Source organism: Ornithodoros turicata, chromosome 9 (assembly GCF_037126465.1).
Source record: "Ornithodoros turicata isolate Travis chromosome 9, ASM3712646v1, whole genome shotgun sequence".
In the NCBI taxonomy this organism is placed as follows: domain Eukaryota; kingdom Metazoa; phylum Arthropoda; class Arachnida; order Ixodida; family Argasidae; genus Ornithodoros; species Ornithodoros turicata.
The window spans coordinates 14,685,785-14,746,695 of record NC_088209.1 but is presented as its reverse complement, the minus strand read 5'-3'; the positions used below and the strand labels follow the sequence as shown (position 1 = coordinate 14,746,695).

General features: G+C 45.6%; 1 protein-coding gene across 2 annotated transcripts; it reads left to right on the top strand.

Moving 5' to 3' along the window:
• Nucleotides 1-20,463: 20,463 nt before the first annotated feature.
• On the top strand, nucleotides 20,464-54,370 carry LOC135369349 (uncharacterized). 2 transcript variants are annotated; one of them, XM_064602941.1, is made up of 9 exons: nucleotides 20,464-20,562; nucleotides 31,445-31,529; nucleotides 33,544-33,609; nucleotides 39,321-39,400; nucleotides 40,846-40,938; nucleotides 44,608-44,692; nucleotides 50,453-50,499; nucleotides 50,945-51,031; nucleotides 54,230-54,370. In XM_064602941.1, the coding sequence occupies exons 2-9, from the start codon at nucleotides 31,466-31,468 to the stop codon at nucleotides 54,296-54,298; spliced, it is 591 nt and encodes a 196-aa protein (XP_064459011.1). In that variant the 5' UTR covers nucleotides 20,464-20,562; nucleotides 31,445-31,465; the 3' UTR covers nucleotides 54,299-54,370. The 2 variants fall into 2 exon arrangements, with proteins under 2 accessions (XP_064459011.1, XP_064459012.1); XM_064602942.1 differs by lacking the exon at nucleotides 33,544-33,609.
• The last annotated feature ends 6,541 nt before the right edge of the window (nucleotides 54,371-60,911 follow it).

Genomic DNA, 60,911 nt, shown 5'->3' with positions numbered 1-60,911 from the left:
AGGTCTCTACGAGTATCCTCGGTCTCCAGAGGTAGAATGATGCATCTGTGACAGTAGCCCGCCAGGTAGCCCGCCAGCATCTGAATTCGGCCTTCGCGCAGAGCCGCGCAATATATACTGATGGGTTGGTTGCAAATGGATTGTCATCAGCGGCCTTCTACGTCTCGCAGGAAAACCATGACCTCGGCCTCCGACTTCCCTACACCGTGTTCTCCACAGATGCGGGTCTGCGGCATATCGCAGGATTTGTGCCCGACGCGTAGGTTGTCCTCGGGACAACAAGGCGTCTTGGGCACTCCTGTCAGTATACCACCCGATCGTCGTGAGCGATCTGCATGCCATGGTACTTCAGGAGTACGCCCACCTTTCCTGTGTCGGTCACCGTATCTGCCTTCGCTGGGTTCCCGTGCTTACAAGGCTACGCGGAAACTTTTGCAAATGGCCTATAGGCGTCTCTGCGGCGACGGCACCCGTCAGTTTCTTGTAGACGCTATCCGACCTCGTTCATTCCTGCAGTCCATCGACCTCTCACTGGAGTTTGTCATAGCCCGTCGCTGTACCCGCGAAAAAAAGTCCATATCTTCGGTTGAACGTTGCTCTCACCCTGTTCAAACTGGACGCGTCCCATGACCCACTTGCCCCCTCCAGCGCCGTAGACGACATAGCAATAGGTGTATAGAAAAGGAGACCAGACCCGATACCAGGAGCTGGCTTTACTAGCAGTGAATTGTACTGTAGCTCAGCCTCCAAGCGCATAACCAAAGCGCGAGACCCCCGCGCCCCTATTCTCCTCTTGGTTCTCAGGGGCCAGGATCCACGCTAGCTTCGAGCAGGTAGAGCCGCTGCGCAAGGCGTACGATATGTCGCTTGTTCGGCAGTCTTAGCGTGAATGCTCTTGGGATGCCGTCTCCACCTGGGTGGCTGGCGGTTACGATTGCCGTTTTCCAGAGGAGCTGTGGTGTCGAGTCATCTTCCACGATGACTACATCAGCTACCTTCAATGCCGTTGGGTCACCGCGGGAACTTTCGTGGGCGGAGCGCAGCTGGAGGAGGTACTCTCTCTTCCATCGCTGCCAAAACATCGCGATAGCTTGCAGCTGCTCTACCCAGAGCCTGTGCAGCGTCGTCGTCCCAACCCGCTCTCTCTTCTGGTGTTGCCGGGAGCTGGACTGATCTGCCGTCGGTTAAGAAGTGAGAAGGCGCAATTGGTTGCGCCCCGTTGGGATCAGAACTCACACCAGTTAGAGGCCTACTATTTATCACCGCTTCAATTTTGTGCAGCAGCGTGGTGAGCCCTTGAAAGGTCTGACCTACAAGTGAGACCTTTAATGCGCTTTTCATGGTCCGAATCATCCGCTCCCACCAAGGTGGGTAGGGAACATTGAACTTCCAGATGATGCGAAGGTTGGGGGCAAAGTTTTGTACATCTTCGGCGGGCAGGAGAGCGAGGATTCCGGCGCATCTTTCGAAAGTCCGGGCATTGTTCGAATAGACTACGGATGGGACATCGCGTCGCGCGATGAACTGCCGAAAGGTGAGCAGGAACTAGGCAGGGGTCATGTCCATAACAAGTTCCAGGTAGACGGCTCGTGTAACGGCGCACGTAAGAGCTGCGACGTAACTCTTCGCGAAAGTCGGACCCTGCTTGACATAAAGGGGGCCACAGAAATCCACGCCGTATACATGGAATGGGTCGGAGTCGGTCATACGGTCACGCGGAAGTGGAGCGAATGGAGCTTTCTCTGGTCGAAGCTTCATGCGGCGGCATGCGAGGCACCTAGCGATGACACACTTCACTGCCTGGCGCCCCTTCAGGATCCAAAAGCGACTGCGCAAGTATCGTTTAAAATGACAAACGAGGATTTTTGCCAGTGTTACCGACTGTCGAAGAACGCTGTTCGTTCGCTGTGTGACCATCTGCGCAGAGCCTACACTCTCAGAACAGAACTTCACCGCATAGCACGTTGTGCGCGAACTGCAGGCACGAATAATATGGTTATCGCTTCTGATTTGAAGAGAGAAGGGGACAAAGGCATTCTTATAGCAATTAACATATATTCAAATTCACCCCCCTCGCTGTTCGAATCGGAAGCGGTAATCCTACCATTCGTGTCAATGGTTAGCGAACAACGTGCTATGCGGTGAAGTTCTGTTCTGAGAGTGTAGGGTTCACGCAAGATGCGCTTCTCGTCACGGATAAAGATATCATTGCGCACAAGATTGTTGTGTTCTCACCGTATGACACTGTGCCTCCCATGGCTGCAGGTTACGTGATGTCCTCTGGTTTTCACGTGGTTTCCTTGCTGTACAAAAACGAGATTTTCCATTCCGGTATTGAGACGCGGAAGAGGACAACAGCTTTCCTTCTTATTGAGAGGCGCATCATAAATATAAGATGCACACAACAGAGACATGAACACTGCATGTGCAGCGCGTTGGAAAGCGTTGGTGCTCTTCTATGCAGAGGAGCAACACCTCGAAATGATCGCTTGCAAGTACACGAACCCAGAGTTTTTTGGACATGCGACTTTTCTGTCCCTTTTACCATAAGTGGTTGTGTCGTCGTTGCGCGGGCACTAGTCTGTTTACATGTGCTGAAATTTACACAGGGTAATTTTCAAGCCAGCTTGTATGGACATAATTTAGACGACTGAGTAGCTGGAGGTCTTCACATGTTGTTGCTCCAAGGACCGGGAGAACGACTTTGTTGGTGACGAAGTATGTCAAGATATAAGACTTGCCTCTCACCAGTGAGGGTATTTTGCACTCACCCAGAACTGGGAGTTCAGTACCATCATACGTGGAGACTTTCACATTGGAGGGAATTAGTTGTGGTTGCTGCTGGCACTTACTGAATACACTGTGAGGTATGACGTTCACATCCTGTGTCGAGTTTGAAAATGATGTCCGAGCCACTGATGTTGACTGTTTCAGTCTACTGTGCTGGTGCGTATAGCCTATGGACAGTCAGCATGTCGAGGAAGACAGGGTGGCTGTGTGAAGATAGCTCTTCCTGGATGCCCAAAGACGATACTTTCTTCTTCTTTGGGCCTCGTGGGTGTGCTTTTTGTTTTTTGTTGGTGTACAAACAGAGGAAAAGTGGCCAAACTTGCCACAAAAATAACAGTGTTTGCCATATACTGGGCAATTCCGTGGTGGATGGCTGGTGCCACACCTTGAACATATGCGCGAAGGTGGCTGACCATGGCTATTGGACTCTTGCTGGTTAGGATGTTCGTTGGACCGAGAAGGGTGGGCTTGCCTTGTATTGTGAGCGTAGTTGTGAGATAGGCGATTGACTGTGACCTCTCCTGGCTCTTCCTACACGTCACCAACGTGCTGCTTCGAAATTTCGTCAGCTTTACAGGCTGAGATGTTTTTCTTTTCTTTTTTTTTTTTTTTTTCATTGTCAGTTTTGGCTATCTGAAAAGTCGTTCTCGAAGGGCGTCATCTCTGATCCCCACAATGATTCGATCACCGATCATGCGGTTTTCTTGCTGACCAAACTCACACTTGCGCGCTTGAAGTTTCGATAGAGCGACGAACTCGTCGATGCTTTGACCCTGCTGTTGCACCATCGTGTTGAACATGGCTGTTGCCTGCGTGGCATTTTTGTACGGCGTGTACAAGTTAATAAACTGTTTCACAATTGCCGTGACGGCGTCTTCTGCTTGTGCTTCAGGAAGCGCCTGCTGGATTCGTCGCGCCGATGGTCCCAAAATATGAAGGAGAAGAGCTTTTCTTGCTGCGTCGGGCTTTGCCGAGTATTCGATAGCAGTTTCATTTATCAGGAAAGCTACCCGCCATTCTTCCCACTCGCCAGGAGGGTTGTGACATCCGGCGTGAAAGGCGGTGGCGCGTTGCATGCGTTGCGGTAGTTACACCTGTTGCTCTGGTTTCTTATGACACCATGTCATGTCTTTGGCTGGATACATGAACGTATTTATCAATGTACACAATTACAAAGAAAGACTGCCATGCCGCAGGTCAGGGTTAGCGCTCTCTTTGCGACAACCGTTGTGGGTGTGTAGGAAGGGTCGTCACCACAGTTTATGAGTGTGGCGCTAGTGTTCATACGGATACATAACAACACGAGATGTGTGCTGTCTCACGACATACGTGCAGATGGCATCGAATGAGGAAGAACAGACCAGGGACACGATGCTCAACTATATTCGTCATCCCGTGCCTTGCTAGCTGTAGGTGGTGGTACTCGTGAAGGAGCTCAGCGTAATCGGCCTCACAGAGGTGGACAGCATCACGACTTCCGCTCTGGATCGAATTTTTTTTTTTTTTTTTTGATTGCGTGTTAGCGCCGCGAAGCAACTGTGGCTATGAGCGACGTACAGATGTGGACAGACGGAGAGAGGATAGCAGGAAGGAGTGGGGGACAGGGGGGTTAGTATGCGTCCTGGGCCGACTTCAGGGGGAACTGTGCCGACATTCGTCTGGAAAGTCTTCGGAAAACCCAGGGAAAACCTCAGACAGCACAACCGGCGGTAGGATTCGAACCCACCACCTCCCAGTCTAGAGCACGACCTTGGTTACCACCAACGAGCGGACGCCTTAGCCCACTCGGCCATGCCGCTGGTGGATCGAATTTGTGTCCTGTGCTGACTTCTAAGGGAACCGTACTGAAAATGCCCGACAGCGCCTGGCAAAAAACAAGCAGGAGCCCCAGACAACGCAGCCATCACAGGTATTTATGCATAAATTAAGCTATAATAAAATATTTATGCATCAATAAAGCTCTGATTTGTCACGAGCTCCCGTGCGGTGACCCATCGTGTTGTTCCCTTACGTCCCGGCCTATCGAAATGGTTTTCAAGTGCCGTCGTGTGGCCTTAGAACATGCCCCAGAGGTAACCGCCAGTTTCCTTGAAGAGCGCACTATGGACCTCTTTCCAGAGAAAACTGTATATATTCTAATCACCAGAAATAAGCTGAACAATTTCAACCTCAAAGTGCGAGGGGGTGAGATCGAAACGAACACAGAGCCTCAAATTCTTAGGAATAATTCCCAGTCTGAGCTTGCCTTAGGTGCAACAGATCAAGAAGCTTAAGCAGACAAACAAGGCTTATCCAAATCTGAAATGGGGCCGTTGTCAAATGGAGCAATGGGAAAACAGTCTGAACTGTTCACCAAGCCGTGACAAAACCAATACTAGCTTACAGCATCCCGTACGTGCACAACATCACTCCCCATCAAGAGGCCAATTTGAATTCCATCTTGGGAAGGAGGCTCGGAATCTGCCTGGCACTACAGAAGACAACCAGGATTTCATTTAACCCCCCCGAGTTTAATGGGCAAACGGAGAATTTTGTTCTCTCCTTCAAAAGTTCCCTGAAGAGCCTCAAACCATCTATAGCAGAGGAAGCAGAGGCACCGAAAGCTTATTTCCAAGTATCATGTATCTCCCCCATAACGCAACTGGATATTCAACTTCGGAGTTGCTGAATTAGCGAAGGTTTCGAACAGGGCTGGATTTCGCACGTCCCAACGCATTCCAGAGCCGGTAAATGAGGATGGTTGTATGAAAGCCTCATGAACTTTTGCTGCTGCCGACTATGTGTGGGGTAAGGATACTACACGAAAGCAACACTGGTAAAAGGTATTATTCGGGGAGATATTAACAAGGTGGAGTTGGAAGCGGGGAAACATCGTCCCGTCAACGCAGATCACTTGAAGATTAGAATGCCCTCACCACCTCTTCCCAATTTTTTATACGGTAGTTACCCAGTGCAGGCACGGCAATGCCACTAGATCTCTGTGATCATACGTCATGCATGTCACAAGAACCATCGCTGACAGCTTCCGCTATCAAGCCATCGCGATCGCGGTTCTCTCAACGACGTAGGTCGCCTACCGTGCGGTATCCACAACGTGAGGAAGAGGAGTGTAGTAGCTGAAGGACACGTTCTCAGGGATGAAGATGGTACCTGGAGCGTGGGAGCGAGCATCACGGTTTGACGCAAGTAGTCAGTAGATTAACTCTGCAGCCAGGAAATGTCTCATGAAAGTGGAAAAGCCAAGGTCGTATGACGTCGCTCAAGGCCGCAGTCACTCCGCCTTCATATCAGTGAGGTCGTGATGACGTCACTGGATAGGCTAGTTAAATCAGTGATAAGATAGTTAATCAGCGATATCACATCCAGTGATATCATATCATTGATAAGGTTATTATGTATCCATAATGACGTCATGGTTAAAGTAAACTAGGAATCAAACACGGGTCTTTTTGCTTGTTGGCGAGTACCTCAAACCACTAAGCCCTTGGCTCTATTTGTTTGTATGAGTCGCTAATAAGACTAGAATTGTGGGGGAGACGTAGTTTGATTTGTTCTAGGACAGATGGCGCCACGCTTTGTTTAATAACATCTTCAAGAGATGGCACCACTTTTGCCAAATTTTACATTTAACGCCGTAGCATTCAGTCGATTCTTGTTCAACAGATGGCGCTTCACACATCAAATTTTAAATTTCCCGCTTTTGTGTGCAAGAGCAGCATTCAGGGACACCCACTCTGAAACCCGGCTTGACCTGATAGTACAGGACTACGCAAGGAAGCTAAGTTTACAGGGTGGTGGGTGAGTACGTGAGGAGGAACAGATCTGGGCAGGGAGAGGAGGACATATCTGAGGCGAACAATTCCCTTTTCGCGCCCCGACCTGATAACAACACCGATAACACGCCCGGGAGCATTCACGTAAGATAAAGAATAAGACGTGATGTATAACTGTGGCAACGAGCATGAGACTTTCCAGATATCGGGATATTGCCGGATGAAATTGGCAGGTTGGCGCCTGTGATAGCCTTCTGGACGACAAATTGACTAAATGCGAGTTCTAAAAGTGCAGCAAGGACAGCAGCTACGGTCCGCAGACGATACACAGACTACGTAATTTTATGATGATACCGTCAGCATCAAATTGGTATCAAGAGTTATTACGCGCTAAAATAGAGGAAACTGACAAATTGGCGCCAGTGAGTGCCACTTGGGCGACGATTTGCCAAAATGTCTGAAGTATATAAATAGGGCTGATTGGTGTAAATCCACAAGCGACCAAAGAACAAACACGAAACAACAACAGAGCGACTTGTGTGTGATCTTGTCTCCTGTTTGTTCTTTGGTCGCTGGAAAATGAACGATTTGACCAAACGCTACTTCGCAGGCTCTAGCAAGGGAACCAGGTATGGGCCGCGGACTTATAGCTGTTAAGCATGAATATACAGACTACGTAATTAAGTGATGGCATCTTCGATATCACGTTTATATCCAGAGTTATTACTAAATGAAATGGAAGATATGGACAATTTGGCGCCTGCGAGTGCTGTGGCGATGCGAGTGGCAATGATTTGATCAAACGCGACTTCTTTGGACCAGAGATTTTGGAGCAGAACTAAATATCAGATTTGGAGATAACGCTAAACAAGTGCTACGCGCCCTCGAGTACATTATTTATTTCTCGCTTAAGGTGAAGCAATGCTTAGATCAGGGCAATCAGGGCTCTCACACACGCGGGCCGCATGTGCATGACTTGCAGTCAGCTATTCTGTGTCCCGAGGGCTCTTGACCACTAAATACAATAAAGCTGCCCTCCCAACACACACACACGCACACACCAACAACGAAGAATTCGGAATGAAACCAGGTTTTCAGGCATTGTTTTTACCCTTGCTTGATGTAGTGCTGCTCCTGTCGACGTTAGCAAGTACATTCACATTCCAGCAGTTCTTGTGACTCATGAACCTCAACAAGTAGTTATAGCGATCTGGTGTGAACGTGCATTTTGATAAACTACACTGTAAGTAATATGATAATTGAGAAGTAATAGTGGAGACAAGTGCAGAGAATGACATCATCTTAATTATTACACTAAGATTATGGGCTTACAGCATAGCAGTAGCCTCTCCGGATATCATGCGCGAAAAACTATATGCGGAGCACAGAGAGGCGCAGAGAGAAAAAAAACAAAAAAAAAAACAGATGGAGTAGTTATGTACGAGGGTCATTGTGTGAAAATTTTTAATTATTTCTCTTTCCCTGTTTTTTTTTTTTCTTTTTCACGTTGAAAATGCAAGCAAAATCAACAATACAGTTTGTAAACCGACAATTTCAGTGCTCCTGAACGTTGGGATAATCGGTCGTGAAGAACTATGTACGAAGAACTTGCAACGCCTTTCAAATTTTCAATGTCTCATTTGGAAAAGAAGCTCATTTGTTTCTGTTGGTGTGTCAAGTGAAGTTTTTCATTGACGAATTGTATATGCGAATGCCTAATAACTATAGCGCTCAGCTGTTTACGCTAAGGTACTTTGCTATAATTGCGGTCCTGTCCAGGGTCATTACCCCCACCCCCCAGGGAGGTGCACACTCCCCCTGAATTTTTCCAACCACTCCCCTGTAATTCATGAGATTTCCCGATGCAGCTTGGACACCAATGCATACACCCATAGATATGTATCCATATAGCTATTCCACCCTATGGTTCGTTCCACTGGAAATCACACAGACATCTTATCACGCCGGGTACCGCATCTTGGCTTCTATGCGCATTGATGATAGTGCCAGCCGCAACAACAATGACAAAGAAGAAATTGTCGTCCCTCTTCGCTGCTGATACGAGTTGCGCAACCGACTAAAAGCTGATACTTTCCGTTTGAACTCAGCATGAGAGAGCCCGATATGGCAAGGAAAAAAAACTTGCCAAGATACGGGGCACAAAAGTGAACTTGCACGGCAAATCGCCGGGAGTCCGAACATTTACACAGCAAGACACCTACGAGCACTGGTGCTGAAGTATGAGGAAAAGACATCATAGATGAAAATACATATCCGTTACGAAGCCGTTTGAATTTCACTGTTCATGGTAATCAACCAATTTTTCTCGAAGTGCAGCACGCATAAAGAAGTCCATGATTCGCTTACACGTCGACCTGCAAGAAATGACCCATAGTATCCTTCTGAAACATTGCATCACTTGCCAACTTCTTTGAGAAAAGTAAGAAGTAACCTTTCTGCAACCCCGATGATGGCAGGGGCAACCAAGGAATACACCACAAAGCGTCGCTGGTGTATTCTGCATAGCGAAGCCATTATCAACGACTTATACTAGGCCCTTGTACTGGGATTTTAACAGTGACGACCACAAAATTTGGAAAAGGCGCCGGCAGAGCCCTCTAAAACGGCCAAAACCCTTTGTATCATGGTGCCAAAGGCATATTTGAGACGGCTTATGCTATTGCCCTTCCCAATGGGATTGTAACGCAGGCGACCGCAAAATCCGTAAAAGACCGCAGCAGAGCCCTTTAGAACGGGCGAAACCTCTTTAATCATGGTTCCAAACAGATATTATCAACGGCTTATGATGCTCAGCAGAGTCCTTTAAAACGAACGAAACCCCTTGTATCGTGGTACCAAAGGCATATTCATGACGGCTTATGATATGCCTTTCTACCGGAATTGCGCAAGAGGGGACCGCAAAATTTGGATACGGCGGCAGCAAGGCCTTTTAAAACGGGCGATACTCCCTGTATCATGGAGCGTGCGAAAGAAAGTTATCAGTGGCTTGTGCAATGCTATTCTGCTGGAGTTATAACACAGGCGATTGCCAAATTCGGAAAACATTGTAGCAGAGCCCTCTTAAACGAGCAAAACCCCTTGTGTCATGCTGCCAAAGACATATTATCAACAACTTATACTACGTCATTCTACCGAGATCATAACACAGGCGACCACAAATATCGGAAAGGATGCAGCATAGCCCTTCAGAACGGGCGAGCGCTCATGATCTCAGTTGTCTCGCGACGTAAACACCCAGAACGGGCGAGACCCCTTGGATCATGCTGCCGATGACATGTCATCAATGGCTTGTGCTATGCCCTTCTACTGGGATTGTAACAGAGACTACCGCAAAATACGGAAAATGTGGCAGCAGAGACCTTTAAAACGGTCGATACCCCTTGTATCATAGTTCCAAAGTCACTGGAATTGAAACGAATGCGACCGCAAACTCCATAAAAGGCTACAGCATAGCCTTTTAAAACGGACAAAAACCCCTTTAATCATGGTGGCAGACACACATATAAAGACGCCACGGCTTATGTTATGCCCCTCTCCTGTGATTGCATCGGAAACCACCGCAAAATTTGGAAAAGGCGGCAGCAAGGCCCTTTACAATGACTTAAATGATATGTATCATGGTGCCAAAAACATACTATGAACGGCTTGTACTGGGATTGTAACAGAGGCTACCGCAACGTTCGGCAGCAGATCGAGCCCTTTAAAACGTGCGAAGCCCCTTTAATCCTGGTGCAAGGGCGTACATCTAGAGGTCGCGTTTGAAGAAACTGCTTCCAAAACGGCACTCGCTAAGCAAAAAGCGTCCTAAGCTGATTTTGTAATATGTATATGTGCAAGTAAGATCACGGGGTTTAAACCCCGTATCTTATTCTCCTGTTGCACCCTGAGAGGTCGCGTTTGACAAAATGACTTCCAAACCGGCACTCGAAATGGACAAAAGGCCGATTTCGTCAACTTCGGGGCTTAATATCATTTGATATAAAAATAATATTAAGGATGTCCTAAGTTAATTTTGTAGTATGTATATCTGAAAGTAAGATCACGGGGTTTGAACCCCGTATCTTGTTCTCCTGTTGCACCCAGAGAGGTCGCGTTTGACAAAATCGCTTCCAAAACGGCACTCGAAATGATCAAGTGGCCAATTTCGTCAACTTTGAGGCTTAATATCATTGGACATAACAATAATATTAAAAATGTCCTAAACTAATTTTGTAATATGTGTATGTGAAAGTAAGATCACGGTGTTTAAACCCCGTACGTTGTTCCCCTGTTGCACCCTGAGAGGTCGCGTTTGACAAAATCGCTTCCAAACCGGCACTGGAAATTGCCAAATTGGCAATTTTGTCAACTTCGAGGCTTAATATGATTTGATATAAAAATAATATTAAAGATGTCCTAAACCAGTTTTGTAATATGTATATGTGAAAGTAAGATCAAGGTGTTTAAACCCCGTAAGTTGTTCCCCTGTTGCACCCTGAGTGGTCGGGTTTGACAAAATGGCTTCCAAAACGGCACTCGAAATGATCAAGTGGCCAATTTCGTCAACTTTGAGGCTCAATAGGATTTGATATAAAAATAATATTAAAGATGTCCTAAACTAATTTTGTAATATGTATATGTGAAAGTAAGATCACGGTGTTTAAACCCCGCACGTTGTTCCCCTGTTGCACCCTGAGTGGTCGGGTTTGACAAAATGGCTTCCAAACCGGCACTTGAAATGGCCAAACGGCCAATTTCGTCAACTTCGGGGCTTAATATCATTTGATATAAAAATAATATTAAAGATGTTCTAACCTGATTTTGTTGTATGTATATGTGAAAGTAAGATCACGGGGTTTAAACCCCGTATCTTGTTCCCCTGTCGCACCTTGAGAGGTCGCGTTTGACAAAATCGCTTCCAAATCGGCACTCGAAATGGCCAAATGAACAATTTAGTCAACTTCGGGGCTTAATATCATTTGATATAAAAATAATAAAAGATGTCCTAAGCTGATTTTGTAGTATGTATATATGAAAGTAAGATCACGGGGTTTGAACCCCATACCTTGTTTCCCTGTTGCACCCTGAGAGGTCGGGTTTGACAAAATCGCTTCCAAACCGGCATCCCAAATGGCCAAATTGCCAATTTCGTCACCTTCGGGGCTTAATATCATTTGATATAAAAATAATATTAAAGATGTCCTAAGCTGATTTTGTTGTATGTATATGTGAAAGTAAGATCACGGGGTTTAAACCCCGTATCTTGTTCCCCTGTTGCACCCTGAGAGGTCGCGTTTGACAAAATCGCTTCCAAATCTGCACTCGAAATGGCCAAATGAACAATTTAGTCAACATCGGGGCTTAATATCATTTGATAGAAAAATAATATTAAGGATGTCCTAAGCTGCTTTTGTAGTCTGTATATGTGAAAGTAAGATCACGGGGTTTGAACCCCATATCTTGTTCCCCTGTTGCACCCTGAGAGGTCGGGTTTGACAAAATCGCTTCCAAACCGGCACTCGAAATGGCCAAATGAACAATTTTGTCGACTTTGGGGCTTAATATCATTTGATATAAAAATAATATTAAGGATGTCCTAAGCTGATTTTGTAGTATGTATATCTGAAAGTAAGATCACGGGGTTTGAACCCCGTGTCTTGTTCTCCTGTTGCACCCTGAGAGGTCGCGTTTGACAAAATCGCTTCCAAAACGGCAGTCGAAATGATCAAGTGGCCAATTTCGTCAACTTTGGGGCTTAATATCATTTGATATAAAAATAATATTGAACATGTCCTAAGCTGATTTTGTAGTATGTATATGCGAAAGTAAGATCACGGGGTTTGAACCCCGTATCTTGTTCCCCTGTTGCACCCTGAGAGGTCGCGTTTGACAAAATCGCTTCCAAAACGGCATCGAAATGGCTAAGTGGCCAATTTCATCACCTTCGGGGCTTAATATCATTGGATATAACAATAATATTAAATATGTCCTAATCTAATTTTGTAATATGTATATGTGAAAGTAAGATCACGGGGTTAGAACTCGGTATCTTCCCCTGTTGCTCCCTGAGAGGTCGCGTTTGACAAAATCGCTTCCAAAATGGCCAAATGGTGAATTTCATCAAGTTCGGGGCTTAATATTCTTTGATATAACGATGATAATAAAGTTATCCTAAGCTGATTATGTAATATGTATATGTGAAAGTAAGATCACGAAGTTTGAACCCCTACCTTGTTCTCCTGTTGCACCCTGAAAGGTTGCGCTTGACAAAATCACTTCCAAAACGGCACTCGAAATGGACAGTTGGATCAAGTTGTATAGTTTAATATAAAAGCGATATAAAATACAAAACGGTATCGTCTGTATACTACTCACTCAAAATAAAGTTGTCTGTTCTGTCAGCCACTTCGAGTTCTGGAAAAAATGACCGTTCTGATTTCGAACTCCTTCAGACCGGCCGTACAGTCTCAGCGCATGCGTATTACGATAATACTGGGACTTAGTCCGTCGAGCGCCTCGGAGGGACACCCTGTCTGAGTCGCAACTTTGAAGGCCCTGGGTGCATCAGGATTAACACTCACACATCGTGCCGTGGTTGGTATGTGGCCTGGAGGACGTACTGAAGGAAAATAGGCGATGACAGTTCCAAAATTTGACTGCCTTTGTCGAAAAATCGTAGTCTAAACATGGGCGCTGTGCAAAAATCCACGGAATCCCCATAGGCGCAATGCATTAAAATTCATTTGGCCAGGGTGCACTAGGCTCATATTCTGCTGGCGCCTTTCATGTCTCCAGGGGTTCTTTACATGGTGTTCTTCTCTATTAGACGATGACATCTTAAAAATTTTATTCTGTTTTGCTGTTAATTGGCATAAACGCTGTCTCCCATTGAATTCACATCCTGTAAGGCCGCTTCCCGCATAGCGGCTGAGTATAGTGACGGAGTGCGCCGACGGGAGGGTGACCGCCAATTTTGGGATTGATGCTTAAACAGATGACGATGACTCATTTCAGAAAAAAAAAGACGAACCACTTCTATGTTAATTTACTGTCAAACACTTGGAGTGATGTATTTCTTAGTAGCACCATGAGCAAGTTTAGAATTAAACTCGCTCAACCAGTGCAATTAGATGGAAAGTGGTAGGTTGCTGTGACTGAGGTGAATAGTTCATTTGCAATTAATAATGTCACGGTTATCGTTTGTGGTATATCGGAGAGGGGCCTCTGTACTGTAAGCACGATAGAGCAAGTTAAGTTTCTTGTACGAGAAGGCAGTATGTTTTTTACCCTACCGTCCACTGCTAACGAAACACTTAAAAAAATAAAACGAGTATAAAAAGCGAACAAAATATAATCGCTTCTTCATTACATTTTTTTTATTATTATTACGATGAGCAGAACTAAAGCATGTAGAACTTGAAAGCATATAGTCATTTCAAAGAGTGTGCAAAGCATGGTGCTACTCTGGTGAAAACAACAATTGATCTTCGTCTGAAACAATAATCGATGAGATTTGGATTTCACCCTCTAATTAACTCTGCCATGCATAGTATCTACCGGATATATTGTAAAGGAATTACACACATGTATTGCTGTATGGCTATATATTTCTTCTGTTGATGTTACGTGACGCAGCCAACCTGACACGGCATCGAATCGGCATTGTAAGGAATAATGGCTGCATTCAACGTATATAACTCTACAATTTCAATAATATCTAGGGATCAAAATCAGAACTAACAATAATCCATAGACCGACTTTTCTATGTCACAAGTATTTTTAATATCTGAGGAGGAAAATCAATGCTAGCACTAATTATTCTTTATCATAGGAACCGACCAGCTACAATCAATCTCTTGTATCGTATTGTTTCAGTCATCGAGGAGTCGACACAGGTGAGACCCAAGCGGTACTATCAGACGAAGAACCACCACCACTTTGTTACTATCTGAGAAATAAAATCATAGCAAGGAATAATTATTCAATGTGAAAAGCACAACTTTTAATTCCGATAAGCGATTCTCAACCAACATGCTGGCGAATATTTATTATACGTATGCTGCTAGTATTATTCGAAACGATCCACGGAACAACACAACACAGGATGCATAAAGCAGAATATACAACATGTTATATATTCTCATCGAGGTTAATTATTCGAAATTCAACTACCCATTCGAATCTATAGACAGAAATTTCATGTGGGGTCGTATGGCATGTCGACAGGCACAACTGTACAAGTAAAATATTTTCTTGTCGACACACAATTTCTATAGCATCTAAAGAATAAACTCAGTGACTCAAACTGGTAGAGGAGTGATATTCAAGCAATCTATACAAAAAAAAAAAGACAACCGTATATCACTATATGACATCAAAGCTAGCGATAGCTATTCTACTACAAGGACACAGCTTCTAGCTTCAAGAAGACGTTCTCAATCAATAGGATGACAATTGTTTATTATAATACGTTGCTCATATTCTTCTAATGAATTAACTGAGCAGCACGACACAGGATAGATTAAAGCAGGCCAAACGATACATTATATTATTTCATCCGGGTTAACTATTTAGACTCAGTTACCAATTCGGATGTATCAAGTGAAACTTTATTTGGTATCGTATGACATGCCGGCAAGTACAAGTGAAAATATTTTATTATCGACACCACATTTTTTTATCACATGTAGAGAATAAAATCGGAGCTAACTGTAATTATTCTGCAACAGAGGAATCAATCCCTAGATATGTGTCCAGCAAACCAATCACTCAATTTTTTATACCACAACAATATTTAATATCTCAAAAATAAAAAAATCAATGCTAGCAATAATTATTCTTTATCATACAAACCGACCACCCTCAACAAGTCTACCATAGCGTATTAGGCAGTCATCAAGAAATCGACAGACACAGAGGAGTGAGACTCAAGCAATCTATCATAATGAACAACCACCGTTACTATCTGAAGAAATGAAATCAAAGCTAGCGATAATTATTTTACGTCAAGGACACAGCATTTAGCTTCAATAAGAGGTTTTCAATCCATACGATGACAATCAATTCCTTTTTTTATTGTTATAAGACATCAGATATTCAAACATGTAACCTTATATGTAACCTGTATCCATTTCACCAGAGACAGGGATAGATCCACCTGCAGCCAATCTTAGCAATAATTATAAATAGCGACAGAAGTCATCGATTAACAGGGGAGCAGATAGATAGACTCAATGTCCCCACGCGGGCAATCCATTTCTGTAAGACATTCTCGATGATAAATGTAAAGAATATATCCATAAGGATAGTATCCTTATGTAAAGATACTATCCCATTTCAAGCGACACTGACACTCACAGAGAATTAATTATTCCATATTCCTAACAAACGAATGTAGTCACATGTAGCAACTCGCAAGGAGGTGTATGTAAGGAATTAATTATTCTGTCCTATCAGAAGTCGATGAGGTGAAGAGCACACCGCAGGATGGATAAAGCATACCAGCCAATACCTTATATTATATCTAGGGTTTGTGGTTTTCGGCATTTATTTTCAACGCAATTCGGGGGGTGTTTATCGGAATTTATATGGGGGACTATAAATCGGATTTTTTCGGCATCTATATTCCGCCCAAAAAATAAATGCCCGAATACGGGCATCTATTTATTTCGCATGATGGAAAGCCTATTTTGCGCGCGAAGTAACAACGAACCGAAAAGAAGTGAATTGATTCATGGCTTCATTAACAATGTCTTTTATTGCCTGTGCCAAACCAGCAAACGAGGAGACTACCTCTTGTTGTAATAGATGCAAGCGTACATCATCATGCTCGCATCTGTCATAGCGACTCGCTCCTTGCGATTAATAACACGCAGTTTAGAGAACGCGCGCTCAACATTACCGCTAGAAACAGGAATAGCCGTTATGCTTAAGGCGCACTGCGATAACAAAGGCCATGTGCTGGAATGGGTCGTCCAAAACTGAATAGGAGATATATCCACCTGAGAGGCACACACACACACACACGCACACACACACACACACACACAAATAGAGATACGATGATGAGATGGGGCTGATGCCGGCCAGCAGGCTGGGCGCTGCCCCAGTGCCACTTGTACGTGATGAGAGATGATGATGGATATGATAAGGGGTCCGGTAATCAAAGCAGGGTGGAGAGGCCTGTTGATGACAAGAAGTCCCAGAGGTGACGCAGACCTTGGCGTGTATGAGCTGGACTGGACCATGGGCCCAGCGCCTTGCCTATGGTAAAGGGGCGATGATCGATCGCATGCAGTTCGTGCTGCAAGATCGCTCGCTCCCGCTGGTAGTCCGGACAGTCCATAAGTAGGTGGTGCAGGTCTGCACGCACACTGCATGCTGCACAAAGGTCCGAGGGCGCACGGCCAAGACGCTGCCTCATAACTGGTGTAAATGCAACATTCAGCCGCATGCGGTGAAGCAGGGATGCGTAGTGTTGCGGAAGGCGATGAGGAAGCGACAGTGAAAGAGAAGGATCCACTGCGTGGAGCAGAGAGTAGGGTGTAATGTCATGCAGCCACTGTGATCTTGTCTTGTCTGCAGAGAGAGCACGGACGAGGGCCTGACGATCACCTTTGGGCAAGATGATAGAGTGGGCTGAAGCTATATGATGACCCCGCAGGGCCGCCCGGTCGGCCTCTTCATTACCGGGTACGCCGACATGACCAGGTACCCACTGTAATACTATGCAGTGGCCCAGGTCTAGCAGCTCCTTGTAAGTTTCAAGCACGTCAGCAACAATGGACACGAGAGGACCTCGAATGCCCATTGTTGCGAGGCATTGGATAGCAGCTTTCGGGTCTGGGTAGAAGACCCATGGCCGAGCTGAACACTGCAGGATCTTGCGCATGGCAAAGAGCAAAGCATGTAGCTCAGCACATGTTGACGACGTCAGATGCGAGAGACGGAAGATACCAGTTATGTCTTCGGACGGAATAATATAGGCGCATGCAGAGCTGGATTTTGTGGACGAGCCATCCGTAAAAACAGGAGTAAAGCCTGCATACAGCTCGCTCATCATATCCAGTGTGAGCGCCTTGGACACACCTGCAGCGACATCATCCTTTCTCTGCACCTGAGAGGCAGGGCATGCAGCATATTCGAAAAACTCGCGCTTTATATCATCCATACGTGATTCATCTCGTAGAACAAATAAGAGTAAGTCCTCATACAGTGAAGTGCCTCGAAGTGCCTTGAAGTGCCTCAGGAACGGAAACAAGGGTCACTTAACTGGAGGGGAGTAGATAGAGGAATACAAAGAACACAAAAATGAACTAGAACGCTAGGGCTGGGGATCAGCGATCGGCTTTTGAAACCGTTTGGGAGCTCCGTACACCCGTGATCTCTTTTTAACCCGACAACAACAGACCACAAAGGTTCTGAATAGTAAATTCACTAAAGATAGGTGTGTCACTAAGTACGTGTGCTGCAAAAAGGTGGTCACCGACCGCACAACTAGGGTTGCCACCAGGCCGATATTATACCGGCACGGCCGGTTATTTGCGCGCTCTGCCGGTTGCCGCTTGGAAGGTGATACCGGCAGCCTTTTGCCGGTATTTGTGGCTCAAGACCTTTCATAGGGGCTTTTACGGGGTTTTCCCTTCAACATTTTACTACAGCTTGAATAAATCTGAAGCACAGACCCAACTCCACAGTCACCAGTCGTTTTCTTAGTTATTCATTATTATGATTATGCATTGTTATTATTCTTTTCATTGTTATTCATTACATCTTGTGTTCGGAGGGGACAAGAGCAGTGGTTGTGCAAAGCTGTTGGTGGTTGTGTCGAGCCAGCTAGAAAGTCCCTCACCCGCCTTCCCTTTCCCACGAGCCTTTCCTTCTTTCCATCTATTCCACCTCCTCTCCTCCAGCCGGTATTTTTCAATCCGAAAGGTGGCAACCCTACGCCCAACAGAGTTGAGGTCATCCTCCTATAAGCGCTTAAGCACAACGAAACAAGGGCACAGCCCGAAGATAATGCCACGCTCGAAAAATTGTCGACAAAGGGAGATTCCAAGGGGATTTCCCTTTGCGGTTCCAGGAATGGCAGCTGTCAGGATACGAGAAATTCGGATTTTTTCGGAATATTCCGAATCTGAAAAAAGTCATTCTGGGGGTGTTTTCCGGCATTTTTCGGAAAATGCCGAAAGCCACGAACCCTAATTATATATCACCCAAGATAATTATTCCATATTGATATTGTTGGAAAGCTATCATTTTGAATCTATAAATTGAGAGGTCGTAATTGGGATCTAATTGAATGCTTCCTTATAGATCGACAACATAGAGATGAGGAAAGAGCATACTAAAGCTTGCCTACTAAAAATAACAATAAGATTCAGAGAATTGATGAAAAGATAGAAGAGTGGAGGACCTGGTAATTTTCCTTAGACATTCAAATGTGCTCTCTTTTTTTTCTGTTACGACAATGTGTTTGGAGACAATGCAAGCAGTTTCAAAGCGACAGATGCACTACACGCTATAACTTCTTTTCCAACCCTCTCACGCTTTCTTCGAGAAATGGTTTGCCCACGTGTAGACATTGAGTCTATTCACCTGCTCCCTCGTTAATGTATGATTTCTGTCGTGCACTATTTATAATTATTGCTAACATTGTTGCTCTGCTGCAGAATAATTGCAGTTAGCTCTGATCTTATTCTCTAGATGTGATAAAAAGTGTGGTGTCGACAATACATCACAACGAGGAACAAAGAGAGATAACATTTATTTAGAAGGCATGGCACGAGTGGGCAACGCAAGTTTAAATTAGAGAAGACAATCTGAAGGATCAGGAACTGTCAATGTCAATCGAGTGAAAACAAGAACATCTGAAAAGAACAATAAACTATGTTTACATAACCACGGCCTAATCTGAGCATAAGTAAGCAGTGTGCATCCATTAAGTGCGAAACGGTCATAAAAACATGACTAGGTCACAGAGGCACAAACGTTTAATAATTAACTTGAACGAAATAATATAAGGCGTTTGTTGGTATGCTTTATCCATCCTGTGATATGCTGTTCAGCTGATCGGTTCGAATATTAATAATAGCATATACCTGAGATAATCTGTTTTTAATTTAAAGATATGTGTTACCCACTCGTGTCGCATCTCTATTTTTTATAAATAATTTCGAAGAAAGCGTGAAAGAGTTGGAGAAAAAGTTCTAGCGTGTAGTGCATCTGTCGCTTTGACACTGCTTGCAATGTCTCCAATGGATGCAATGACAAAAAAAAAGGGCACGTTTCAATTTCCAAGGAAAATTACCAGGTTCTCCCCTCTTCGATCCTTCTATCAATTCTCTGATTTGTATTGTTATTTTTACTAGGTTCGGTTCAGTACGTTCTCCCCTCATGTCTATGTTGTCGATCTATAAGAAAGCATTCAATTAGGTCCAAATTACGATCACATTTCTTGACGTGCTTGCAACCATTCCAGGCAGTGGACTTGAAAGACTTCCTCTAAGATAGCGCAAACAAATTTGCGAAGTTCTTCGTTTTTTCTCTCTTCCTGGCGACGAGGAGAAATGCAGGACAGTAAACCACACATGGTGTTTTCCACGTATCGGTCATACTGATGATGCGAGCGCAGTGTGTGCTGCCTTTATACAGCGTTTTGAAATGCACATGTGCAGAGAAACGAGAGCGAAACCGAAACAGAGAAGCAACCCGTTGCCGATAGGATCACGCACGCGCGCAGTGGCTCTGCACAGTGGAAGGAGAGAGCAAAACCAAAACAGGAAGTACCCGCGAGGAGATAACCGCTCTATTGTGGCCCGGCGGCGCTAGGAGCGCGCGAGCGCGCATGCGTAGCTGCTGCGGAGAGGCGCTCCACTCACATTTGCGCTGGCTCTCGTGGAGTGTGGACGTGCGGTTGATCGCTCTGCCGTACCCACGCTCCTTCATTTCAGCCTTGGCTGTCGTCGCGATTGGACGCTCCATCACCGTGGGGAAAAGGTAAGTGATTTGTCGTGCTACACAGACAGACAGATATTCACACACGCATACATAGTTTTGTTGTTGTTGACATTCCTATAATGCTAACACATTAAAACAATTCGTGCAACGTTTCGCATTTTACATGATCACAATAATGCAGTTCATAACATACAAGGAACGTACGCAATACATGTCATACGTATGACGTGTATTGCGTGCGATGCGCATGTCATCGGATTATGGGTTCAGGCGCATAAGATGGTATGTTGTCTACACAACCTTCGAATGAAAAAACACTTGACGAAGAGTCTCACTTGTGTGATATTAACCTCTCTTAAGGGGGAATGCTCCGGCTTGGTGACGTCTTCTTCTTTCACTAGATGGCGCGCGGGAGAAATTTTTATGCTTTGCTTTTTTTTTACCCTCCTTGCTCTGCTTTACGTAAGTGACGGTTTCCTCCTCGTAAGGGCGGAGCCGTCGAGAGCACGCGGGTTTCGGCCTGACCTTGAGCTATGAATCACGTATGGTTTGCTGCTATATTTGTCCATGCTTTATTGTGTTTAGCGGCGGCGCGTGTTCGAGATGTGGCGTGTGGCTGAGCTGCTTCGATCGTCTCGGCTGGTTTGTCATCGCTTCGCAGATTTGCTGACAGTTTCGCGAATGGCTTGAAGTGATAATCCATTTGGACTTGCTTACAGAATGAGGGACGCTAATTGGGGAGGCGGAACTGAGCAAAACCGAGCGACCAACTTGTGTCTGATTTTTCGTTCTTCGCAATTTGGGGTGATAACATTGTGTACATTTACAGCATGCGGATTAGGCGGTACAAATCTATCAAGTAGCTTTGCGTGGCGTATTACAGAGAAAGCCCAGGATTCTCTACCTGTCTGCTGCAGTCCCAGTTGGTGAGCAGCGATAAAGGTAGGAAGGGGCATAGTCGCTGGCCATGTCTCCTGTCTATGTTGGTATCCGGCTTTCTCTTCAACTGCCCACGAGTTGGAGATAGCGAATTTGGGGAACCAAACAACCACCACATTCTGACTATGGCTGGACACACAGTACATGCTGCACAGCGGCGCATTATCGCTATGATTTCACGTGCCATGCGCCTCACCTCATTCTGAGTGCGCGTGCCTGTTTAAGAATAGTGGAACACAAAACAAATAAATAAAAATAAAATGATGAAACGAAGCGGTCTCCAAGCAGCACAATGTACTGAAAGTCGAGTGCAATAGGGGTGGACGGGTAGGTGGAAGGCCTTGAACAGACTTGTGCAACTAAAGAGCATTGATAAAACACAAACCGGCCACCCCTACTGCACTCGACTTTCAGTACATTGTGCTGCTTGGGTCTTGACACATACACTCACGCATACACGTAATAATGGAATGACGATGGAATGGGAAGTTCACGGAATGTGTGAGCGTTTTCAAGTGCACTGGAAAATGAGTGAACACGAAGTAATCTTGTTCTTCCGTACTGTTTTTGCTCTAATGAAACGCATCAATGGTTCATTAAGGAGGTTGAAGAGGTTGAAAAAAATAAGCCCACTTCGCATATGTAACCACAAAGGTCAGAATGGAAGAACAACAGGCGCCTGCGAGAGATTTGTTCTGTTCCCGCGGACAGCCTCTGCTTTCGACAATGCATTTTGGAACAATGTACAGGGTGACCTCTTTTATTCCATACATATTTTGGGCGCAAGGAATAAAATTTTGTGAGTCCAATTTTAGAGGTTTGGTGCTGCTCTTTGAATATGCGATAAGTTTCCCTAATGGAGCGGGTCATGTATCGCTTAGCCACTTTGACTTTCTCGTCGTCAATAGTTGCGGTAACCACATCCTTTCGATTGGGGCTCTGTAGTGTGCATTGCAGGTCATCGTGTAGTACTTGCTTGCAGCGGCCACATCTTCATGCTTCAGTTTTCTTCCTTCGTATCTGTCTGGTTCAGCCCATACACCTCTTCTGCTTTTTATCTTGCGGGCCTTCAAAATCAGGTGCTTAGTAGCTTCTGGTATGACCCTTCTGATATCTCGAGTAGACATTGAGCTTGGGAGTAAAGTGAAAAGGCGGCAACGCTCTCGATAGGTATCGCAAGCTGAAAGCGCCTCGCGAAAGTTGCTTGCCCATTCCGTACAAACTTGACAGGTATCAGCCTCGTCACCCGACGCCTCACTTTCATAGGCTGCACTGACTTTTTTTTACATCTCTCGTTGGAGTTCACGCTTCTTCCGCCTGGTGTACGCTCCACGAAAGCGCCTTTTAATTGCACCGGGCGGTTTTAACGGCGTAACGTCAACGTTTGCCACAGACAGGCTCTCATTTACACTGTCGATGATATCATCCCTTGAAACAAACTCAGTCAGATGGCGAAGAGGCACTCTTGCTTTCTTTTCCGGTCGTGATCTTTTCTTGGAAATGCCCGAAGCAATGATGACAGAGGTAGTCCTCATCGCTTACCTGTGACGCTTGATTGACTGTCAAAATCAGCTTTAGGGATGCCAAATCCAAGTCCGCCACAGCTTTCCGTCGTCTCTGGTCCAGACGAATCTTCTTCTTGTGTCTAGCTCCGCAGTCCGCACAGAACGTCCGGTCAGAACTATATGCACGATACATTGCGAAGATGGAGACGGGTCTACCAGAGAGAAGCTACTTGTGCAGAAGCTCCAAGTGTATATATGGCAAGTCCACTCGTGAGCACGTCACAAATTTATTGTCACCTTGGACACCGACGGCGCAACAAAGCAATTATAAGGCAAACACCGCCAAAGAGTATAGACTTCCGCCCCCCAGGAAGGTAACCCCATAGCCTCTTGCTCATGTTAGGACCCCTCCTTTATCTCAGCCATCGTGGAAGCAAAAAATGAGGTATCCAAACAGGAAGCGAACTTCTAATCCTTTCATTCGGCTTGAAGGACTAGGCTGCAAGGCGCCGCGAAGGGACGTCAGTGTAAACGAGCGCGCTTCTTCGGCCGGTCTTTTGAGACAAAATTTGATTATTGGCGGTTAATGACGACACATTTGTCTAGCACTGAAAGAAATTTCGTCGAAATTAAAGCTGGTGTTTTTGGGAACCGAGGGTCTAAACTTGTTGAATTTTCAGTGAGTGTCTTCTACAACAGCGCCTGTACGACAAGAACTATTTAACCCGGAAAAGTGAGACCTGCACCAATCGAAAGAGCTTGCCTTGCCGAGTACGATGATGTAAACTTCATTGCTCAATTCGTAAATCTGCCTAAGAAATTGAGCGACGAATTCAAACAAATGTTGCACTTTTTGCAAAGTTTGCGATTTTTTTTTAAATTAACGGTGGCATCCGGAGCCGCCAAAGTTCGTAGGCGTAGAATACCGGGTGCTGTGCATTCCATGACGGAGATTCTGTCGGATACCTTAAAAAAGTCCGGAGCTACGACGCTTTGAACATGGCAAAAAACACCGCGACGCAAAAACAGGGAGTGCACATTGTCAGCTTTAGCAATTTTTAAAGTCGTAACCAAACAACATACGGGCTTAATTTTTGCGTGATTTATCTACACAGACATTGGGCTACAATATATATTTTTTCTGAACAAATCGAAGGTGTGACCCGGACCAACCTGTCTGCCCCGACGTAGAAAGATGACAACCTGCATACAGCTGTACATTGGAGCTAGCTGCGATTCAGAGGGTATCTGACGACACAAAGGGTGTTACGTTGGGACAGGTACAAAGACGGCCGATGAAAGACTTGATAACGAGTTTTAACGAGCTGAGTTTGAGACCGTGTTTGTGTATGTCTGTTTTCGTCCCTACGTCGTCTCGGATTTTCAAGTCATGGAAGACTCGAGATTGTTAGAACAAGATCTTTTATTTATTTATTTTTTGGCCGGTTTGACGAAATCGTGAAGGCCACCCATGTCTCCCACGCTCCCTGACTAATATGGCGGTCAAGCGTTGTGGTAATCAGTTACACAGGCAAGGCTGTGGCAGAGGCACTGAGGCGCCGCCCCCGTTCCCACCCGAACCCAGGCTCCAATACCCAAGGTCGGGCTCTGGGGAGCCGCTCCAGTAATCCCCTTCAATGTCTTGCTTTGGCCTTCCCACGTTTTCCCTTTCTGGTTGACCCTTCCTCGGGCGACAATATATATGGATTCGGTATGTCAGTCCAAAGTGAGTTCTTGGTTAGCAATACGAAGTGTCATCATGCCGAAAGCTAAACCTCGTCTCTCCAAGAAGCGCAAGCGGACCAAGAGGGCGCGAAACATCGCCGAAGCAAGTAAAAGGCAGAGGCTCGTTCCCACCTCAGACAGGTACGGAGTTTTGGTATTTATATTTTTCACGCACCTAAAAATTGAACTTTCAGAACAATATGTAAACAATATGTGCGAATATGAATATTGAACAATATGTTCGAACTGCGACAGAAAACCGTGTGTTGGCGAGGAAACGTGATTTGAACCAAATTAGACATGTGACGTAGCAGGCGGCGGGACTTCAACTTCTAAACTTGGGAAATACGCTGCATCCACTTGTTCTTCTGCTATACCGTCATTCCCCTGTCCCACCTTTTTATTCTTGAGTTGTGGTTGTGAGTTAGTGAGTTAGTTGAGTTGTGAGTTATTCGGAGAAGTGCACGGGGGGATTTTAGGACAGAGTCAGTATATTCTGTATTTAGGAGTATTTACAAGAATAAATACCCGGAAATTGGTATTTAAATATAATTCTAAATATATTTTTAGGCTGTATTTCAATACAGCATAGACATACGTGTATTTATATTTTAAATAGTATTTTATCTACAATGTATTTAAATACTGCCCATCCCTGCTGCCACCATTGTCAGCCCATCTTTCTTCGACTTTGCAACTCTGGCTGCTCCAAGCCATGAGGACTTTGATCCCCTTGCTCCCGATCGATTTCGCATTAATTTCTCTTCGAAGGACAGAAAAAGACAACACTTGTGCGCGTGAATGTTGGTCGAAAACGCGGTGATGAGAGCAGCGCTCGTTCACACTAAAGAAACGGTCTGCCATTGCCAGCTGAATACTGCATTGTGTTTGCCAAAGTCGTACACCAGTTCCGAAAAAAAAAAATGGAAATGTGGTCTCAGACAGAGCTGTACCCCGCAGCATCAAGAGAAAACTGTATCGTGTTCCCTGGCGGCTGTTTTCAATGTCCGAGTGTCGTAAAAACTCGGTTGGATAGGGTGCTCTTGCAGTAAAAGAGCTCTTTTGGGGGGACCTGTGGACAAGAGAGCGTCTTCAGCAAACCGCTTTATGACAAGAAATAGGAGTGCCATGGGCAAGCGTACAAATCTATACAAATCTGTACTGTATGAGATAACAAATGATGCACTGGTTCCTATATTTCATTTCGCTATACATTCGGTTATTTTTGTATCTGAATTTATTTCCATTCTAAATGCTACGGTGTATTTTTGTGCCACATCCTTCAGAGAAAAAATGAATATCGTAAACATAGCTGCCACGTTGATAAAAGCGACGACAGTGGTTTCAATGCTATACTATGCCGGACAGCAAAAATTTTGTGACATATTCTCGCAAAACTCCTCATATATACAGGGTGTCCCAGAAAACGTGTCATTTAATTATAATTAAAAACTACGCCACCTAGATTCATGCGGTCAACGGCATTTGTTAGGTGTTTGCCACCTCCTGAATTGCATGTCATGTAACCTAAATTTAATTATGTAATTTTTTTGCGAAGTGAACTCTGAAATTTGCCAAGTAAAGGTAACTTTTTTACCTCCCCAACATGAAGAGCATGCCGAATTTGAAAAATCATAAGACCCGAAAACGAATAACCCTGTTTATTTTGCTAGATCCGTCGAGCTTAAGCCCGCAACTTTTGTTGACCACTATTTTTCAAGATCATTATTTTGTTTGATTTTCAACCAGCTCCAGGTCAGTAGCCATAGTTACACCCTCGAATCAGGCTCTGTAACAATTACGCCCACATAACACCCCCATGCAAGCTTTTGTTTTGTCCAGAAGGATGTAACAGGGGTGTCAAAAACTATTTACACCCAAATTACACCCTTGTGCACCGTGAAGGGTGTTCAGAATCTTAAAGTGTACTCCATTGCGTATATCACAAACCGCAGGTCATAGTCATTTTTAAAACATGTTCTAGTCGTGCATCCTTTGCTGATTCTTTTGTGCTTTCGTCCCGTGCAGTGAACCTGGTCAGGATGCAGCACCCGCTCCTACATCATCGGATGAAGGCGGCTCCGCGAAACCAGGACAGGGGATGCCTGTCGATCCTCAAACCGGCCCTGACGACAGAAGTGGCCCCATGAGCTCAGAGCAATCTGAGATGCAGGGGAGAGGTGCAGGCGGCCGGGTCCTTTCACCCTCCCTATCTGGCACTACTAACGTACGGCAACACAGTCAGCAGCAGGACGAGGCATCGACGTCCGGAAAAGTCGACACCCCGGAAGGTGTTCGCGCATCCACATCAACACATAAGGCGAACACCAGCCACATTGAGATTGAAAGAACGAAGGGAACCAAGAGAGCAGCCTTGGTTGTTGACCTGCCACTGATGCTGAAAGAATACGGAGATGTAGCCTTGACCCACCAGCAAAACTGTCTATTTTGTGGTGAGATACAGTTGTACAAAGAAGTCAGAGTTGGACTTATCGCCACTCTGGAGTATCGTTGTTCGAAGTCACCTCTGTGCAGTTTCACTCACTTCGTGCGGACGGAAAAAATGACCGTCACAAACGACAGCATAAATCTTGATTTTGTTAGAGGGTGCCTTTCCATCGGGATCGGGTACACGCAGGCGCAAGAGCTAACAGCGTCAGTCGGCCTCCCATTCCTTTCGCATAAGCTCTACCAGAAATGTGAGAACAAAGTTGGGGAAAACCTTCAATCAGCGACATTAGACTCTATGAAGAGAGCCGCGGCCGAAGAGGTTGAGCTTGCCAAACAACGGAAAGAGTGTCGCGATCCCGGCGGCTTTTGGAACATCCCAGTCATTGTAGATGGAGGATGGAGCAAGCGATCCTTCGGCCATGGGTACAATGCGAATAGCGGGGTGGCTGTCATTGTCGGTCGTTACACGCGCAAGATTCTCTACATCGGAGTACGCAACAAGTTCTGCACAACTTGTCGACGCGCTGAGTCGGAGCATAAGGAGCCTCTACCCCACTCGTGTTCTTGCAACTGGAAATGGAAATCGTCTTCAACGTCCATGGAGCGAGACATTATTGTCCAGGGATTCAAAGAAAGTGAAGAAATGTATGGCCTTAGGTACACTACAATGATTGGAGACGGAGATAGCAGTGTTTTCGTTGCAGTCCACGAACAGGTTCCTTACGGCCGTTCAGTGAGAAAGGTAGAATGCGTCAATCACATGGTAAAAAACTATACCAAACGGCTGTATAACCTAGCAAAGGATACTAAAACATTCGCCACAGCTGAAGGCAAAGACGCCAGGAAGCTATTGTCTACTGCTAACATCAAAGCCCTAAAGGGTCTTGCCAGATCCACAATAAGACGGCATGCACAAGAGAACACTGCAGTATCGCCTGCTGCGGTCAGTAGCCTGCGCCATCAACTGAAGAACGGCCCATACCACGTATTTGGTATCCACAGCGGCTGTCCAAGCGAGCACTGCTCCGTCAAGAGAGGCGATGCTGTGGAACTTGAAAGCAGAACGGAAAAGGGCAATCTTCTTCTGAGATCCAACATGATGACTGAAATCCAGAAAGCAGTAGACGTATTCGCAGACAGATCCGATATGCTGCTCCTCGACGCAACAAGTAATGCCGCTGAGACCTACATGAGCATGGTGGCGCGTACAGTCGGGGGCAAACGCGTTGACTATGCAAAGGGTAAAAGTTACGGTAACAGATGTCGCGTCGCAGCACTTGCATACAACATGAGAGGTGCAAGATGGCACGACTTCTATCTGCGCAAGTTCGTCGCGAAAAGTCCATCATCCGCTCTGAAGAAACTAATAACATCAAGACAAAAGCGCAACGAACGAAAATTCAAAAGAGCGTTGCGGTTCGACAGGGCTCGAATATCGAGAACACCAAATTTCTCAAGCACCGTTGGAGACAAGGACTATGGAGGACAATCTCAAAAGCCAGATCTGGACAGGACAATTTTTATTGAGAAAGCCAAAGACTTTGTGCGTGGCATACAGATAACCAGCCAGGAAGCTGACAGTCTGCAGAAGTCTACACTAGAACAGAACAAGTCTGATCTATGGCACTCACAAAGAAAGATGAGGATACCATCAACCTCAATACATAGTATATGTCGCCCACATAGAAAAACGTTCAAGCACTCTTCTTTAGTGAAGGCCATAATGTATCCCAAGTCGTTCCGCAGCAAAGATTGTCAGTACGGCATCGACCACGAGGAAGACGCGGCATCAGCATTCCAAGCCAGATACCCGAACGTTGAAGTGAAAAAATGTGGCCTTTTCGTCGACCCTGATATACCTTACGTATGCACCACTCCTGACCGCCTTATCGACAACGACGGAATCCTCGAAATAAAATGCCCTGCAACAGCACAGAATTACATGACCATCGCAGAAACCGCTCGCAACCATTCCATCGGCGTAAAAATATCGAAAGACGGCAGCATATATCTTCCAGAATCACACAAGTACTTCTATCAAATACAAGCTCAGCTAAACATTGCGAAGAGGAGCTACTGCAAGCTCGCAGTGTGGTCGCCGACGGACCTGCAAGTTGTAACCATCGAGAGGAACCTTGCGTTCTGGCAAAAAATATTGCCTAACATTAAGAACTTTTATGTAGGATATATGATTCCTGAGCTAGTTGATCCACGAGTCACGAGACACATGGAACTACGGGATAAAGCAGTGGACATAAGCGAACTGGACGAACTTTTTTTAATTCTGTGGCAACTTCATCATCCTGGCAAGCTCCATAATAATGTTATTCGCGTGCAGCGAGTGTAGATATCGTGTGTGTATGCAGTCAGTCTAGACCTATACGTATTTGGAGTACTGTACTTAAAATACTGTCTTTTAAATACAATTAGCGGTATTTTGGCACTCTACTTGATACGTTTTGTTTTGTGTATTTGTAAGCTATTTAAAATGGATTTCATGGTATTTTGTACTCAATAACCTAATTACATATTTTGGATCTCCCTCTCAAACTTTCTGTGTCTCGTCTTTCATTATCTTGCTTGTTCAGTGGAAATTTCCTGAGTCCCTAGGGCTTGACCCGGACATTGGAACTTCCTGGAAGCCTCCATTTAGAGATCTTGCCCTGTGTGTACTAATCCTTGGCGGGTGAGGGTTCAATTATGTGTGCCCTGACGCGGTGACGCCGAATTCTGACCTCGCCGGGCAGGGACCTGCTAGAAGTTGGCTTTGTTTTGGTCACATATACTTAGCGGAGTTACGTGGTACCTCTTTGTCATCTTTTTGGGACTTGTGTTTAAACGAGTTCTATCACACAGCGGCGGCTAGCGTATTGCGCGGGGTTTCGGTGATTCATGTCACATAGCAGCGACTTGCCGCATCGACCAGTGAGTTTTTGCGTTCAAGGATAAATAGTATCTTAATTGCATTTCAAATACCATTTGAAGTATTTTACTCTATCTTAATTACTTCGATTTTCATGTACTTATACTCTATCTTAATTACAATCTAACGTTAATATTTATTGTATTTTCTTAAATACATTTTCGAGTACCTTGTACACGTCTGACTCAGTCTGCATGCAATGCAATCCAATGCATGCACAACTTTATACGCTCCTGTTGGTGAGCGCATTGCGGGAGCAATCGGACTGTGCGTGGCTGGCGCTTCCCTTTCATTCTTTTTGCAATAAATATATCCGCCCTCACCCATCCCCCCATCGAAATGTTGTGCAAATCACACCATGGAGATAGGGTGACGGCAGGAATATCCCCATGACTTGCCTGCGTCTGTTATTTCACGTATCATAATCGCACAATTCAACATAAGTTCACGGCCGAAAATATGATGTGCTGCACCATCGGTGCAAGCACGCGAATAACTGTGGATGAAGCCGTGTGGTTGGTCTCACACAAATCCTGTAGCTAGACCCGGAAAAACTCAACGGACATCCATAACGAGCAAGGCGCAAGCAAGATCAACCGTCGTCTTATATGCCCAGTGTCAACAACTTTAGCTGGATTTTTTTGTACCTCTTGTACTTACGGTCACCCGCATGCATGTTATTTGCGCTCACCTGTGTGTACGTGGTGCAACTAAGCAGAAATGAATAACACTTGTCTATGCAGATGAACAGTCCATTTGATTGGCTTTAATTTTGTCCTCTGACAACTAGTACAGATCGTACCGACACTTAGGAATGACCCAGAGTACATAGAAATGGCACTAAGGAACGAAGAGAAGCACATGCACGATAAAATTCCATAAACAGATGCTCTGATTTATGACGAACAGAACCTGCTGTTGTATATAACACAGCCGCACACGGCGTTCGAAAAGTCCTCATGAGTGGAATGCTACACAATATTAATGGTACACAATTCACGCGTCTTTCCGACACACTTGTTCAAAATCAAGGCACGTCTTCTCGTTCTCAAGCCACATTTCACGGCGATCCTTCCCGTAGCGGCCGCTTAGTTACATCCTGGACACCTCATCACCCACACATCGACTTGTGTTGGTTGCATGACATGTCAGCACATCTTGACCATGCCAGATTCAGGTATGAATACTGAAAAATATATCGCTCCATATTTGGGCTGAAGCATACACTGGGTCGTGAACCACTGTAATAAAACAAGCGCACCCCCGAAAACATCACGCAACTGACACACAGAAAGTACAAGTCGTACCTTCTCTTCAACACCTATTTGTATCGTGCATTACTCCACGATTACGCCAATTTATGTCCTACTGATTGCAGCCGAGGTCGCAGTAGCAGGCCATGCGAGAGGAATATCGATGCACGACGCTGACGCCGGATAGAGCAGGCGAAGTCATTCACCACGGTAAGACACGCGCCATTCTGGCCCGTCGCCAAGGCAGGTTGAAACAACAACCTCACGCAGTGCACGTAGCCGTTTGCCTTCCCTCTCGCTCTCGCACCTCCCATCTCGATGTATCCCCTCTCCCGGAGCGGAAGCCCACTGGGGGCAGCACAATGCAGCCTATGCTAGCAGACGACAAATGTCCACACATTTGTCCCGTTCATCTTGAATAATACGAATGTTAACGTTGCAACTTAGCTTGTACTGTCATTAGGGGACACAGATGCACGTCCTGACATATTTTTCCGGCGTTTATTTCGTCGCTGAAAGGTCTGAGGAAGTGATTTCTGCTGCTCCCATAGGACTCCATGTATTCGCATTCACAGAAACAAAAAATCGTCTAAATTCGCCTATTTGCTGTATTCAGATAAAAAATATGTCAGAACGTGCAGAATTTGCCCATGTATTACCAGCTCGGCGTACTGCTCCATTACTGCAGTAGTTTTCGAGATGAACTTCCCAAAGCAGTGCCCATAGAGAATACATTGGGTTGATTCCGCCTTAAGCGGGTCCCGTGGCTGCCACAGGGAAACATCCCAGCTCATTATCGCTTTTCCATCATTTATTGTTGTTGTTGTTTAACAGAAGGATGTGCTACACCACTAGTTAGAGTTATAAAGCCCCAGAAATATCGCATGTCCAAAGTTGTCCGGGTTCGCCTTTGAACCGGTTCATATGAACCGGTAACCGAATTCACATATTTTTCGGTTCAGCTGACGGTTTCGGTTAATCGCCGATGGTGAATTGTCGTTACGTTCCGCTTACGGTTCTTGAAAAATTGAAAAAAAAAAAAGGAACAACCGCTTGGGTTCCAAGCGGTTGTTCTGTAGTTTCATTTCCTGCTATAATGTTCCCACAAGAAAACCACTTGCTAGTGGGATGGACCTTAGTTGGAATCAGTTCACAACAATTTGAATATCACCACCATACTCGAAACAAACACACTAAATACATTGAGCCTTATCGTTTTCATTCTAATTGTTTAAAGAACTCGCTTCTTCCTCTTACGATCACCACCTGGAATTGTTTGCCACAGCAAGCTGTTGATTGTAACTCACTAGCATCATTTATTTACCTTGTTCATAAACTCACCAATCAAATTGCAACTACAATTATGTAGTCTCACTGTTCAGTGTTTGACCTGTTACTTTGCATGCCGCTCCTTCTATGACATCTTTAATGTCAGAAATATTCTAAATAAAAATAAATAAATGAAAAAAAAAATTTGCAGTCTAAATAGAAGGGATTCACTCCTTCGTGAAATCCAGTTGTCGGCCAACTGGAACAAGGTTGGAACAAGAAGGAAACCATTGCCAGTCAAGTGAGACCATTCCACTGAGCGAAACCCCGAGACACGTGATAGAAACGTGACTCGGGTGTTTCACTCAGTAAAATCTTTCATCAGCTAACCTGCGGCCTCACCCCTATTGTATAGTGGAACCACGTCACTCTGAAACGGTCCGAGTAGCACCATTTTGTTACTCAGATGGATCCACCTGCGGTTCCAGCTTAAATTTCTCCGTGGTCTAATATCGTTTTCCACTTTAATTGGGATTACACGAATTGGGATATAGCAGGTCTGCTCCGTAGAATATCAAACAGTAATGATACAACGTCTAGCAAGACGTAGGAGGCGTTCGAAGAATAGTGCATTAGGACTCGAATCTTACTTCTCCACTTACGAAGAAACGTGTCGGTCTCTATAATAAGATTGCCAAGGGATGTTTCTACGTTTCCGAGGAAATCAAGTAATCACGATACGTAAGAGACCCGGGTGAGTGACAACTCACTTTGTACATCACATTTAAGACGAAATAATATAACTCTAACGTCAAATCATGTATTTTCTTTTTTATGTGTCTCTGTTGGTGTTCGCAGAACTTAATATTTGATATTGTGATATGTACTCCCATTATCAACATAGTTTTCCTATATAAAATGCATGACACGGTAAACTCACGTACACTTCCAACAGAGGCAGGAAAAATGAGTCCCACTTTCGTCCAGGCTTTGCTGGCCCTCCTCACATGCTTGTGGTTCAGTAAGTAAAACCTCTTTTAGTCCTTAGTGGTGCCCACACATCTTTCACCTCGTTAAGCAGTTGCACGTAAAGAGCAAGTAGGCAACGCAAGTGACCATGTTATGCGTAAAAGCTGTCGCAGACTAGACTACACAGAGGATATCATACTGGTCAATGGCGACTGCCGACTATGGTCAATGTCAGAGGTAGAGTGTAATGCATTAGAAAGTATGCAGTACGTCCCGGTAATGAGTAATGCTAGTGCATATCATTTTGCGGTGGCGTAATTAGTAATACAACTGTTACTGTGCCATTATACATTAACAAGTCTACTACGAGCATTGTGTTTGCGCTAGAACGCGTGTTATTTTTCCTGGAACTAATATATATATGTATATATATATATATATATAAGTTGAAATAAACGAATGCGGTTGACCACGAAAAATAAAGGTATTCAATAAAGATCAGATGTGGAGACGGTGCTTCTACAGGACAAGGAATAAAAGGGGAACTTTATTAAGAACTAAGAGGGGGTATTCGACGTTTCGACAGCAGCGCTGTCCTCAACAGGAATGGGATATTATGGTGACGCAAGACAATTCCAAACAATGAGAGGGGAATATGTACAAGGAGAGAGGGCAGCACACGTGCTTTGTCAAACAAAGGTAAAGCGGTACAATGAATCATAGGCAGTCATGTTCTTCGCCGGAGGGCAATGATTTCCTGGGGTGACCAACCGGGGAGTCTGAAAGAGATACAAAAGAGTGTATGTATTCTGAGAGAATTAGGAATTTAGGTTGCGAACTGTTGAGAGCACGCCGGGGTCCTCGTTAATCTGGCTTTTAAATTTGTAGATCAGGAACGATTCTCTTTGTTCTCTAAGGCGTCGGGATGGAAAACCCGATTGCAGAACGAAAATGGCTATGTCGTTAATTGAGTGGCAGGGTTTACTAAAATGTCGAGACACTGGTAGATTAGGTTTCTTTGATACGTCGGATCTGTGGTTGTTGAATCGGATTCTGAAGGATGTAGCTGTTTGACCGATATATTGGGCCTTGCATTCATTACATTATGGCCGAAAGTTGACCCCTCCCTAAGTGGGGTGTGCTGCCAAAAGTAGATGCCTTTTTGTTTAATGAGTGTGTGCAGCATTCATTTGCTATAACAATCAATCACTACCAATTTCAAATTGATTCAACACAAGAATAGCATACATTTTAGAATATCCCTGGAACATCCAAATATCCAAAATAGAGGTCTATGCGACGGTACTGGGATGTGAAAAGAGTAGGAATCTGGCAGTCGCATGGATGTAGTTTCTACGTAAACGGGCTTGCTCGGAAGCTCCCATGGATATCCTAACATCCAATTTGCGATATCGCCAGGATGTACCTGAGATGTATATGGTTTGCTGGGGTGCTGTGGCTTCTTCCTGTGACGAAGCTCTCAATGTGTGCCATTTAGCTCCCAATGTATGCCACCATATGCTGCCACATTGCTCGTGGGTATCTATCAACTACCGATGATTGCACGGTGTCGATCGACTACCTCGTAATAACGCTCTCGGTACACGTCTTCCGCTGACTGGAACGCGTGAGCGTTCGTGAGCGTTCGTTGTGATCACACTCACGCTACACACTCAGCTGAGGTCATTCAGCTCGAAATGCCGATTCAAGCTTCTCCAAACGTTGGTAATGACTAGGTCGTCTTCGTGACAGATCAACATGTCATCTACATGTAGAACATACATGCGACCGCCACCTATTGTTCTCGAGTATAAACAGGGGTCTGCTTCACTGACGCTGAACCCTTCCTGCAGGAGCCCGTTATTTGCCTTTACGTTCCATGTTCTCGCGGCTTGCTTGAGCCCATAAAGAGACTTCTGCAGTTTGCAGACAAGGTGTTCTTCCCCTTTCGCAACAAATCCTTCTGGCTGCTTCATATATATATCTTCGTCAATGTCACCGTTCAGGAAGGCTGTCTTTACGTCAAAATGGCGTACCTTTAGTTTCTGTGCCGCAGATATTGTAAGGAGTACTCGCAGAGTAGTCAGCTTCGCAACGGGGGCAAATGTAGCGTCATAATCCTCCCCATACTTCTGTGAGTACCCTTGCGCAACAAGTCTCGCTTTATACCTCTCAACCTTGCCGTCCTTATCCCGCTTAGTCTTAAAAATGCATTTGCAGCCGAAAGGTCGTATTCCTGGGGTAACTCCACAAGGACCCATGTGTTCAGCTGATGGAGTGACGCGATTTCCTCATGAGCGGCGTCAATCCACTTGGTCCTTTCAGCAGGAGGCAACATCTGTACCTCCCTCCGGCTCGCCGGGTCTGCAGGTACTGTTGCTTGAGCAACATAGGTGAGGTGACTTGGAGGGACGCCTTTATTGCTCCTTGCTGACCGTCGAGGTGCAGGCGCTTCTGTGGCGGTCTCATCCCCCGTGGGAGAGACATCGTGTGCTCCATCTTGCGTGGCAGGTGAGCTTGAGCATAACTCCATTTCAATCTCACTTTCTCGAGAAACGCTTCCGCTCCGAGATGAATTCGCGCAATACTTGGTGTCGTCACCTGGGTATTCCGCGGGGCGAGGACGCGCTGGCCTGCTCAGTAACGACTCGGAACAGAACTCCTTCATGACTGGGCTCTCGTCAATGACCACATTTCGAGTCATGGCTTGAGCCAGCAAACGAGACGAAGGCAACTAGTGGTGAAGAGCGCAGCCCTACCCATAACCTGTAGGAAGGAACGCAAAGACCAGGCAGTGCCAACGAACAAGACAGGTTTTACTGTGCGGGTGGGCAGTCCAAAATCAGCTGAGAACTCAGGCACGTGACAAAGTGCACGCACGCCCACAGTAGTTGTCGCTCTCTTCTAACAGATATAACGCCCTCTGCTAACAAAAGGTTAGCCCGCTCCAGGGCTCCAGCCTCAGAACATTAGTCTCCATCGTGTACGATAGTTACAAGCGCTTTTCTTGACGCCTTCATGTCGCTGTCCTTCCCTCGTACACAGGCCAACACGACACTTGCTCCCTGCTTCACAGCTCCTAAAGCATTCAAGGCAGTCCTGTGGAAATTTTACGCTTCATTTGCCTGAAATCGTTGGAGAGCTTTCTTCCAGTTGGGGATCCCATTTGCCACAAAAGTCCGTTCGGGATCCTTGTCTCTTGGCGTGTTCGGAAAAGGCACGTTCATCTGCGAAGCAGCGCTGCAAGATGCACAGCACTCCCAGAGTCTCCCAGCTGGGCTGATAGCGTCGCCCTTTTCTTCGCCGAAGGCATTCAGTTGGGGCAGCAGCTTGATTGGAAGAAGTCGTTACGGCACCGCCTGAAGAGTTGCCGCTATCCTCGGTTGGAGCGAAGTCTGTAGGTCCAAGCTTCCGGCGGAAGCACCGCTCTGTCCGCCCCGGTCTTCACCCGAAGATGCACGCTTCTTCAACAGATATCGTTCCATCTGCGTGTGACATCTAGCACATGTAAAACCAAACATGTCTCGGTTACACTGCATCGTGTGTACCTCGTGTAGCTGAGTCTTGCTAGAAAGCGCCATGTCTAATGACACCGTGTCGTGGCGATTCATAAGAACGCCTCGGGCAGTGGACCCCTGCCACAGAATAAAAATAAATGACTGTCTGTTTGGGGACTGTGTACCTCGTGTAGCTGAGTCTTGCTAGAAAGCGCCATGTCTAATGACACCGTGTCGTGGCGATTCATAAGAACGCCCCGGGCAGTGGACCCCTGCCACAGAATAAAAATAAATGACTGTCTGTTTGGGGACTGTGTACCTCGTGTAGCTGAGTCTTGCTAGAAAGCGCCATGTCTAATGACACCGTGTCGTGGCGATTCATAAGAACGCCCCGGGCAGTGGACCCCTGCCACAAAAGAGAAATAAATGACTTTCTGTTTGGGGACGTGGATGACAGACACTTAATGAATTTGAAAAACTAGAAAAATGTATGCTGCGCAAGATTCACACCATCGCGGTCGGTTATCAGGCATGCAGAGTGTTCAGTTAAACAACGACCACCACCACTACCGGGGGTCACTCCGCGTGAGTTGTAGGCCACAAAAAAAGCCAGGAAAAAATTTTAGACACGGTAGAGCCGCGGTGAAAACGCGAATCGCAGTGCAGCCCCATTATATATTTCACGGGTATGCTAGCGAGTTAATAACGAAAGATATCGAGTGAGACTAACCGCGAAATAATAACAAAGCGCCGCGATAAGGTCTTTCCACGACACTCGAAGTTTAACCCTACAGGGCACGGTGACCACGATTTACCTCAAACCACCACCGAAACAATGCCTCAACGGTTGCAAGGGAATGCAAGGGGGCGCACGCGGGTTGAAACATGCAAGTAGGGAGCGGGGATACTCACGCATTTCTGTCGCATGAATCCCATTGATCGCCCTGAATTTTTCATTTCTTTCGGGTCGTTGACGGTATGCGAGCAAGAGTGCACGCAGTGACATGAAGGAAAGCGGAAAAAGTCGGTTCCTTTGGAGACGCAATACGACATGAAGTGGAGATTTGTTTGTTTTTTTAAATAACGTTTTTGTGGCGTTAAACTGGGTTGCTGTTGCCTTTCGCGACGTGAGCTTTCCTTTTTGTTGTGCAGTAGTGTGACAGAGAGCGTCAAGTTAGGGAGCTTAACCACTTAGCGGGGGCATGGCACTCAGAAAAGTTTCGAGGGGCTGAAGACCCGTAGCCCCCGCGCAGTCGGCGCCTATACGCACACCACGTCGTTGGTGGGTGTCGTGGTGTGTGTGCCTCTCCCTTCGTGCTCATCGTGCGCGCAAAACTTTTTCAGTTATGTACCAACCTCCCCTAGTACCTACATTAGTAACTACTATACTGTCCAGCTCCAACTCCAAGCCAGACATTTATCCCTTAGCAGATTGAAGCTCGAAGCCTTGAAACAGCAGCCACATTGCAGCCAACAGCGCACTCAGGGAGAACAGTGCGACCACCAATGTACTTTCTAGAGTTTGACTGTGGGTAAATTTTTGGTGTTGAATGACCTTGTAGGAATATAGGCATTTGTTTTATTTTGGAGTAAATGTAAAAGTATGGTACGGCGCCTATACTCATTCTTGAGACACACAAGGGGAGGACCTCGATATTCCCGGTTGTGAAATTTCCGATCTCGGAATTCCCGTTCTCGAAACAAGGAAAATCAAGGAGAATGCTCGACTGCTTCGTAAGATGATATGCCGTGTTTAAAGCATGACATCACTATTTGACCACTCAAATTCACTTGTTTTCGATGTCTGTACAAGTCGTCTTAGCGAACGAACGAAAGCCACATTTTAGCAACCGTTACGCTTAGCAGGGCAGAGAAGACGGAGCAGTATGTTGGTTAGTTTATTATTAGGCTAGTCCAAGTTCGGTGTTTGCATTTCCATGTCCAGGTTAGTAAAAGTTCGCTGTTGGCAGTTTCCACCGCGCGACTGGGCATTTTATAATCACATAACGTGTATTTTCAGTTGTTTATTTTGCAACGAGGATTTCGATCACTTTATTTCGAGGTGCATCCCACAGAAGGAATGCGGGTGAGGCTGCGAACAGCAGCGACGTGCTCGCCTTTACTTGAAGTTCCGTCCTAATAAAACAAGTGCTGACAGTACTCCGAATACTGTGACAGCGATCCCACACTTTCCCTTCAAGCACTTTGGCAGTAAACGGCGACTGAGATTTTCAATTTTAACTAAGTGAGATTTCATTCTCTGCAGAAACGGTTCCTGTGGACGCAGCTGTGCAGTGCGTCGCTGAGGACGCCTGGGGATTGTGCGGGGAGTACACACATATCAGAGTAAGTACAGCTTCACTTACAACGAACACAATGGACAATGAGGAACACGAGAGACACGCTATGCTTTCAACCAGGTTTCTTACAGTAACTGAGTATGAGAATAGTGGAATTTCGTTTAGACTTTTAATCAAAGGTGGTGTACCGTGTCTCGGAGTTGATAAGGATAAGTTGTTTACCTGTAAGGAGCGCTTCTTTTCTCACGAAGTTATCTCCTTCTTGTGTTATCTTTTTTGTTTCAACTATACGTGGAGTGTGTGCGAGTCTTTTGAAATATCTGATTACCTTTCTTTTTTTATATACGAGCTCGCATCGACATACGTCGACGCTAATTGGGAATCGTTCTTGTTAACTTTTCCCTTGTGTTTGCGGACCTCCCACTGAGAATTATCTTCTCCCATTGTCACTCATGTAGTTGTTGTTATTCCCATTAAGACAACGTCCTGTCACTCCAACGTACATGTCTGGACCAGTTGCCACAAGATAAAGGGATTCCGTATAGAGCTTCTGGCACACATTCTGCGCACTTATTTGTGTGTTTTGTTCTGTGTGTGTGTCTGTTGTGGGTAGCGAGCTTAGTCTACCAGATCACTGTCCAGCTTCACATATGCGTTCTGTCATATGAGTAATTAGTAGTAGTAAATTAGCAGTGTGACAATTAACTGGCTGGGAGTTGTTTTTCATGTTTTGTTCCGTTCTCGCACGTCTATTGGACCGCCCTTATGTAATGGTTTCGGGCCTTTAATAAATGAAATCTAATAAAATACCCCTCATGCGCGAACAGGCTACTCCCTTTAAGTAAACCCACTTTAAGTACGCGTCCTTTAAAGCTTTGGAACTGCGTTTGCATCGCCGACACAAGGCACCGTTGGTCTCCTTCGAGTGTTTCTCGCTGCGTACGCTGCCAGGAATGTGGCACTAGCGGTTCAGAGAGAAACCAGCCACACACCGCAGATTTGCTATATTTTAAATTGCCGATTTAATTGAATTTAACTTCAATACAAATTTAGTCAGTAATATATCCGTATTTCCATCACATTGTTCCGCGGGTGCGTAATAGTAATAGTAATTGGGGGCTCTTCGTCACGAGACAACTCTGTGGATGTATCTGACAGCGGAATTCACCATTAATTATTTCAAACTTTCATGCATGCGCTTCGGGCAGGATGTCACGATTTTCGCCTTCGGGGAATCGCGTTGCTAAACAAGAGACCGATTAAGCCTTTTTACGTGATACTCCTGAAAACTAGCAATTAGTTTTATAATTTTATGTTACTTTCGTGACGCATGCAGAGAGATTATATTTTGTGAGAATGGAATCTGAGACGCGTAAATTGCAATGGCATGAATTACGTGGGAATCCCAAGACGTGAGATGGAGCCCGGCGATCCTCTTCAATACAATACATTAATGTGCGAGACTTGTCCTACATAGTTCCTCTTTTACAGCACAATGGATCATTGGCTGCCTGCAGCTATATGTGCCTTCCAGAGATGGACTCTTCGTGCTACCGTAATGAGTGGGACCAAGAGCCATGTCTTGTACGTATGTGCTGTGGTGCTGTTACTTGTTTTACAGGGCGTGTGATTCACGATATGTCTACGGCATCCATCGTGTAGGAAGGTGGAACAGTGCTAAAAGCTATAGGTGACGATACCTTCCTGCCTATAGGTGTAAATTGCAGTGCCGAATCGAGAAGAGTCAAGTAGAATCCGTTAGAGCTAACCCATGTACACTTCTTTACAGTCCCATTTACTGGGGAAATGCGGTTTATGTTATTAAGGCCGAATCACTTCTTAAGAAAGTCTATGGGGAATCTTCATTCGCAGGGTTCTCCTAATTCTTGTTAAATTTGTACACGAAACAGGTGCATCCGTGTTTCCCTCGAGTTTGTCTAGGGAATGACATATTATTGAAGACCTGACGCCATGCACTGATTTTTGACGAATTAAAGTTTGTCAATTTTTCAATACATGGGAGTCTATGGGAGATGCAACAAAATCGCCTGTCTCGGCACGCCCGCCCGCAATATTTGGGCCAAAATTATGTCATTCCCTAGCCGGGGAATTGATTTCAATCAACACATTCCACAACCTTGCCGCAGTTTTCCAGATCCCTGCGAATGAAAATAATGGCTTTGTCGTTTGCTAGCATGTTCTGCACGCTGATGTCGATTACATTACTTTCCTAAAGCGCAGGAGGAAAGCAAAGCGAAGAAAAAAAAATTGTGACGGCGCAGCCAACTCTCTCAGGAAGTGAAGTTTAACTAGACCGCATGAGTCCGCCTTACATGTTGTCTTGGGTTGTTTCCTCAAGTGTTATTGTAGCAAACAAAGTTAACGAAAAAAAGAGAAAACATAGCCCGAAACATAAACTTGCTGCTTTTCTAACCGCGCTTTCTGAATGACGCGGTCCATGGCTGAGAGGTTGTGCAGGAAGATCTCAGAATCTTAGTGTTCAAAAAAGTTGTAGAAAGTCTTCAAACGCTTATTGAAGCAGCCATTGTCTAGATTGTTATTAGCGCCGATCTTATTTGCAAGTGTGAACGCATGCTATTCACGTTTTTGTGCCACCACCGCTTATTTGCACAGCAGTCATGAACCTCCGGACCCGAGTGTCCTTTCACGTGTTGTGAGGGGAACGTATCCTTGGCCTACGATCATTTTCAATTTGTTCTTCTGTACTAAAGCATTCACCCTGCGAAATATGAAATCGTTCAAACAGCAAAAATATTATATATTAACCACGGCCGTGGACGGTGGCTGCTACGACCGGCCTGCGAGCGAAACTGGCTGTGCCATCATACACAGAGGATGTTGCCGATTCGTGGATGGTCTTTCGCGAGCAAATTCCAAAATTTGAATTGGAATTGGAATTCAAAATGGAATTGGAATGGATTTCAATTGGAATTGAAATTCCAAATTTTGGAAAATTCCAAAATTTGCTCGCCTTCAAATATGTTTGAATTTGACCTGGAGCTAAGGTCGTATCTAATCGTTGACACAGAATCCTACCTGAAGGGTAATGTTGCTGTGGATTGTCAGCATGGTAGCCGGAGCACGTCTTCTTCTCTGAGCTTCTTATTCCTCAAAGATGTCTCTGTCGGTGGCCTTTTGGGAGTTGCTGCGTTCCGAACGATTCCTCAACGCTGTGTGCGTCGCATAGCCTCTTCCTTAATCGCTCACAATTTGCGTTTTGCGGGACCCTGCGGGACCACCAACGTGGTCCGGCGGGGTGTGTACTCCCCGTCGTCCACAATTGGCTGAGAGGACTGGACGTTGATGACGTAAGCCTGCTTTGAAGGGGTATATCCGTCGATCACGCCCCGCTATTTTTGTGTGGTAACTGGGCCCCCGGTGGAGTGCATACGGTTAAAAGTCGGTATGTGTATGATAGAGAGGGATCATGACAACGGTTTCCAGCAGAGTACTCGGAATTCGCGAAAATAACTTCATGGTCCCTTACGCTTCGGTATTGGACGTCCTTTCTAGCAGTTCAATCCGCTGCGCGACAAATTCGTACGTTTTTAGATGTACAACGGATAGCATTAGACATATTCATCTTGCAATTGCGTTGGATAATATTTAAACAAGCCCAACATTGACAAAGAAAGTGCAACTACCGTCGTGCTTGGAAAAACATGTAGAGCGCGAATTTTCATGCAAATGGACGTTTTCTTTTTTCCTTTTTAATCGGTGGTTTCCTATTTGGACGACGAAAAAAACTCTGTCTTGGTTTTTGGACCGATCACCACTCTATGGTGCATAAAAATGCATGTTTTGCACGTTGTGGCATATTTCGAACGAAAGTGCATGAAAAGTGTATATTCTGCCATATTTTCAGGTGCGAGAGCTTACTACTTCTTTTTCGTGGATGGTTTTGCTGGTTTCGGGACGACGTTAGGTCGTCTCTCGCGAAAATTCTGGTCAGAATTGAATATTCTCTGTGTTTTCGGTCGGGTGAGGTGCGGTGTTCAGCCCGCACCCTGACTGCTCCATCCTCCACTGCGTGCATGATTGATGGGCCGTACTGCACCTTCGCCACATTACCCTTACGAAGATGGACGGCGTTCACATTTTAATCGACATGATGCAGTGCCGAACTTAAAGACATGACCAAAACACGTCTATGTTCGTGTTTTTCATGTTGACCATGCTCAGGCTTGTTTCGTCATGCGTTTCGTCCACCTGCCAGCCTCTCTTTTTTACTTTGCATTAAACTTATGCCCTCCACCCCTCCATAGCCTGCGTTAGCGTTACGCTACAAGTCACAAACGCAAAGCCTTTAGTACATGATTTATATCTGTGGCGCAAGTATTCTTTGTCGTGCGCCGCAGAACGAAGGTGGTTTCCATTTTACCGTGTTGTCCTTAATAAGATATTTACGTTTTTTTTTTCTAAATAGACATTTGGTGCATTGGTTCCGTACCAAAAACGATGGTAATTCTTGGCGCTGAAAATGGTGCGGTTGAAAGGACTGTACATGTTTATCACACATCGCATCTTATGTTTTAGATAGTCGCCAAGCAACATTTTGCCTAACATCTAAATTTCACTAAGTTTCGTGTGTCGAATAAATTATCCTTAAAAAGAATGAACACTGCATATAATGAGGGTTTTTACCGCACATTTCGAAGAGTTTCAGTGCACAGTTGCATGCGCATATTTCGGGAGTTTATAGCGCATATTTATCCGCCCTCTACATATCAGTATGGTGTTCGAGACCCAGGTCATTGCTGTGATGTATCTGGCATTCGAGCCTAGCCGTTGACTCACCGTCACACCGCGTCTTCGCACGGCGAGTTCAAGGCTTTCGCGTCTCACATTCCCACCGTTGTTTATCTTTCTGGCGGACCTTGTCTAGAGGCAATCCGCACTTAGTATTCGTAAAATAAACAGCTCTCTTATAGCAGCGGCTAGACTCGAGCTTTTGTTCCTCTACGGAATCTAACGCACAACATTTGCCAAATTGTAACATTCAGTACCACTGTGCTGTAATGAAACTTCGCGTTCTCTTCCAACTTCTCGGGAATGGAGTGGGGTTCATAACTCGAAATCATACCAGCCCGTCAGACGAACAAACTGCTTATGTTACAGTGCCTGCCGTGTGGCCTGTGCGTTTATCCTTCCTTCAATGTGCAATGTAATTGTGTAATTGTATTGATGAATATACGACGTTATCATCATTCTATCATCGCTATTTTCTTTTAGGTTTTCGACAACGCTCCTCTCGGCAGGTGCTACGATGGGGTATGCTACGATAACTCAGTGTATGATAGGTTGATCAGGCTAAGACGTAAGTGTATACTTCACTGGCTCAGGATGCTGTAATATCAACAGAATCAACCCACTGTGCGGAGACGGACCACGTGTTTTTTGCCCTCACTAACATAGCAGAAGTAGTGAAAAAGAAAGGTGCACTATGCTTGTCACCAAAAGGTTTTGCAGACATACGTTCAAGGCTACGCGGATGACGCGAAAGAAGAAAAAGTCAGACCTGTTGTGAGAAATCGGGTAGATCACAAATGGAACTCGTCACCAAAGAAAAAAGATTAGCAGCCATAAAATTATGCCATTAATGGCAGCACTAGAGTGCAAAAATCTCTCCTTACGGGAATCAAAGCTGACGTTAAAAGATAATATATGGTGAGTTGTGGTTGAATCGGAACGTGATTTCGAATAGGGTGTGAGACAACCTAGGTTATTATCATTCACAAAAACGAGACACACACCAAGTTGCTCACACCAAGCCTTCAAAGTACGAGAAAATTTGGTACAGTGCTGGACAAAAGTTTACGGAACGCGCTCCCGCGCACTCCTTCTTAAAAGTGACACGCTACCAGCGAATGGGACCGTACGGACTTGGAGACAGGTGCATACACTCTCAGAAACGATACGGATAAATTTACGCTTACATCATATTTTACCCTTACTAAGCGTAAATTTCGACAAAGCGGCTGACGCCGTGTCCGTCAATCTGAGTTTTATTCATGGTACCCGTCAACGTGTCCGCTGTAACCGTAAATGTCAAACTTTTATGCATAAATGGCACGGGTAACACGATTTAGTCTTGTATTCTGTCGCTTAAGATTTCGCTTTGACGGATAAACTGAGGCATTGCGTTGCAATATCAGTCCTTTACGGCTATACCGAAGCAGCACATTGTACTGAAAGTCGAGAGCGGGGTGGACGGTATGTGTCTTATCAATGTTCTTTAGTTTCACGAGTCTGTTCAAGGCCTTACAGTGTAGAAGACAGGACAGAAAGACGGTGTGAAGATGTTTACAGGTGCGCACGTGATACATGGAATGATTAAGTGCATGTGGCACAAGCCACGCTCTGGGACACACTGTCGTCGTCTGCAAAGGTTTCAACCCAAGCTGCACAATGTACTGAAAGTCAATGTACTGTACGGTATATGTCTCCTCAGTGTTCCGTAGTTTCAAGAGTCTGTTCAAGGTCTTCCACCTACCCGTCCACCCCTATTGCACTCGACTTTCAGTACATTGTGCTGCTTTAGAACATACACCTACCCGTCCACCCGTATTGCACTCGACTTTCAGTACATTTTGATGCTTCGGTATTGACGCATACTTTTCTGCCAATGTTATACGAGCCCTGCTATCTGGAGGCGGACCGGTAGGTGGAAGTCCTTGAACAGACTCGTGAAGCTAAAGAACATCGTTAAGACACATACGGTCCACCCCTATTGCACTCGACTTGCATCTCAAGAAGGCGAAAATCTCGATTATACATAAGGGAGGAGATCAAAATGAATTGTCTAACTACCGTCCTATATCCGTCCTCCCTATAGTCTCGAAAGGCCTTGAAAAAGTCGTCTACAATAGACTATTAAAGTTTTTTAACATGCATAATGTTATCATTAATGAGCAATTTGGGTTTCGTAAACATGAATCAACCGAAACAGCTTTGTTAAAACTAAAAGAAATAATAATAAAAAACTTTGAAGAAAAGCGTCTAATCTTAGCGGTCTTCGTAGATTTTCGTAAAGCATTTGATTGTATTCATCACAACATTTTATTGCAAAAATTGGAGTATTATGGCATCCGCGGTGTTCCGTTAGATCTGATAAGGTCATACTTACACCTACGGGAACAGGCCGTTTCTATAAATAATTTTCTATCAGATTTTGCCACTATAAAATCGGGAGTCCCGCAAGGTAGTATTTTAGGACCCTTATTATTCAACATATATGTAAACGATATAATCAACGTTTATCCACATTCAGCTGGTACAACTTACTTAGATTTCATTATATATGCCGATGATACGACATTACTTTTTTCTGGGAAATCTGTTACGGAAGTTGTAACAGCGGCAAATAACGCCCTTAAACAATTCAAAGAATGGTCCGAGTGTAACTCCCTTAGTCTCAATACGGCAAAAACTAAGGTGTTGCTGTTTCGACCTAAAGGGAAAATCATAACTGAAGACGTTTCTGTCAATTATGACGGTCATAAACTTGATGTAGTACCTAGCTTTAAATGTTTAGGGGTAATATTTTCGGAACATCTGCAATGGGACAACCATGTATATCTTATGTCTCCAAAAAACTTGCTGCTGTAAATGGTGTTTCAGGCAGACATAGTTGTGTTCTTCCAGGTAACATTAAATTGCTGCTTTACAATTCTTTATTTTATTCACGGTACAATTATTGTTTCTTAGTGTGGGGAACAACGACGGCTAGAAATATTCACGAGCTGTTTGTCCTGCAAAAAAGGGCTATAAGGATTATTGCTGGTGTCAGTCGACTGTCTCATACTGCGGAATTATTTGAACAGTACAATATTATCCCGATACCAAAATTCTACAACTATAAGCTTACCTTAACTTATTCAAAAAGCGTCCGTGAAAATAAGACGTCATTTCTAGAACTATGTCAGTTGACTACGCTGACATCTATGTATTCTTTTCGACATAGGATTTGGTGTGTCCCATTGCATCGAACAAACTACGGCAAGCAGTCATTGACGTATATGTCACCATTTATTTTTAATCAGTTTGTTGGTACGTCGCCGGACCCATTGTTGATGTCGAAGGGAATGCTGTGTCGCTTTATGTTGGGTATTTAACTGTTAATTGAGTCAGTTTTAAACTGTTAGTTGATCTGTTTGTATCATAGACATTATATTTCTTCTTTCCATTTTTTTTTCACTTGGTTATTGTTACAATATTGTTTTCTTTTTTTCTGTACGCTATGATTCGTTACTGTATTGTTGCTGTATATAGTGAACTTTGGGGGAGGAGCCGGTGTTAAGCCTCATGGGCTTTTTGCTGCTCTCCCAACCGCAAGGAAATAAATTTAAATTGAAATTATGCTGCTTACATGGGTTTGCTGGGAAAACCGACACTTTCCTGGCGCGTGACGTCTCATGGCCTCAATCATGTATTCGCGAACACTAGTGTAAGTCGCCACGCTTTGGGCTCGGTGTCTTGAGTTAACTGAATTTTACCGAATTATTTCATGTCAAACGGACGGCGGGAAGAAACGACATCGAACGAGACAACTTGGCACGATTAAAGGGCCAAACGCATGGAGCGTTTTTCCGACGTTTTCAGGACGCGCGCGCGCTCGGCGTGCGTGTGACCTCGTAAAAACCAGTTTTTCAACGCGCCCAGAGGGCGTACGCTGTAATCTGTCGACTACAGATATTCGCGCGCGTCTGGGCGCGAAGTAGACAGAACCATGGCCGTCGTGCGGCAGACAAGGTTGCGTATGAGCAGCTCGCATAAATTTTCGGGGCATAATCCATCACACTAAATTTACGTGAACATTTTAATGGTATCTATAATGAAGGAACGCAGGAACCACAGGAAAGAAGAGCATCGGCACGTTCTAACAGATATTTGTGGTCGATGAATATAGCAACAGTGGCGCGCGTCACTCGCTCCGTACGCGTCCCATGCGTTTCGGGTGGTCGCCTCGCTGGCGTTTCTTCGCCGAGTGAGCAAGGCCATGGCGTACGCGCGACGTTTTGACGCTGAGAAAACGTCCAATGCGTTTCGCCCTTAAGGGCAACCTCGATGGAGCGATATTTTTTAAAACGAAGTTCGCACGGTGAAAGACGAAAGTCACTGGAAAGGTTAGCCAGCTGTAGGACGCGCGTTCCGCCGCCAGTTGTTCGCCGGCACCAGCTCGATTGGGCGAAAAACCAGCGGACGGCGTCGGGAAGTCATGCTGTGATGTCACTGTTGCCAGGGTATAAGGTGAAAAGCTTAGTGAAATCAGTTGCTCGAAAAAGTCCATTTAATGTCACAAATTTTCCAACTACATCCAACACTGGTCTGAAAAGATGCGCCCATTAACGTACCGAAAGGCATATTCACTACTGCGAAAGGCAAACATGTTCTTGGCAGAGAATGCCCCACGTTCTAGCGATGCAGTTGACGAAACAGCGAGCAGACGAAAGCACCCAGTTGCAAGAAGAGGACGATGACGATGATTCACGAGAGCAGACGACCACGTGCAGACGGTCTGGCGTTAAACTGGCGTATATTCGTAGCTGAAGAACACTTTGATTGGTTCATCAGCAGTTGACGCTTCCGGAATCGCAGACGCTGGGCGAAAATACCTGGCGTGGGCAGATCGGCGACGGACGCTCACATTTTTGACGCCTCGCGCAGGGCGTCCGACGCTGAGCGAAGTTCGCAGCTTTTTCGCTGTACATTCGCTCCATGGCGGTTGCCCTTTGTCGGTCAAGCACGCCGTCGGCCAGCAAGCATGTCCGCCGGAGTTGTGACTGTCCCGGCTATCTCCACGCTGCAAATTTATAAGCGTGCGCCCATTATTCACCCGGCCGGTACCTTTATCTATGGCTATCTATATGCATAATTTTTTTTTTCGATAGATATGCGTTTCCGTTGCAACCGTTGAAGCGTCTGTGTTAGTGATTCAGTTTCAAAATCATTTTTTGTAATTGCATTGAATATTATTATTGGACATTAGAGCTGAGCATGATGTGTTGAAGCAAATGCATCGCCAGGAACGAGAAACACTCCTCTTAGCCATGCTCCCCGGTACCCTCAGCTGCCTTAGATCCTGTTCCTGAACAGCATGTACATTGTGCAATGTATCCTGTGAACAATACTTCAGCAGTGTACTGTACAGTACATTGTACATACAGTACAGTACAATGTAGCATGCATGAATATAGTACGTACATACATATATCTACATTGGGAAGCAGATCGAGTGTCGCTTTTTGTACGTTCCTTTCAATTCTCGCAGTTTTTGCATAGAATTTGTTGTGATTATTACGCTGGTACAAAGCCGTTTACCTCGCAGCGACAAAGTGGTCTGTTACGCCTATTCAGCGTTCTGTGTTGAGGTATGCTGTCCGGTATACCTAGTAGTATATGGCCGTAATAAGTGGATATATAACCATAAAGATTCTACGCATAAAATAGAAGTCAATGACTTACTTTTAAAATAGCCGTCAAAAAACGATCAAATTCTTGACCTTTACTACCGTCAAAGCGCTAAGTGGAAGCCCATGACGAATAGGATAAAGGTAAATAATTTGATCGTTTGTTTTTTTATTTTTTGACGCTTACTATTCGTTTCTTTTTTCCTGAGAGTGTAGGTAACCCAATCACCTGTCTGCAAGCCCGTGCGGTACCAGTCGCTGCTTGCGTGTCAGTCTGTGCAAGGAATGCTCGGGAGCGTGTTCTGTAAACTTTTGTACAGCACTGCACAACTTTCCCTTTGCAGTGAATTCTTCCTCTGCAATATAACGAGACCCAGAGTGTGCATTTCCTTCCGATCCCCGAAGATCGAAGAACCCTGTGCCGGGTTAAGTAACTGGGGGGCTTTCGATACATGGGAATATTCCAGATGAGATTATAAAGATGTGCGTCACAAAAGGCATCGTGCAAATGATATAGCAGGAACGGGTCCTCAAAGCGGTTTCTTTTCTCCGATTACTTATCCGTGAATGTCGTCCTGCTCTCTCGACCCTCATTGTTCACATTCTGTTTTAAAACACCACCAGCAGTCGGAGCGTCATCCTTATACGAACGTCAATTTATTCTGCAGCGCCTAACACTCGGATGCCGTGCGAACATGGGAACGACTATTTATATGTAAGTATTGAGACGCAAAATGCTAGTTATTTCCCGTTGGCCACGTGAGCACACAAATGTGAACACTTTGCGGCTATAAATCGTTTCTATTGCTAGCTAAACAGAAAAAAAAAAAGAGAGGAAACGCACTTGGGAGCATTTACATGTAAAACGTCAGATCACTTCGGGAACGATTTACTTTTACGTGCTACGGGGTTGATATAACTATACTACGGTAATCCCATGTCCTGTTTTCCACTTTATTCAGTCTTTGTTCTTTGAGAAGCATTTGCCACCCAGAGATAGTAAAGACTAAAACTAAAGCAGCCGCAAATTCGGAAGTCGTGGAAACAGTATACTAGACAGTTCGGCGTTCTCTTCTGCGCGCTATTCCATCCAAGCATCTCTTTCTGAACGTCACCGTAGCATGACATGTTACAAGTAACAGTAATTCCCTTGCATGCAGAATGACAGGGGACCATTCGGCTGCCATTTTTACTGCCGTGAACCTCCCAACAAGATCGCAAGACGTCCCGACGGCAATGTCTGTCTGGTAAGGAAAATAGGAGCAAACCTTTTCAAACACTTGCACGTTCGTCAAATCCATTCTCAGTGTTCTACGAAGTAAAGGTGTCACAGGAAGATAAATCGCATTAACAATTGGAACGAAAAGGAACGCTAAGCCGGACCCATGTCTCCACAAGCCCAAATAAAATTTTCGTTCGCACAAACAGGCAGAATCTCTTTGCGGGGCAGCTACAGACGTGCTTCATTGGTCTTTCTATACGGCAGTGCTTCCCCGACTCTGCTACCCAGACACCCATAAAAATATAAAATATGGGGTGGCGACAACCAGCTCCCGGCTTCACTTCACGAACTGTAACATACAAAGCTGACGCTGAAATTTCACTTGGCAGTAAATATTGTCAGCGTGAATCAGCTCAACTAAAAGGATCTTAAACAGACACAGCGCTCGAGCAAGCATGGATGGCTGTTGCTGACGGTTAAATCGAGTTTGTCTATTGCAGCTCCGTTTATCAACAACCACGACTTCGTTTGGAGATGATGAATGGGATTTTCAATGCAGGGGCGATACGCCACTCCAGTGCTGGTGGTGAGGTGGAGAACGAACTAATGAGCCCGCTCGCGATGAGGATCGAAGTCCGATGGCTTCTCAAAACGATGAACAGAGTATGAAAACTGCAACTGTCAGTTTCATAAAGTTAAAACTGGGCCGGATAGGTGTGTCATACCAAAAAACAGCAGTGCCTGGATAAAGAGGAAAAAATACTACACTGAAGTTTTTTCTCGTTTTCTTTTCGTTCTTTCTGATCAATCGGGACATCAGTTTGAAAAGTGATTACACGTCTACCTCTGACTTGTTCGGGACCACAGCAAGTGTCCCCAATGGCATGGTGCATGGAAGACCATCGCGCAAGGTACGCGCGCGACTTGCCAAATTCTGGCGGGTCCGCTGAAAGGCGAAAGCGTCAATATACCGGTCACAATACTGGCGCCAACGCTGTCGAACAAGGGCTATCAACTTATGTTGTACAGATCCAAGTGAATGACACGCCTTTGGCCTAGTGTCTTCTCTCCTCAGAGGGATGACAGACCGGACGACGTTTGAGAATCAGGACAAAAGCTCCGTCCTAGACGTAGGACCTCGCGCGGAGATTAACGCGTATGCTAAAGTGTTTTCCAGCAACGCGCACGGTGCAGTTGTTGAGGTTGGGGGCGAAACAGGAGTCACCCTATGCGTGTGGCGTTCGGCATGGTTGAGATAATTGGTCAAGTTTCCCAATAATGTATCTTGAATGAAACGGAGCTAATTAAAAGGGCACAAGCCAGCGCTGCATACTGAGGCAGCATTTCAGTGAAACCGACGACTAAACTAAAAAAAAAAAACGACGAGGACTTAACTGAAATGGGGACAAAACTAATTTTGTGTCTACCAGCTCGGCTGTCGTTGACTAAAGTTGATTGGGGGTGGAAAATCAGGGGAATACAGTCGCGCCTCGTTAATGTGGGCAACTCGAATTATGGACGGTTTTTGTGGGGACCAAACTTTTTCAATGCATTTTCGTCTCGTTAATATTGTCACGATGAAAACAGACGAGCGAGACGCCGAATAATCGGCGAAAGCTTTATTCTAGCTGCTTAGCTGGCTAACACAAGAGCGGTAGCTCTTAGAGAGATATAAGGTAAAAGAATGCTCCGGCTCGGAGCTCACAAGCTTCTATACACAGCGGCGAACATTGTAGAAACATTGTAGAAAGCCCGCGTCGGTGAAGAAGAGGAAGTAGAGAAGCTTCCTTCCAAGGTCGTCGGTCCGTCCATGAGATTGATGCGAGCGAAGGAAAGATGCTTCTGGAAGCATCGCTCGCTAACAGCGCGGGGTCTCGTGGATCTCAGCCCGTCGTTCGACGCCTCCTCTCCCGCTGCCGCTGTTCCGTCTAGGTGGCTTCAAAGATGATACGTGGCAGTATGGAAACTCGCTTTTCGGACAATGGACGGTCCAGCACTGTACAAACTACATGTACAGTCCATGTATTTTTGTCTCGTTATTATGTACGGTATCGGTATGGAGGACAAGCCTATATCCCCGCATTCTACACGATAATTTTTGAAAGTAGGGCATTGCCCTGCGTAGGGAGCTATGCCCTCTCCTTCGCAACTGCATACAAGAACTATAAGAGGGAAAGGGGTTATTTGCAGATACGAAGAGCCTGGAAAATCCAGTATGGCGTCATGGCTGTTCTGAACACGTCCACGGGCGATTGTTCCTCATGCAAGGAGTTGTGGCTTTACTTAAACATAGCGCAGTCGCACGGCAGCTTACGAGAACAGAGGCGGTACAGTTGTCAAGTTAGCAAGTCGTCAGGCACTGGCGTTGATGACTTCAGCAACGCCAAACGAACGGTCACATCTGCTATGGCTCGAGCGGGACTGGAGATGGCTCTTAAATTCTTTGAGGACAATGAGGAGCAGGCTCTACGTGTTGGCGACGTTCCGCTAATGCGCAACGAAGTATACCTTCAAGGCAGGCACTAATTCGGAGATTCTTTTCAATAATCCTTCAGCGTTGTTTTTGTTATTTCCTTGGTATTCGATAATATGGAGGATGCGCTTTATGGATGACTTTGGCCGGGGACGAAAGTTTCCGTATTAACGAGGGACGACTGTATTTTGTGTGGTTGCGTAATGAAATCCTCAGCTGACAGTACACTATCAGGACACTGAAAAACACCCTCATGGGTGTAAATGGCTTGTCCCATAACACACACCACTTTTTACGCAGTATGGTCTGGAACACCCTTTTTACAGCGCGTATTCTATGTAAAACACCCTTTGAAAGGGTGCTTTTTTTTAAATGCCTTCTTTTGCACCCTTTCAACACCCTTTAGAAGGGTGTTTAACAATGTTACACCCTCCTGAGAGGGTGTTTAAAGGGTGCAAAAGAAGACATTTTCAGAGGAAAAGCACCCTTTCAAAGGGTGTTTTACACAGAACAGACGCTCTAAAAATTCACCAGACCATACCGTGTTCCAGATCATACGGTGTAAAAAGTGGTGTGAGTTATAGGACAAGCCATTTACACCCATAAGGGTGTTTTTCAGTTTACAGCGTAGCGTGTTGCGCAGTCTAGTTCTCCCGTTTGTCTCTGTGTTTGCCCTCGTTGTTTCGCAATACCTCACTTACAGCTAGTGGACCTCCGTACGAAGCAATTCCATAAACTGCTCTGTTTCAGAATCCGAGGATGGCTGTCCAGGGCGGATGTAAAAGCGGCTACTGCGTAGCTGGTTACCAGCGAAGTTGAGCAGAGACGAGCGTCAGAATGGCATTTGTACGAAAGGAACTGTCTTCCCCTATGTAATTAAACACAACATTCATCCTAGAAGTTGTCTTTTCTTGTAACATGGGTGCTCCTTCTCAGCGGTGAGACAACTCGTGTCATAGTCCTATGGTTCATCGCGGTATAAAAGACACAACAATTAATAGATTTAAACTGAAAACAGATAGTGGAAGAAGTAGTCATCTATTGTTATAATAGCAATTGGCAGTGGATTTGCATGTAAGGTGGCAGTTATAACGGTGGCATATTCGTCCATTGCCTGATCGTGCTTGTCACGGAGCTCGTCGTTGGGGGACATGTACTGACTAAAATCTGGAGCTCCGTGGCTAATTAAGATTCGGACTCGGCAGGTCAAACCGATTACGGTTAGTGGCTGAACGATTGGACTCAAACTCAGAGCTAGATCCAAACACTTACTTTCACTCACACGTAGGTTGCGGAAAGTCAAGATTAACACACAGCTACCGCTTACGGTACTCCGAGAAAAAATGGTGTCGCCGCAACTCCTTCAGGGGAGTAAATGACTTGTCCCGTAGAACACTCCCATTTGGACTAAAACCTGCACCCTCCAGGAGCCAGATCCACTTTACTCCATTTCTCAGGAGTAACCATGACACCGGTTACAGGTATCACGCTCACACCGTGAAACATATTTATGCCAGTGGTCCTGCAGCTGCTTTAAAATCATCCGTGCAATTGCTGACTTCCAAATATCTGCGTATCCGCTAATAAGTAACTCGTCGTGGTACATACTCGACGGGGATGGGAATAGTTGTGCGTGAAAGAGGAAGGGAATTGTCATGATGGTGAGAGGTAGGGGGTGTGATACCTCCATCTAAGATAGTTCAGTAGTCCCACGGAACTACTCGTTAGAAAGAAAAAAAAAACATCCGAGTTTCCCTTAGTAACCGTCAGTCGGAAGTGCCTTCGAACGCGGTAAACTCGGGGCCAAGTATTCGAAGCAATTAGTGTGTCAGAAGGTCACATTTCACGTTGTGCTCTCAGTAGCGGTGAGAACTTCACCAACTGAGGGTCTTAGCGCAAAACCATGGAATATACAACAAAACGTGATGCAATATATGGATGGCTGCACTGTAGTACACATGTTTATAACTCGAAAGTTACCGTAGGAGAAGGAGAGTGATGTCACGCATCACTTGTATATTAAAATTCGGCCGCAAGAATGAGTACCCGTTTGCAGTGATGGAATTACATGGTAAACCTGGGAAGAAAGAGGGAGTAAGCGACTGACAGGGGAAATGGAGTAAATGTGGGAAGTTACTGCCCTGTTACTCCTTTTTTTTTCTGAGAGTGATAGACAAAACTTCCACAGAAAATCAAAATTAGAGAGGGGTTAGACTTCGATAAATATCACGAATTCATAAACTCCAAATCGCTGCACAGGCTACACGAGAAAGTGCACAAAACTTTCCTCTGCTCATTAATCTCCACACAGGCCACCTAAACAATTGTTACGTCAGTCTCGTCAAAATCACTTGGGTCAGTAGTATGGTCTGGACACAGACTGGCGCCAACTCACAACTTATACCCTAGTTACTCAGTAAACCACTAATATCCCTGGGATATTCCTACAAGGCTGGGAGGTACCAGCTCCGGTGGCGCAGCGGTAACGCGTGCGCTTGGAGACTGGGAGGTCCGCGGTTCGAATCCGCGGGCCGGCTGTGCCGTCTGGGGGTTTTCCTGGGTTTCCCTCAGATGTGTAATAGGCGTATGCCGGCACAGTTCCCCTGAAGTCGGCCCATGGACGCAGCTATCCTCCCCCCGAGCGGATTCCGCTCGGTCTTCCACTTCACCCTTTCCTCTCCTCCTCTCCACCACCTTTCCCTTCCCGAGAAACATGCCGCCTAATCAGGCAGGCAGACCTCTCGGGTTCCTCCCAACGACACTCCTCCTCCTCCTCCTCCAGGCTGGGAGGTCCGCGGTTCGAATCCGCGGGCCGGCTGTGCCGTCTGGGGTTTTTCCTGGGTTTCCCTCAGATGTGTAATAGGCGTATGCCGGCACAGTACCCATGAAGTCGGCCCATGGACGCAGCTATCCTCCCCCCGAGCGGATTCCGCTCGGTCTCCGCTCGGTCCGCTTCACCCTTTCCTCTCCCCCTCTCCACCACCTTTCCCTTCCCGAGAAACATGCCGCCTAATCAGGCAGGCAGACCTCTCGGGTTCCTCCCAACGACACTCCTCCTCCTCCTCCCTCAGGTCGTGAACGACCAGCTCCGGTGGCGCAGCGGTAACGCGTGCGCTTGGAGACTGGGAGGTCCGCGGTTCGAATCCGCGGGCCGGCTGTGCCGTCTGGGGTTTTTCCTGGGTTTTCCCTCAGATGTGTAATAGGCGTATGCCGGCACAGTTCCCCTGAAGTCAGCCCATGGACGCAGCTATCCTCCCCCTGAGCGGATTCCACTCGGTCTTCCACTTCACCCTTTCCTCCTCTCCACCACCTTTCCCTTCCCGAGAAACATGCCGCCTAATCAGGCAGGCAGACCTCTCGGGTTCCTCCCTACGACACTCCTCCTCCTCCTCAGGTCGTGAACGTCCTGAATATCTGAACATCCAGGCGATATCTGTGGGATACCCAAAACAACATTCGCGTTTCAGTTTTACCCGGTAAATGACTGGTGTCCCAGGGACGTCTGTAGGATATTGCGCTTTGGATGTTTGAAAAGAAGCATCCTGCATCCCCGAGGTATCCATGCAAGATCTGGTATATACCCAGCAACCCACCGACTGCACACAGTAATTTTGAAACTGTTTGTAGTTTGATCAGTAAGTACAGGGTGTTACCCTATAAAAGTCTACCCGTGCCGCCATGCCGTATTCGCCAATTACTCAATGCAGGTGGCACATTGTGCGATCTTTATATAAAGCTCATAAGGACAATTAATCTTGGTAAATTTCAAAGTGATTGAGTGCCGCAGCACGAAGTTATAACTCAAAACGTGCAATTCCCATAGTCAAAACAAACAAGATGGCGGCGTTGAGAAGAGCACTTGACATGCTGCTCCCCACACGACAACGTGTCACACATACTGCCAGCCGGATGGAACTGCAGTTTTCATTTCGCTTTCGTGTAACTGTCCTATTTTGCTCAGAACTAAGCAACGTGAGGAACGAAAAATGGCGACGCATACTCAGCAGACGACACCCAAAAGGGATGTCGTCTGCTAACTGAGAGGCACCATCTTGGCTATTTTGACTACGGGAACCTCACGTTTTGTGCTATAACTTTGCGTTACGGTGCTCAATCACTTCGATATTTACCATGATGGAATGTCCTTATGAGTTTTATACGTAGGCAACATATTGTACCGCCTGCGTTGAGTAATTGGCGAGCACAGCATGCCGGCGCGGGTAGACTTCTATAGGCTAACACCCTGTATATTATAGTATCATAGCCCAAGGTTATTATTTAAGGTGTTATTGTTAAAAATGCTCTCACCCCCCCAAAACGCTACAAAACAGCAGGCTCCCTTTTTGTCCCCTCCACAGGGAGCGTGGATTTGAAGGGAGACCAGATCATTCGCAGTGGCCTCTCTTGACGAAATGGCCGGAGGTCGGAGCATATACTGAAATACAAGTTGTTGGGGCTCGTTCATTCTAAGTATATTGGACGTAAAACGTTTGTTACGGTGAAAGGGGCTGTTTTTGTAAGTAAGTTACGTATCTGCAGAGTCAAGTTATAACCAATAACGTGTCTCAAATTCCTTCCTGCCAAATACTACGTTTTTAATTCAAGCTATCATCTACAATGTGATTAGCTGCTTAGTGAAGCTGTAACAGTGATCGAATCCCACTGTTGCTTGACGAGCGTTACACATAGATAAATACTTTCACGGCTAGCAGCACGCGAACGATAAAAATATATAACGATTTTACTTGTTCCCCCATATTCAGTTAAGTTTTACAGAAGTTTTTGCTTGCTTTCAGCACAACAAAAATGTGGCTGTCCGAACAAGATGTCATAATCTTCACATTTATCCGTATATCTCCCTGCGAAGTCCTGGCGACGTTTATGTGACGTTCAACCAGTGCCCAAAATCTCGTGTACTGGATCTTACATGGATATCCCAGGGATCTCCAGGCTGCTTCCTCCAGTCAAACATCCAAAACGTGATATCCTGCAGATGTACCTAGGACATCTGTTATTTACTGGGAAAAACCGAAACGCGAATGTCGTTCTGAGACATCCAGTAGATATTGCATGGTTGTCCAGATATCCAGGGCGTTCGCGATCTTATAGCGATGTCCTACGGATATGAATGGTTTACTGGGTACCAGATTTTGGGCACTGAACTGATTTGAACCATTGAACGTCACTGGGATGTCGCTTGGACGTCGACTGGAGATACACGGATAAATATGTGATGTTTCACATATTATTTGGACAACAACTTTTTTCTTGCGCTGACAGCAAGCAAAAACTTCTGTGAACCTTAACTAGATATGGGGGAACAAGTAAAATCGTTATGTATCTCTATCGTTCGCGTGCAGCTGGCCATGCAACGTATTTATTTGTGCGTGACACTGGGTGAGCAACAGTATTCGACCACTTTTACAGCTCCACTCGGCAGGTAATCACATTATAGACAATAGCCTGAATTAATTACGATTCAATTAGCAATTAGAGCTAATGAGGACCCCCCACATTAATCAGCACCCTCCAGGGTGTCACCACACTAATTGGGGAACATCTAACTCGTGTCCAGACTAAGCTGTGAGTTGGTGGCAACCAGTGTCCATAAAAAAGAAAAAAGAAAAAAAAATACATTGAAATAGAGAGGAGAGAAACAGTTTATTCGAAAATCAACGACACCGTGGCGAAGAAACCACTCCGGAATGCCCGAGTGAGAAGCGCCCGCCATGTTGGTAGTTGGCACCCGGCAGTTGCAGGGATCGACGACAGATGGCCACTTAGTTGCAAGGCATCACACCAGATGGCACCATCATGATAGCTCAATGTGAGAAAGACAGACAACAACAAGATAGTAGCGGCAGGTACAAATGGCAACACTGCGAAACAAGTCTTGGCATGAGAGAGAAAATGTCTAGCCGCTACTGCTAAACAGCACTGAGAAAACAGTACATATCGGGGAAAGGCTTAGGGGGCAATCGGTTACGCATAACCACAGTGTCACATACACTATGCAGCTAGCACCAGGCAGGAACAGCAAAACACTAAACATGAGTCAACACGAACAAAAGGCTTGCTCACTGCTAAACAAGTCTAAACATGCGCGTATGGCAAACATGCGAGAAAAGGCTTAACACGAGCGCAGTCAAACAACGCGCAAACATCGGCAAATCACTCGTTGTTCGCCGCTAAACATGCGCGTTCGGGGGCACGGCAAACATGCAAGAAAAGCAGCGCGGTCAAACAACGTGCAAACATCGGCAAATCACTCATGTTTTCCCTTGCGGCGCCAGGCAGAAACTGAGCGGGTGTGGGGACTGCGGAGCAACCGAGCGCACGTCTGCTCTCCACGACAGCCTTCAAGCAAGTGACTGGGGCGCCGCGCCGCGGCGGCTACGCATGCGCGCGCTGCTAGTGCCCCCTGCGCCGTCCGCCCACCTGCCCGCGGCTGGTTTCGGTTTCACTCTGTGCTCCTTACACTGCGCGCGCACGCTGCTAGCGGTAACGGGTGGCTTCTCCGTTTCGGCTTCGCTCTCGTCTCTTTGCGCGTGTTTTTTTGTATAAAGGCAGCGTGCACTGCGCTCGCGTCATCATTCTGACCGATACGTGGAAAACGCCATGTGTGGTTTATTCTCCTGCGTTTCTCGTCGTCGCCAGGAAAAGAGAAAAAACGAAGAACTTCGCGAATTTATTCGCGTCATCGTGGAGGAAGCCTTTCAAGTCCACTTCCTGGAATGGTTGCAAGCACGCCAAGAAATGTGTCAGTACAAGATGAAGATGCTCGACCGCATCTTAGCGGCGGACAGACTGACGAAAAAGAAGTCCAACTTTAGCCTGGATAATCTGTATTGGGAACACAGTTCCGATGTAGAGGACGACGGCGGCGTGTAAATAAGGCGATGCATTTCTCTACGAGTCTCAGTCTCTTCTTTTTCTTCGTGCAACGTGTACGCACGCAACATGTCTTCCCCCGAGCCTTTTCGTTTCAGTCATCCTTTTCGCTGTATCTTAAGCGGCCCCTCCATGTGCGGCAAATCTACGTTCGTTGCGAACGTGCTGAGGAATCTGAACGATGCGGTGGACAAGCCTCCATCACAAATATACTATGTACAGAAATATGCTTCCCCGGGCATGCATGACGAATTTGGGGACTCTAAAATTTACCCAGGAGCTAACGCGAGAGTGGGACACGTCGCGCGCTACTCTCATCGTCGTCGATGATCACATGACCGACCCCGATTCCTTGAAGGAGGTGACCGATCTTTTCATTGGGGGTTCTCACCACGTCAACACATTGATCTTCTTACTCGTTCAAAACATCTTTTTCGAAAGTAGCCATTTTAGGACTATATACTAGAACGCCAGTTACGTCATTCTCTGGTGCACTGTGTGCAGCATCCACCAGATGGAACATTTCGGGCAACAGCTATTT

What these genes read in the sequence shown, in the direction of transcription:
- LOC135369349 (XM_064602941.1), top strand. Translation starts at nt 31,466, where the DNA reads ATGCGAGAGGAATATCGATGCACGACGCTGACGCCGGATAGAGCAGGC. An exon ending in GGGACCAAGAGCCATGTCTT is followed by an intron (nt 40,939 to 44,607) that starts GTACGTATGTGC and finishes ATTTTCTTTTAG; the next exon opens with GTTTTCGACAACGCTCCTCT. An exon ending in TAGGTTGATCAGGCTAAGAC is followed by an intron (nt 44,693 to 50,452) that starts GTAAGTGTATAC and finishes TTTATTCTGCAG; the next exon opens with CGCCTAACACTCGGATGCCG.